Source organism: Citrus clementina, unplaced genomic scaffold (assembly GCF_000493195.1).
Source record: "Citrus clementina cultivar Clemenules unplaced genomic scaffold, Citrus_clementina_v1.0 scaffold_3, whole genome shotgun sequence".
Taxonomy (NCBI): domain Eukaryota; kingdom Viridiplantae; phylum Streptophyta; class Magnoliopsida; order Sapindales; family Rutaceae; genus Citrus; species Citrus x clementina.
In genome coordinates, this window is record NW_006262339.1 from 12,037,283 (window position 1) to 12,109,126 (window position 71,844).

The 71,844-nt window shown below is 36.0% G+C and overlaps 2 protein-coding genes across 2 annotated transcripts; both read left to right on the forward strand.

Annotated features, from left to right (window-relative positions):
* The first annotated feature begins 15,210 nt into the window (after positions 1-15,210).
* LOC18047276 (wall-associated receptor kinase-like 2) lies at positions 15,211-39,332 on the forward strand. The gene is made up of 4 exons (XM_024189500.1): positions 15,211-15,227; positions 36,585-37,357; positions 37,825-37,947; positions 38,081-39,332. Exons 1-4 carry the CDS (start codon positions 15,211-15,213, stop codon positions 39,283-39,285), a joined length of 2,118 nt encoding a protein of 705 aa, XP_024045268.1. The 3' UTR covers positions 39,286-39,332.
* Positions 39,333-40,790: 1,458 nt separating this feature from the next.
* Positions 40,791-43,414, forward strand: LOC18047734 (putative wall-associated receptor kinase-like 11). The gene is made up of 4 exons (XM_024186993.1): positions 40,791-41,681; positions 41,870-42,037; positions 42,246-43,102; positions 43,313-43,414. The coding sequence occupies exons 1-4, from the start codon at positions 40,826-40,828 to the stop codon at positions 43,412-43,414; spliced, it is 1,983 nt and encodes a 660-aa protein (XP_024042761.1). The 5' UTR covers positions 40,791-40,825.
* Positions 43,415-71,844: the final 28,430 nt, after the last annotated feature.

Genomic DNA, 71,844 nt, shown 5'->3' on the forward strand with positions numbered 1-71,844 from the left:
CCTGGCATGCTTGGCTTCTGTCTCGCCATAACACAGGCTTTGAGACTTTGTTGAGCGTTTGCATGCCTTTGATTATTCGAGGATTGGGATTCTGCTCGCCTTCTCGTGGCCGAGCAGGTCCCGGCATGCTTGGCTTCTGTCTCGCCAGAAGACAGGCTTTGAGACTTTGTCGAGCCTTTGCATGCCTTGGATTCTTCGAGGATTGCGATTCTGCTCGCCTTCTCGTGGCCGAGCAGATCCTGGCATGCTTGGCTTCTGTCTCGCCATAAGACAGGCTTTGAGACTTTGTTGAGCCTTTGCATGCCTTGGGAATTTCTTCGAATGCTTTGGAGTCTGCTCGCCTTCTCATGGCCGAGCAGATCCTGGCATGCTTGGCTTCTGTCTCGCCATAAGACAGGCTTTGAGACTTTGTTGAGCCTTTGCATGCCTTTGATGATTTCTTCAAAGCTTGGGATTCTGCTAGCCTCCTCATAGCCGAGCAGATCCTGGCATGCTTGGCTTCCGTCTCGCCATAAGACAGGCTTTGAGACTTTGTTGAGCCTTTGCATGCCTTGGATTCTTCGAGGATTGGGATTCTGCTCGCCTTCTCGTGGCCGAGCAGATCCTGGCATGCTTGGCTTCTGACTCGCCATAAGACAGGCTTTGAGACTTTGATGAGCCTTTACATGCCTTTGATTCTTCAAGGATTGGGATGCTGCTCGCCTTCTCGTGGCCGAGCAGATCCTGGCATTCTTGGCTTCTGTCTCGCTATAAGACAGGCTTTGAGACTTTGTTGAGCCTTTGCATGCCTTTGATGATTTCTTCAAAGCTTGGGATTCTGCTAGCCTCCTCATAGCCGAGCAGATCCTGGCATGCTTGGCTTCTGTCTCGCCATAAGACAGGCTTTGAGACTTTGTTGAGCCTTTGCATGCCTTGGATTCTTCGAGGATTGGGATTCTGCTCGCCTTCTCGTGGCCGAGCAGATCCTGGCATGCTTGGCTTCTGACTCCCCATAAGACAGGCTTTGAGACTTTGATGAGCCTTTGCATGCCTTTAATTCTTCAAGGATTGGGATGCTGCTCGCCTTCTCGTGGCCGAGCAGATCCTGGCATGCTTAGCTTCTGTCTCGCCATAAGACAGGCTTTGAGACTTTGATGAGCCTTTGCATGCCTTGGGAATTTCTTCGAATGCTTTGGAGTCTGCTCGCCTTCTCGTGGCCGAGCAGATACTGGCATGCTTGGCTTCTGTCTCGCCATAAGACAGGCTTTGAGACTTTGTTGAGCCTTTGCATGCCTTTGATTCTTCGAGGAATGGGATTCTGCTCGCCTTCTCGTGCCCGAGCAGATCCTGGCATGCTTGGCTTCTGTCTCGCCATAAGACAAGCTTTGAGACTTTGTCGAGCCTTTGCGTGCCTTTGATTCTTCGAGGATTGGGATTCTGCTCGCCTTCTCGTGGCCGAGCAGATCCTGGCACGCTTGGCTTCTGTCTCGCCATAAGACAGGCTTTGAGACTTTGATGAGCCTTTGAATGCCTTTGATTCTTCCAGGATTGGGATGCTGCTCGCCTTCTCGTGGCCGAGCATATCCTGGCATGCTTGGCTTCTGTCTCGCCATAAGACAGGCTTTGAGACTTTGTTGAGCCTTTGCATGCCTTGGGAATTTCTTCGAATGCTTTGGAGTCTGCTCGCCTTCTCGTGGTCTAGCAGACCCTGGCATGCTTGGCTTCTGTCTCGCCATAAGACATGCTTTGAGACTTGGTGAGCCTTTGCATGCCTCAGGAATTTCTTCGAATGCTTTGGAGTCTGCTCGCCTTCTCGTGGTCGAGCAGATCCTGGCATGCTTGGCTTCTGTCTCGCCATAATACAGGCTTTAAGACTTTGTTGAGCCTTTGCATGCCTTGGATTCTTCGAGGATTGGGATTCTGCTCGCCTTCTCGTGGTCGAGCAGACCCTGGCATGCTTGGCTTCTGTCTCGCCATAAGACATGCTTTGAGACTTGGTGAGCCTTTGCATGCCTCAGGAATTTCTTCGAATGCTTTGGAGTCTGCTCGCCTTCTCGTGGTCGAGCAGATCCTGGCATGCTTGGCTTCTGTCTCGCCATAAGACAGGCTTTGAGACTTTGTTGAGCCTTTGCATGCCTTGGATTCTTCGAGGATTGGGATTCTGCTCGCCTTCTCGTGGCCGAGCAGATCCTGGCATGCTTGGCTTCTGTCTCGCCATAAGATAGGCTTTGAGACTTTGATGAGCCTTTGCATGCCTTGGGAATTTCTTCGAATGCTTTGGAGTCTGCTCGCCTTCTCATGGTCGAGCAGATCCTGGCATGCTTGGCTTCTGTCTCGCCATAAGACAGGCTTTGAGACTTTGTTGAGCCTTTGCATGCCTTTGATTCTTCGCGGATTGGGATTCTGCTCGCCTTCTCGTGGCCGGGCAGATCCTGGCATGCTTGGCTTCTGTCTCGCCATAAGACAGGCTTTGAGACTTGATGAGCATTTGCATGCCTTATTAGTAAACCTTGATTGGCTTCTCAACGCTAGCCTAGCTCTCTTTTCTTAAATTATTCTTACATTGAGCACAATCAATTTAATGAATATCAGATATCCTTATCTCACATAGCAGAATTTAGAGAAATAATTAAATTTTCATAGAAAAAACTGCTTTTAAATCAAAATATAACTTCTGACCTGTTCCGATTCCTACAGATGTGTGCCTTCGATGTGCTCTTATTTGAGGTTTTTTCTTGAAATCCTTAAATATGGATTTGCTCTGCAAATTGATCAACTGGGATTGTGCTCTGGGTTTAGATCTTGGCTCCTGGGCAGCATTCTCTCAAGCACATATGTAGTATATGTAGTGTAATCAGCAACAAACTCACTTTTGAACTTTCATATCCCTTGAGACGATTTAACGAACAGCTCCTGATTGAATTTTAACAATTCTGCCTCAACTTGTAATGAACCGAGTTTCATACCAGAATTGTCTAAATACTTTCCTTTATATCTTTACAGGTAAGCATTCCATCCAGCCTTGATTGGTTTCCGTGTTTGAGCCAGCTTATCAATCGGTGCATGATAATATTCTGCCTTTGGCTTAGCCAGATGAAAAATCGGTGGAGACAAGAAGTTGGCTTTTGTACCGAGTCCCCACAGACGGCGCCAAAATGTTGATGCGAGATTCTGGTTGTCCTCGTTTTACGACCAGGGTCTCTGCTCGATCAACTTCACCTCGACCAGGATCTCTCCTCGTAAAGCTTCTTCTCCAGAGGTTCCCTTTTGTTGATGCGAGATTCCGGTTCTCCTCGTTCTACGACTAGGATCTCTGCTCGATCAACTTCATCACGACCAGGGGGTCTCCTCGCAAGGCTTCTTCTCCAGAGGTTTCTGCGCACACAGACAGGTCAGAGTACGCCGATTGTTTTCCCGGCGCAAACCCTCCGACACTCAAGTCAGATATGAAGTGTTGATGCGAGATTCTGGTTGTCCTCGTTTTACGACCAAGGTCTCTGCTCGATCAACTTCACCTCGACCAGGATCTCTCCTCGTAAAGCTTCTTCTCCAGAGGTTCCCTTTTGTTTATGCGAGATTCCGGTTCTCCTCGTTCTACGACCAGGATCTCTGCTCGATCAACTTCATCACGACCAGGGGGTCTCCTCGTAAGGCTTCTTCTCCAGTGGTTCCTGCGCACACAGACAGGTCAGAGTACGCCGGTTGTTTTCCCGGCGCAAACCCTCCGACGCTCAAGTCAGATATGAAGGTTCGGGGAACGCTTGCCACAAATCTTATGGCTGTTAGGTTGTTTTCTCTCTTTTAGAATTTCTTTTCTAATCTCAAAAATGCTAACCCCTTTACCTTCGTTGGCTACCTTTTTATAGGCTTCCTCTGAATCCCAGTTTTTCGCTTTTTTCGAGACGGTATGGGACTCTGACTGCTGCGTTATGGGCAAGCGTGGGATCTTGCGTGTTACGCCACGGTTCTGGGGAAAGCGTGGCTGTCGTGCCTAGATTCTCGGGCTGGAGAACGTGTCTTGCCAACTGCCGTCGACCGGGTCCCCTCGCCTCTCGACCTCTAGCCGGAATGGCCTTATGCCTCTTACAGGAAATTTGCCTCGCGGATGACGTGCTCGTGGACGAGCAGGATATTTCTGCTCCTGTTCCCCCGCGCACCAGGCTTTTACGGAACACACCGGTTCGCAGAACTCTGCCATCAGATATCTGCTCACCATGCCTGGTCTCGTCGACGTATTTCTCCCAAACACCGGTCCCCCAGTTTCTGGTGTTGGGTAATGTAGTAGACCAGCAGTAGAAACGCGTTAGTACTCGCTCGCGTGGGATTGGAAAAGGCTGCCAAGAATCACGTCGCATTTAATTGCGGACGAGGTGACGTGGCAGAAATCCCCCTCTCCATTTGAATTTCAAACCGACGGTTATGAGACCCTCGGGATTCGGCGCTGTTAAATGCTGGCAACCCTAGAGTCCGTCCTCATTAGGAAAACCAAATCCTCTCTGTTAATTATTAACAAATTAATAAAAATATTTTTTGATTACTTTCTTGTGTTGTAATTATGAATTAATTTTCGTTTGAGAATCTGCTTGTCTTTGTCTAGACGAGCAGGTTCCGGCTTTGCTCATGGTTTTGCCACATGCCTTTGAAGATTCTTCAATGCCTGGGATTCGGCTCGCCTTCGCGCGGTCGAGCAGATCCTGGCACGCTTGGCATCTGTCTCGGCATAAAACAGGCTTTGAGACTTGGTGAGCCATCGCATGCCTCAGGAATTTCTTCGAATGCTTTGGAGTCTGCTCGCCTTCTCGTGGTCGAGCAGATCCTGGCATGCTTGGCTTCTGTCTCGCCATAAAACAGGCTTTGAGACTTTGTCGAGCCTTTGTATGCCTTGGATTCTTCGAGAATTGGGATTCTGCTAACCTTCTCGTGGCCGAGCAGATCCTGGCATGCTTGGCTTTTGTTTCGCCATAAGACAGGCTTTGAGACTTTGTCGAGCCTTTGCATGCCTTTGATTCTTCGAGGATTGGGATTCTGCTCGCCTTCTCGTGGCCGAGCAGATCCTGGCATGCTTGGCTTCTGTCTCGCCATAAGACAGGCTTTGAGACTTTGTTGAGCCTTTGCATGCCTTTGATTCTTCGAGGATTGGGATTCTGCTCGCCTTCTCGAGGCCGAGCAGATCCTGGCATGCTTTGGCTTCTGTCTCGCCATAAGACAAGCTTTGAGACTTTGTCGAGCCTTTGCGTGCCTTTGATTCTTCGAGGATTGGGATTCTGCTCGCCTTCTCGTGGCCGAGCAGATCCTGGCACGCTTGGTTTCTGTCTCGCCATAAGACAGGCTTTGAGACTTTGATGAGCCTTTGCATGCCTTTGATTCTTCAAGGATTGGGATGCTGCTCGCCTTCTCGTGGCCGAGCAAATCCTGGCATGCTTGGCTTCTGTCTCGCCATAAGACAGGCTTTGAGACTTTGTTGAGCCTTTGCATGCCTTGGGAATTTCTTCGAATGCTTTGGAGTCTGCTCGCCTTCTCGTGGTCGAGCAGATCCTGGCATGCTTTGCTTCTGTCTCGCCATAAGACAGGCTTTGAGACTTTGTTGAGCCTTTGCATGCCTTGGATTCTTCGAGGATTGGGATTCTGCTCGCCTTCTCGTGGCCGAGCAGATCCTGGCATGCTTGGCTTCTGTCTCGCCATAAGACAGGCTTTGAGACTTTATTGAGCGTTTGAATGCCTTTGATTATTCGAGGATTGGGATTCTGCTCGCCTTCTCGTGGCCGAGTAGGTCCCGGCATGCTTGGCTTCTGTCTCGCCATAAGACAGGCTTTGAGACTTTGTCGAACCTTTGCATGCCTTTGATTCTTCGAGGATTGGGATTCTGCTCCCCTTCTCATGGCCGAGCAGATCCCGGCATGCTTGGCTTCTGTCTCGCCATAAGACAGGCTCTGAGACTTTGTCGAGCCTTTGCATGCCTTAGATTCTTCGAGGATTGGGATTCTGCTCGCCTTCTCGTGGCCGAGCAGATCCTGGCATGCTTGGCTTCTGTCTCGCCATAAGACAGGCTTTGAGACTTTGATGAGCCTTTGCATGCCTTGGGAATTTCTTCGAATGCTTTGGAGTCTGCTCGCCTTCTCGTGGTCGAGCAGATCCTGGCTTGCTTGGGTTCTGTCTCGCCATAAGACAGGCTTTGAGACATTGTCGAGCCTTTGCATGCCTTGGATTCTTCGAGGACTGGGATTCTTCTCGCCTACTCGTGGCCGAGCAGATCCTGGCATGCTTGGCTTCTGTCTCGCCATAAGACAGGCTTTGAGACTTTGTCGAGCCTTTGCATGCCTTTGATTCTTCGAGGATTGGGATTCTGCTCGCCTTCTCGTGGCCGAGCAGATCCCGGCATGCTTGGCTTCTGTCTCGCCATAAGACAGGCTTTGAGACTTTGTCGAGCCTTTGCATGCCTTGGATTCTTCGAGGATTGGGATTCTGCTCGCCTTCTCGTGGCCGAGCAGATCCTGGCATGCTTGGCTTCTGTCTCGCCATAAGACAGGCTTTGAGACTTTGTTGAGCCTTTGCAGGCCTTGGGAATTTCTTCGAATGCTTTGGAGTCTTCTCGCCTTCTCGTGGTCAAGCAGATCCTGGCATGCTTGGCTTTTGTCTCGCCATAAGACAGGCTTTGAGACTTTGTTGAGCCTTTGCATGCCGTGGATTCTTCGAGGATTGGGATTCTGCTCGCCTTCTCGTAGCCGAGCAGATCCCGGCATGCATGGCTTCTGTCTCGCCATAAGACAGGCTTTGAGACTTTGTCGAGCCTTTGCATGCCTTGGATTCTTCAAGGATTGGAATTCTGCTCGCCTTCTCGTGGCCGAGCAGATCTCGGCATGCTTGGCTTCTGTCTCGCCATAAGACAGGCTTTGAGACTTTGTCGAGCCTTTGCATGCCTTTGATTCTTCGAGGAATTGGATTCTGCTCGCCTTCTCGGGGCCGAGCAGATCCCGGCATGCTTGGCTTCTGTCTCGCCATAAGACAGGCTTTGAGACTTTGATGAGCTTTTGCATGCCTTTGATTCTTCAAGGAATGGGATGCTGCTCGCCTTCTTGTGGCCGAGCAGATCCTGGCATGCTTGGCTTCTGTCTCGCCATAAGACAGGCTTTGAGACTTTGTTGAGCCTTTCCATGCCTTTGATGGATTCTTCGAGGATTGGGATTCTGCTCGCCTTCTCGTGGCCGAGCAAATCCTGGCATGCTTGGCTTCTGTCTCGCCATAAGACAGGCTTTGAGACTTTGATGAGCCTTTGCATGCCTTTGATTCTTCGAGGATTTGGATTCTGCTCGCCTTCTCGTGGCCGAGCAGATCCCGGCATGCTTGGCTTCTGTCTCGCCATAAGACAGGCTTTGAGACTTTGTCGAGCCTTTGCATGTCTTGGATTCTTCGAGGATTGGGATTCTGCTCGCCTTCTCGTGGCCGAGCAAATCCTGGCATGCTTGGCTTCTGTCTCGCCATAAGACAGGCTTTGAGACTTTGATGAGCCTTTGCATACCTTTGATTCTTCCAGGATTGGGATGCTGCTCGACTTCTCGTGGCTGAGCAGATCCTGGCATGCTTGGCTTCTGTCTCGCCATAAGACAGGCTTTGAGACTTTGATGAGCCTTTGCATGCCTTGCGAATTTCTTCGAATGCTTTGGAGTCTGCTCGCCTTCTCGTGGTCGAGCAGACCCTGCCATGCTTGGTTTCTGTCTCGCCATTAGACAGGCTTTGAGACTTTGTCGAGCCTTTGCATGCCTTTGATTCTTCGAGGATTGGGATTCTGCTCGCCTTCTTGTGGCCGAGCAGATCCTGGCTTGCTTGGCTTCTGTCTCGCCATAAGACAGGCTTTGAGACTTTGTTGAGCCTTTGCATGCCTTGGGAATTTCTTCGAATGCTTTGGAGTCTGCTCGCCTTCTCGTGGTCGAGCAGATCCTGGCATGCTTGGCTTCTGTCTCGCCATAAGACAGGCTTTGAGACTTTGTCGAGCCTTTACATGCCTTAGATTCTTCAAGGATTGGGATTCTGCTCGCCTTCTCGTGGCCGAGCAGATCCTGGCATGCTTCGCTTCTGTCTCGCCATAAGACAGGCTTTGAGACTTTGTCGAGCCTTTGCATGTCTTGGATTCTTCGAGGATTGGGATTCTGCTCGCCTTCTCGTGGCCGAGCAAATCCTGGCATGCTTGGCTTCTGTCTCGCCATAAGACATGCTTTGAGACTTTGTCGAGCCTTTGCATGCCTTGGATTCTTCGAGGATTGGGATTCTGCTCGCCTTCTCGTGGCCGAGCAGATCCTGGCATGCTTGGCTTCTGTCTCGCCATAAGACAGGCTTTGAGACTTTGTTGAGCCTTTGCATGCCTTTGATTATTCGAGGATTGGGATTCTGCTCGCCTTCTCGTGGCCGAGCAGTTCCCGGCATGCTTGACTTCTGTCTCGCCATAAGACAGGCTTTGAGACTTTGTCGAGCCTTTGCATGCCTTGGTTTCTTCGAGGATTGGGATTCTGCTCGCCTTCTCATGGCCGAGCAGATCCTGGCATGCTTGGCTTCTGTCTCGCCATAAGACAAGCTTTGAGACTTTGATGAGCCTTTGCATGCCTTTGATTCTTCAAGGAATGGGATGCTGCTCGCCTTCTCGTGGCCGAGCAGATCCTGGCATGCTTGGCTTCTGTCTCGCCATAAGACAGGCTTTGAGACTTTGTTGAGCCTTTGCATGCCTTTGATGATTTCTTCAAAGCTTGGGATTCTGCTAGCCTCCTCGTGGCCGTGCAGATCCTGGCATGCTTGGCTTCTGTCTCGCCATAAGACAGGCTTTGAGACTTTGTTGAGCCTTTGCATGCCTTGGATTCTTCGAGGATTGGGATTCTGCTAGCCTCCTCGTGGCCGTGCAGATCCTGGCATGCTTGGCTTCTGTCTCGCCATAAGACAGGCTTTGAGACTTTGTTGAGCCTTTGCATGCCTTTGATTCTTCAAGGATTGGGATACTGCTCGCCTTCTCGTGGCCGAGCAGATCCTGGCATGATTGGCTTCTGTCTCGCCATAAGACAGGTTTTGAGACTTTGATGAGCTTTTGCAGGCCTTGTGAATTTCTTCGAATGCTTTGGAGTCTGCTCGCCTTCTCGTGGTCGAGCAGACCCTGGCATGCTTGGCTTCTGTCTCGCCATAAGACATGCTTTGAGACTTGGTGAGCCTTTGCATGCCTCAGGAATTTCTTCGAATGCTTTGGAGTCTGCTCGCCTTCTCGTGGTCGAGCAGATCCTGGCATGCTTGGCTTCTATCTCGCCATAAGACAGGCTTTGAGACTTTGTCGAGCCTTTGCATGCCTTCGATTCTTCGAGGATTGGGATTCTGCTCGCCTTCTCGTGGCCGAGCAGATCCTGGCATGCTTGGCTTCTGTCTCGCCATAAGACAGGCTTTGAGACTTTGTCGAGCCTTTGCATGCCATGGATTCTTCGAGGATTGGGATTCTGCTCGCCTTCTCGTGGCCGAGCAGATCCTGGCATGCTTGGCTTCTGTCTCGCCATAAGACAGGCTTTGAGACTTTGATGAGCCTTTGCTTGCCTTGGGAATTTCTTCGAATGCTTTGGAGTCTGCTCACCTTCTCGTGGTCGAGCAGATCCTGGCATGCTTGGCTTCTGTCTCGCCATAAGACAGGCTTTGAGACTTTGTTGAGCCTTTGCATTCCTTTGATTCTTCGCGGATTGGGATTCTGCTCTCCTTCTCGTGGCCGAGCAGATCCTGGCATGCTTGGCTTCTGTCTCGCCATAAGACAAGCTTTGAGACTTTGTCGAGCCTTTGCATGCCTTGGGTTCTTCGAGCATTGGGATTCTGCTCGCCTTCTCGTGGCCGAGCAGATCCTGGCATGCTTGGCTTCTGTCTCGCAATAAGACAGGCTTTGAGACTTTGATGAGCCTTTGCATGCCTTTGATTCTTCCAGGATTGGGATGCTGCTCTCCTTCTCGTGGGCGAGCAGATCCTGGCATGCTTGGCTTCTGTCTCGCCATAAGACAGGCTTTGAGACTTTATGAGCCTTTGCATGCCTTATTAGTAAACCTTGATTGGCTTCTCAACGCTAGCCTAACTCTCTTTTCTTAAATTATTCTCATATTGAGCACAATCAATTTAATGAATATCAGATATCCTTATCTCACATAGCAGAATTTAGAGAAATAATTAAATTTTCATAGAAAAAACTGCTATTAAATCAAAATATAACTTCTGACCTGTTCCGATTCCTACAGATGTGTGACCTTTGCATGCCTTATTAGTAAACCTTGATTGGCTTCTCAACGCTAGCCTAGCTCTCTTTTCTTAAATTATTCTCATATTGAGCACAATCAATTTAATGAATATCAGATATCCTTATCTCACATAGCAGAATTTAGAGAAATAATTAAATTTTCATAGAAAAAACTGCTTTTAAATCAAAATATAACTTCTGACCTGTTCCGATTCCTACAGATGTGTGCCTTCGATGTGCTCTTATTTGAGGTTTTTTCTTGAAATCCTTAAATATGGATTTGCTCTGCAAATTGATCAACTGGGATTGTGCTCTGGGTTTAGATCTTGGCTCCTGGGCAGCATTCTCTCAAGCACATATGTAGTATATGTAGTGTAATCAGCAACAAACTCACTTTTGAACTTTCATATCCCTTGAGACGATTTAACGAACAGCTCCTGATTGAATTTTAACAATTCTGCCTCAACTTGTAATGAACCGAGTTTCATACCAGAATTGTCTAAATACTTTCCTTTATATCTTTACAGGTAAGCATTTCATCCAGCCTTGATTGGTTTCCGTGTTTGAGCCAGCTTATCAATCGGTGCATGATAATATTCTGCCTTTGGCTTGGCCAGATGAAAAATCGGTAGAGACAAGAAGTTGGCTTTTGTACCGAGTCCCCACAGACGGCGCCAAAATGTTGATGCGAGATTTTGGTTGTCCTCGTTTTACGACCAGGGTCTCTGCTCGATCAACTTCACCTCGACCAGGACCTCTCCTCGTAAAGCTTCTTCTCCAGAGGTTCCCTTTTGTTGATGCGAGATTCCGGTTCTCCTCGTTCTACGACCAGGATCTCTGCTCGATCAACTTCATCACGACCAGGGGGTCTCCTCGCAAGGCTTCTTCTCCAGAGGTTTCTGCGCACACAGACAGGTCAGAGTACGCCGGTTATTTTCCCGGCGCAAACCCTCCGACGCTCAAGTCAGATATGAAGGTTCGGGGAACGCTTGCCACAAATCTTATGGCTGTTAGGTTCTTTTCTCTCTTTTAGAATTTCTTTTCTAATCTCAAAAATGCTAACCCCTTTACCTTCGTTGGCTACCTTTTTATAGGCTTCCTCTGAATCCCAGTTTTCCGCTTTTTTCGAGACGGTATAGGACTCTGACTGCTGCGTTATGGGCAAGTGTGGGATCTTGCGTGTTACGCCACGGTTCTGGGGAAAGCGTGGCTGTCGTGCCTAGATTCTCGGGCTGGAGAGCGTGTCTTGCCAACTGCCGTCGACCGGGTCTCCTCGCCTCTCGACCTCTAGCCGGAATGGCCTTATGCCTCTTACAGGAAATTTGCCTCGCGGATGACGTGCTCGTGGACGAGCAGGATATTTCTGCTCCTGTTCCCCCGCGCACCAGGCTTTTACGGAACACACCGGTTCGCAGAACTCTGCCATCAGATATCTGCTCACCATGCCTGGTCTCGTCGACGTATTTCTCCCAAACAGTAGGTATTTGCTTTTCATCAAAAGAATTTTCATAAGGCAAATCAACTAAATGTTGTTTTCTGTTCCAAAAAGCAGATGGTAGATCCGCGCATATTTCTTTTTCAATGAGGTCTTTAAAATCAGAGATTTTTCTTTTTACAAATTCATTTTGTAATTGGTTTTCAATTCTTTGTAAACTCAAATCCTTTTTTAAACAAATCATATCATTTTGTTTTGATTTGAAGAGTGTATTGATTTGGTTCTGGTAAACAGAACAAGCTTTAACTATATTCAAATTTCTTGTTTTAAGTTTCTCAATAAAAGGAAAAACAAGTTTTTTGGTTTTTGCTTTAAAGGATATACTATCATAGTTGACAGTATAAGGAGTAATGAGATTTATAAAGGGGGTTCCTAAAATGACAGTATGGTGTATGTCATTTGTAAGAATGAATGAAGTCTTGAATTCAAAATTATTGTTATGAATAGAGGCTTCAACTTTAGATTTAACATTAAGTTTTGAATTATTAGCGGCAGAAAGTCTTTCATTCGTTTGTTCATGAAACCTTCTAGGGACAATATCTTCTTTTATGCAATTTAAATCAACACCAGTGTCAAAAAGGGCAATGGTGTCAATTTCAAAATCTTTGAAAAAAATCAAGGTAATTTTAATCAAATACTTTCTCGTGGTGATTTGCTTTAAAACAAACAGAAAATCATTGGGTATAGATTCAATGTTTTCTAGGCTTTGTTCTTCATTATCACCATCATTTGATTCTTTATCAGAATTATCTTGTAATTGTTTTTGTAAGAAGAGTTGGATGGTTTCAGAATCATTCTTTTGTTTTTCTTTTAATTCCTTTATCTCAAGTTTGATTTCTTTAATCTCTCTTTGAAGGTCTTGGATATTGGGAACTGTTTTCTTTGTTTTCTTTTTTTCCAAGATATCAGTTAGGTCATAAGTATTCTTTTTAATGGTAGGGGCTTTAGAAGTTTCTATTTTATCTCTTAATTTTAAGGTTTTTAAAAGCTTATCTAGATACTCTTTTTGAAGAGTAGGGTCAGAAATGTGTTTAACTAGCTCAAGGAAAGTTTCTTGTTCTTTGGTTAACATATTGAGTTTTTTTGTTTTTAAATAGGATTCTGTGTCAGAATCACTATCACTAGATACAGATGTGTCTGAGTTAATTAACTCATCAACCTGTAGAGGCTCACTATTTCCTGACATGGAAAACTCAGAGTCAGAGGACTCTACAAGCAAAGAGGCCACTTTAGAGAAAATCTCTTCACCTAGGTCAAGTTCATGGAGCTTTCTGCTCATTCTACAGAATTTTGCTATGGTATCTTTCTTTTTAGTGAAATTAGGTTTCCTATAAGGCTTCGATGGTTTTCTATAGGAAGGTTCTCTAAACTCGTGGAAAGGCTTCCTATGGCTTTTAGACTTGTAATGTTTCTTGTAAGGTTTCGAAGAACACTTACCATTACAATCTCTAGAAGTGGAGGCTTTAAAAGGGTCATAGTTAAACTGTTTACAGAAACTACCTAGTTCTTGCTTAGACTGTCTAAGCTCCCATTTTAATCGTTTCTGTAATTTCAAGTCCTGACAAATCTTTAATCCTTCTTTGTTTATGAAACTGACAAGTTCACCGTAGGTGAGCTCATCGTAGGGAATACGGTTGTCATAAAGGGCTTTAATAGAATTTCTAACCTTTTCTCCTAATAGAATAGGTAAACCTGCAAGGAATTTTTCCTTCCAAGTTATATGATTTGCATCATCCCTAAGGAAAAGTCTGGTAAATAATGTAGTTTTGTAGCTTTGGAATTCACTAAGCTTCCTACATCTCAGGTTGTGTAGTAACTCAGCGTTCTTGTCCCTAAGGTGTGAAAGATAACCTATGAAATGAAGGGATATAGTCAGAATCAGGGTAGCAACAGCATCCTGAATAGGACTATTAAATTCATCACAGATGGGTGCTCTATTTTCATCTGTCTGAATGGCATGATGAATGTCTAATTGTTGTTGTTTGGTGAGAAGATGATCCCACCAACCTTTTAGTTGACCAGTAAAACCAGCAATGAGAATTTCTGCAATGGCTTTGTCAGAAGTTCCCGACTGAGTTTTATAAGCATTAGCTGCCATGGTCATCTATTGCAACAGTCCTAAGATGCTGTATTCAGACATACCATCAATGTTCCACTCATAAACAGAGGATGCATTAAAGCGAGATTGGTTTAATGCACTAGGTCTGTTGTCTATGGCTAAGTCAGGTGGAGACTTGACGGTAGGAAGGGCTAATTCCCAATGAATTTTATTGGCTTTAGGAACAGGTTCTTCTTTAAAAGCTTCTATATCAGAAGAGGCTATAGACATATTGTCTTATTCTAGTACACCAATTTTACTAGATTGGGCAATATCAGGAGCTATTTGGATTTTACTAGACGAGGAAGAAGAAGCTTCGATCCTATCTAGTTGTTCTCTAATGGCTTTAGCAAAATTTGATTTTGACTCCTGGACGAGCTTTTGGCTAGTTTTCAAAACCTGAAAAGGTTTGAAAATAGGTTCCTTAAGCTTTTTGTCAGAATCTGATTTTGAAGTAACAGGAGAAACAGTTACGGTTGACTTCTGGAATTGGTTTTCTATCCTAGTCAACTGTTTTCCTAGTGTATTTAGGTTAACATTATAGAAATTATTCTGTTGAATAATGCTGCCTAAATTTGTCTCTGGATCATTTGGTTTATGGATTTTATAGGGTGAAGCTTTAATCTCAACATGAGGCACACCATGGTCAATGGTCAAACTCTTAAGAGGTGGATGTTCAGATTCTATAGTTCTGTCACTGTCAGAAAGATTCCACTCAGTGATCTTTTTTCTAACTGTGATCGGGTTAGTTTATTTAAAGGGATATGTAATGTTATGATCAGAAGCATACATATCAAACCAATCAAAAAACAATATACGAACTTTATGTAGATTTACAAATTGATAATAAGTTTCTTGTATTTCTTTTCTCTGGTTTAAGAAATTCTTGAAAAACCAAAGTCTTTTTTCTTTGTTATTATCAGAATAAAAATCTGTATGAAGAAGGGTTTTATTTAGCTCAAATTCTTTTTCGAGGACATTTATTACATTTTCCGTGACAGCGGAGAATGTAGGAGAAGTTGGAGGAGAAGGTTCCTTCTCTTCCTGGCTTTGTTCATGTTGACGGCTAGTGTAAATGGGGTGTGGAACACTAGTAGTATAGTCAACAGAATGTATAGAAGAACTAGGTCTATCCGAAGTGGAAAACCTAGGTTGACTTTTTACTGGTTGGAAAGGGAGATTGATAAAGGAAGGAATCTTTGTAAATTTCCTTTCCAATGAAGGAATACTTGAGCATGAATCCTTATTAGAGAATCTAGAAGATGTAGATCTCCTAAAGGACAGTTTAACTTTCCCATCAGAATACCGAGTCACATTCTGTAACTTTGTATTAGGCTCAAGTTGTTTTGGAATCACTGGTGCAGTGGCTCCTTCAAGAATCCATTCGTCTGGAAGATTGACATGTTTCTATTGGATTGGTTTTGGAATAACGGTGTTGGCTTTAGAGAGGTCAGTCTGCAAGAGAAGAGTCTCATCTCTTTTCGACTGAAATTTATGTTGCGTACTAAACGCATAAATCATAGCTTTGTATGAAATTTAAAAATTAAGGCAACTGGGACAGATCCCTCAATCATGTGATAATTATGGGTCTTGATTTGCAAGATCATGCTTTTTAGAATGTTTTTGTCTTTTAGAGAAATTGTTATGTTCGGATTATAGTTGAATGAGATGGGACCTTTACAAAGACTTGATTCTATATTACTTAGTAAAGAATCATCAAAAGAGATGAATCGCCCATCTCTTAAGACAGCAAGGATAAAGATATTAAGACCTTCTTTTGTTAAGGGTTTTATACCAACTTGTATTAAGCCGATGTGAACATAACTAAAATTTTTATCTTTTAATTTCTTTAAAGAGTGTTCTGAAAATAGGTGAATAGTTTCAAATGGTTTTGAAAGGGTTATATCACGTTCTTCAGTTTTTATAACATAATCATTCTTTAAAAAATCAAGCTTTTTTGTTTTATAAATCATTTCTTTAGATATCTTTGGTAAATCCCAATTATCAATTACTTTATTAAAGTCTTCAATTACAAATTCTTCCGAATTCACAACATTCTTTGAATCACTAGTTTTTCCAGAAGAAGAACTAGAAAAGGACGATGCTCTACAGAGTAGAGAATCCATGGGTAAAAACCTATATTCTAGTTTTAGTCCTGTAGGTATGGTTACAATCCAAGGCTAAGAATTGGTTTTACTGCCCTTCAACCAAATCGGGACTTACGACCAAATGCTACCAAGGTACCCAGAGGTAAACACTCACCATACAAACAATATTCAACTAAAACACAAGTCTTTATAAACACAGAGTCTCTATTCTATATAACACTATCCTCCCCATGGCTCTGATACCAGTACAACCAAGTTTTTGTATGAAATATATATGTATATGTGTGTGTGTTTGTGTATGTGTGTGTGTGATGGGAGTTGCTCTACCTTCTGATGCATCGCAATGGGAATTTAGCTGGTTTTAATTCTCTCTCTTGGCTGCTTATGCTTCTTTAATTTAACATTTTGAAATGTATTTATTATGCTAGAGTTTCAACTAAGTATCCATTTACTGGAATTTTCCACTTTTCGAAAAATGTTAATTTTGCCTTATTTATTCAATATTATTATCTTCCTATGTGAAATTTGCAAACATTTTATGCTTTGGTTGGTTATTCAATGTGGGTTTGTTGCGTTTTGTTCTTATACTGTTTTTATATATGAGAGGTTTGTTTTTTGAAGATGGGTTTCAGTCAATTGTCTTTAAAGCTTTATTTCCTAAAAGAGGAAAAAAAATACCAAAATATTTAATTCTACTGTTACATGTTTGTGTTCTTAGGTTCTACTATGCTTTGTATATTTCTTAATGCTAGAAAGATATGTTCTTTTCTAATATGATTGTTTAGGATGAATATGAGTTCGTTATCGAGTTGTAATATATCAAATAAATTGAAGACAACTTGCTTCATAGGTTTTGATTCTATTAATTGTTTTTATTTCAAGTATGACATGATTGCATGGGTGTTTGATGAGGCTAATAGTGATTTCTCAGGGTTGACGCTATGAGTTTCTTTTATTTAGGTGTGGGCAAAAAAATCGTGCACTAGAGAAAACCGAACCGAACCGATCCAAATTGTTCCGTTCGAATCAGTTTTAATTTTAAAAAATGACCAAATTATATGGTTTGTAAAAAAAATCGAAATGCAGGTTCGGTATTCGGTTCACTCAGCTGAACCGAAAAACCGGGTTGTTCTTGGAATTTTATTTAAATAGAAACGTGTTAAATTTTAATTGGTTGCGTAAGATAACTAAAATAGGCATGCACACACACGATTACGGGTATATATATATTTAAAAATTGTTGTTGGTGTTTGTTTCCAAATTTTCTTTTTATTTTGTGTTGTAAGTTTTAATTGTTGTTATTTTTATTTGTCTTTACAACATTATGTTTATGTAGATGGAATATTGGAGTTTGATTATGTATTTTAAATCTTAATATTTCATATTTTGTAAGTACCTTATTAGTAGTTAGTAAGATATTAGTGATAAAATGTGTTTTGAATACTTTGTATTTATTGTTAATATTTGTAATGAAATTAGGATAAATTAATTGTTGAAAAAAATTATTACATTATGAGGCCTAATGGGCTAAAAATTTAGAAATTCAAAATAGGCCCATTAGGCCCAAAACTAAAAAAACCGAACTGAACCGTACCAATCCGAAAAGATCCGTTTATATTCTGTTTTTATCAAGTTCGGTTCTTATTTAGTTCTTTTTATAAAATAACGGATTTAAATCGGTTCTGCTTAATTTCGATCCGAACCGAACTGGACCGAACTGTGCCCACCCCTACTTTTATTGTTGTCTAGTATCGAAACTTGAAAACAAAATTTAAAGATAATGCTTACGATATGAACACAAATGTTTGTAACAGTAGCTTGAACAAAATAGAAGGAAATTTGTTGACTGGAATGATTCATAAAGCTAAATCAGTTTTTTTGTTGCTATTTTTTAGGACTATGACCACTTCTTCATGCTATTTTCCTGCACTTAGTTATTATGCTCAAATGTAGCAGATTTTTCTGCACTTTAGTTTTCATTATGTTGTATAAATAGATGATTTTGTTGCTCAATCAAATATAACTCAGCAGTCTACAAACCAGCCTTCTCTCATTATCTTTATATCCAACGTAATGGTATCAGAGCTATAATTTTTAGGGACATGTGAGATTGAGAAAGTTTGAACACAATTCCTAAACAATTATCACCTATCTTCCCAAAAACACAAAACCTTTCCAGAATGAATTCAAAAAGTCCATTCACTGCAATTGCACCTCTAGTGTTTGATGGAATAAATTATCAAGCGTGAGCTGTTAGAATGAAGGCTTATCTTGATGCTAATGATCAGTGGGAAGTTGTTGAACAAATATATGAAGTTCCACCCCTGCCAGACAATCTAACTCTTGCACAAATTAGAAATAAAAAAGAGATGAAGTAAAGAAAATCAAAAGCAAAAGCAACATTGTTTGCAGCAGTCTCATCCACCATTTTTTCCAGAATAATGACGCTCAAAACAGCCAAGGAAATTTGGGATTTTTTGAAGCAAGAATACGAAGGAAATAAAAGGGTCAAAGGGATGCAAGTGTTGAATTTGATCCTAGAATTTGAGATGCAAAAGATGAAAGAATTACAAAACAATTCAGGAATATTATGACAGACTTTTTAAGATTTTCAACAAGGTAAGACTCATTGGCACTGATTTTTCTGATTCTAGAGTTGTTTAAAAAATCCTAGTCACAATTCCTGAAAAGTTTGAGGCTACAATTTCATCTTTGGAAAACTCAAGCGATCTATCAAGTATTACCTTAGCAGAATTGTTGAATGCACAGCAGGCACTGAAGCAAAGGAGGCTTATGAGACAAGAAGGATCTCTGGAGGGTGTTTTTCAAGCCAAATCACAAAACAACAAAGGTGGCAAAAATAAGAAAAAACAGAACAAAGACAACAAGCTTGGAGGTTCTGCAAGCAGTAATAAAAATAGCCAAAGTAGCAACACTCAAGTCTTTCCACCTTGCCCTTACTACAAAAAAATCAATCATCCACAAAATAAGTGTTGGTGGAGGCCAGATGCAAAATGTCACAAGTGTGGTCAGTTAAGGCACGTGGAAAGGATATGTACAACTCAACAACAGCAAAGAGAAGCCAAGGCTATTGAGGATCAACCCCAAGAGGAACAGCTGTTTGTGGTATCGTGTTTTGCCACCAACAGCTCCACAGAGAATTGGCTTATAAATAGTGGTTGTACAAACTACATGACTTATGATCCATAGCTCTTCAGAGAGTTGGACGCGACTACTATTTCCAAAGTCAGAATTGGAAATAGGGCACACATTGCAATAAAAGGCAAAAGAACAGTAGCGATTGAAGGCCATACAGGTCTGAAATTGATTTATAATGTTTTATATGTTCTTAAAATTAATCAAAATCTTTTGAGTGTTACTCAGTTGTTAGAAAAAGGCTATAAGGTGTTGTTTGAAGACAAGAACTGTATGATCAAAGATGCAAAAGACAGAGAAGTATTCAAAGTTCAAATGAAAGGCAAAAGCTTTTCTTTGGATTTGATGAAAGAAGAGCAGGCTTTTGTACACAGAGAAGATAGCAATACATTGATTTGGCATAAGAGGTTGGGGCATTTTCATCATATTACTCTACTGTACATGAAAAAGAACAATCTAGTCAAAGACTTGCCTGAATTAAAGGATGAGTCTTCTAGATGTGTTGCCTGTCAGTATGGAAAGCAAACTAGGATTCTGTTTCAACAAAATAAGGCCTGGAGGGCTATACAGAGGTTGCAATTAATACACACAGATGTGGGAGGACCAATGAAAACACCATCTTTGAATAACAGTAAGTATTATATTGTTTTCATTGATGATTACTCAAGAATGTGCTGGATTTATTTTATGAAGCTTAAATCTAAGGTTGCTGACATCCTTGTGAAGTTTAAAGCTTGGGTTGAAACTCAAAGCAGATGCAAAATATAGGTGATTAGGTCTGATAATGGAACATAATATACCTTTGAAAAATTTAACAAGTTTTATGAAGATGCAAGCATTGAACATGAACTGACAGCATCTTACACTCCTCAGCAAAATGGTGTTGTGGAGAGGAAAAACAAGACAATAATAAAGATGGCAAGATGCTTACTTCATGACAAAGGGCTGCCGAAGAAATTTTGGTCTGAGGTCGTAAACACTGCAGTTTTTTTATTGAACAAATTGCCAATAAAAATGTTACAGAAAAAACTCCATTTGAAGCATGGTATGGCTACAAACCAAAGCTGCTTAATATAAAGATATTTGATTGTCTATGTTTCTCTTACATCCCTAAAGTTAAGAGAGACAAATTAGACAAAAAAACAAAACCTGGGATTTTTGTAGGCTATAGCTCAACCTCAAAAGCCTACAGGATTTACTTACTACAAAGCAACAAAGTAATTGTCAGCATGGATGTTTAATTCTTTGAGTTAGATAACTGGAGTTGGGAAAATGACAAGAAGCTTAAGGTCGATAAGGAGAATGATGATACGGACAATGAAGATGTTAGAGGAACCAGATCACTCTCTGACATCTATCAGAGGTGTAATATTGTTGTAATGGAGCCTGCATGATATGAAGAAGCTGCAAATGATCAGAAGTGGATAGCTACAATGAAGGACAAGCTAAAGATGATTGAAAAGAATCAGACATGGGAGTTGGTAGACAGACCTGAACACAAGAAAGCTATAGGAGTCAAGTGGGTTTATAGGACCAAGCTCAATCCTGATGGTTCTGTAAACAAGCACAAGGCAAGCCTTATTTTTAAAGGATATGCCCAGATGTTTGGGGTAGATTTTTTTGAAACTTTTGCCCCTATTGCCAGGTTAGATACCATAAGGATGTTGCTAGCTCTTGCTGCACAACAAGGTTGGGTTATACACCAAATGGATGTCAAATCAGCCTTTTTGAATGGATACTTGGAGGAAGAAATTTTTGTGGAGCAACTTGAAGGGTTTGTTTTTCCAGGACAAGAGGAGAAGGTATATCGACTGAAAAAAGCCATGTACGATTTTAAAAAGGCACCAAGGTCCTGATATAGCAAAATTGACACATACTTAACAAACTTAGGCTTCGAAAAAAGTCTAAGTGAATCTAGTTTATATATCAAGAAGGCGGATAATAAAATACATGTGGTATCTCTGTATGTTGATGATCTACTCGTTACAAGAAGTAGCAAGGAGTTGATTGACAGGTTTAAAGAAGAAATGAAAGATGTCTTTCAAATGACAGACCTTGGGAGGATGACATTCTTCCTTGGTATGCAGGTACATCAAAAGGAAAATGAAATATTTCTATGCCAGTAAAAATATGCAAAGGAAGTTCTCAAGAAATTTAACATGGAAGAGTGCAAGCCAACTGCAACTCCAATGAATCAAAAGGAGAAGTTTTGCAAAGAAGATGGAGTTGAAAAGGTGGATGAAAGGTTGTACAGGAGCCTAATAGGCTGCCTAATGTATTTAACTGAACCAGACTAGATATCATGCATGCAGTGAGTTTGCTATCAAGGTATTGCACTGTGCCAGTGAAATTCATTTTCAGGCAGCAAAAAGAATTCTTAGATATGTTAAGGGCACAATTGGTTATGGAATAAGGTTTAATCAAGTTAAAAACTTCAATCTTCATGGATATTCTAATAGTGATTGGGCTGGATGTGTTGATGACATGAGAAGCACCTCACGTTACTATTTTAGCTTTGGTTCTGAAATTGTTTCTGGAATTGTTTCATGGTGTTCTAAGAAGCAAGAAGTCATAGCTCAATCCACAGTAGAAGCAGAATATGTAGCTGTTGTTGCTGCTGCTGTGAATCAAGCTCTTTGGATCAGGAAACTTATGATAGATTTGCATATGGAACAACAAGTAGGCACACAAATATTTGTGGACAACTAAGCTGCAATTTCAATTGCTAATAATCTAGTGTTCCATGGCAAAACAAAACACTTCAAGATAAAACTTTATTTTCTAAGAGAGGTACAAAGAGAAGGAGAAGTGCAACTGATCTACTGCAAAACAGAAAATCAAAGTGCTGACATCTTAACAAAAGCACTTCCAAAGATTAGATATGAATTCTTGAGGCAAAAGTTTGGTGTATGCAGCTCCAGATTCAAGGAGGAGAATCTTGACTGGAATGACTCATGAAGCTAAATCAATTTTTTTGTTGCTATTGTTTAGGATTATGATCACTTCTTCATGTTATTTTCCTACACGTAGTTATTATGCTCAAATGTAGCAGATTTTTTTGCACTTTAGTTTTCATTATGTTGTATAAATAGATGATTTTGTTGCTCAATAAAATATAACTCAGCAGTCTACAAACCAGCCTTCTCTCATTATCTTTATATCCAACAAAATCGATAAGAATATGTTAATTCTAGGAAATCTAGACCTCCAAAATAGTATTGGTTATTTGATAAACCAATAAACTCCCAAAAGACAACTTACAACTCGCGAGAATAGTAATACTCAAGACACTCTTTTATTGAATAACATCAAGTTTTAAATAAAACTTTAGTTCAAAGTAACAAGCATAAAAATAGCAAGCGTTAAGCATGTTCTCCATCATGCTCCATGAATCCACAAAATAAGGAACCAACTAAAAACTTAATTTTGACTTATTAAAAACCAACTACTGTCAAAATATAAAGTAAATAATTAAAAGAAAATTATAATGGAAAGATTGTAACAGTTTTTCTAATTTTCTAGTATGGTGTTTACTCTAATGGATGGGCGGTGGCTCATATTGTTAAATTCTGGATTAGGCAATTTACTGGCATGCGAACTAATTTGTAATTTAGTTATAAGTTGTGTGAACCATAAAAAAACAAAGGGTAAAGTCAGTGGTAATATTATCAGAATATTGGAATTGTTCTAAAAGATTTTGAATAAACTGGCAACGAGTAAACTATAATATTGGAACTTGAGTGGGTGAATTATTCTCAGTTTTGTTTGTTGAGGAACACAACAGAGCGTTCATAATTCCTCTGTTGTTTACGATTGATCTATTTCTTTTTTTCCTTTGACGGGGTAGTGCTCTTTGTCCACCTTTCAAAAGTTTTTTTAGAGGAACTGTACCTGAAATGTTTTGTTGTTTCTTAGAAAAGGGTTTTTCCCATACAGTGACTTTGAAGTGGATTATGAGTCCAATGAGAATGCATCAATTGTGTATGCAGCATTAGCTATTGATAAGGAGATGATGCATCATGATCCTAAGATCATACCTTGCTCCTTTAACTTTGTTGCTTCTTCAATAAATTCTAACTTGGATTCAATTTCCCAATACAGTTGCAACTAGACAAAGTGAAAAGGCAGATATATGTCGTTAATGGGAAACTTTTAGTGTAAGTTTCTATTCTTTGATCATTCATGGTTGGAAGACTCATTACATAACTGATTTTTCATTCTTGTCCAATATTCATTCAATTTGCACCTACCAGTTTATCCTGTGAGACAATATTCATTTGGAAATTTTGTGTGGCCTGTTTAATAATCATTTTTTCCTCTTTTCCTACCAAATTTTCAAATATGTTACTTAAGGAGAGTCCTTCCTCTAAAATACCATTTTTCTTTAGTCTATCAATTTTTCCTAGACTTTGTGGTTTAGAAGTTTCTTCATTTTGTTTATTTTCTCGTCTCATTCAGGCACTTTGAGGCAGTTGAGGCTAGGTTTCTTCGTGCATCATTTTCTACTTTTGGATTAGTTGACGTTTTTGTAACAAGAGAATCTATAGTGTTAGTTTTACAATTAAAATATTAAAATATTGGAAAGCTGTAACAAATTCTTCAAAGCTGTGAATTATATTTTGAAAGAATTAGCAAGGCTGACATTGAGCAACAATTTTCTGCATACGTTTTATCTTGGGTAGAATCACCAAAAGTAGATGCATCTTTAAATCTAGAATAAAAGCAGGTTTGACTTGTATTATAATAAATTCAAATGGGGTGTCACGACTGCTTCCATCGCTAGGAAAACTTGCTTAGAAAATATGGAGATTAATGAATGCTTTGGCAGTTCTTGATGGCATCAAAATGGCAGTTGATTCTGGACTGCACCCACCATTAATTGTTGAATCTGACTATTTTAATGCAATGAAATCAATCTTAAAGAAGAGAATTAGGATGGATGATCAAAGGTGACAACATATATCAAGGCATAAATTATGTATCATAGATGTATATATATTGTAATTAGGAGTATCTGTAATTTCCTTATGTCGATAGATCTAATTACTAGAAATTAGACTAGATTTGGTTGATGTAATAGCTGAAAATCAGCCTTGTAAATCTCTACAATTTCTATATAATGATAGGAACTCTCACAATGAGAGATATTTAATCCAATTGATATGGTATCAGAGCCATAATTCAAAATTTTAGAAAACATTCTTGTGAGTCTAAGATCTTAGTTTTGGGTAGATTTCTGGTATTTTTTGTGAACTCTTAGGTTAGTTGATTTGCTTTACTTCTTGTTACATTTGGTGAGTTGCGGGTAACATGTCAACTAGCAACATGGAAAATTTTGGTGTGCGTTTCACAGGTAAGAATTATTCTACCTGGGAATTTCAGTTTCGATTATTTATCATGGGAAAGGAACTCTGGGGTCACATCGATGGTAGTGATCTAGCTCCTACTGACCCTCCTAAATTGGCTCAGTGGCAAGTCAAAGATGCTAGAGTCATGATGTGGATTATGGGATCAATTGATCAGTCACTCGTTCTCAATCTGAAGCCATATAAAACAGCTAAAGACATGTGGGAGTATTTGAAAAAGGTTTATAATCAAGACAATACAACCAAACGTTTTCATTTAGAGTACGAGATTGCTAGGTACTCTCAAGCTGATCTCTCCATTCAAGATTATTTATTCGGATTTCAGAATTTATGGGCAGAATATGTTGACATGATTTATGTCCAAGTACCAGTTGAATCTCTGGCTGATGTTCAAAAAGTGCATGAACAGAGCAAGCGAGATCAGTTTTTGATGAAACTACGTCTTGAATATGAGGCACCCCGCTCCAATCTGATGAATCGTGATCTTTCTCCTTCTTTAGATGTGTGCTTTAAAGAATTACTTCGTGAAGAGCAACGTCTTGCAACACAAACTATTCTCCAGCAAAATAAAATGCATGATAATGCAATTGCTTATGCTGCAGCTCATGGGAAAAGTAAGGGGAGACATGCGACAAGTTCAATTCATTAGCTGTAAGGAATACAGATATATTGTTGTTAACTGTGCAAAGAAATTTTGCAACTATTGTAAGAAGTCTGGGCATATTATCAAAGAATGTCCTATTCGTCCCCAAAATTGTCAAGCTAGTCAGGCCGTTGTTGTTAGTTAGGCCGTTGTTGCTAATCAGGCTGTTGATGGTTCAACAATTGTTGATAAATCAGTTCTTACTCTAGAAATGGTTCAGCAGATGATAATTACAGCCTTTTTAGCCTTAGGGCTTCAAGGTAAACGCACTCTACCATCTTTCTCTTGGCTTGTTAATTCTGGTGCATCCAATCATATGACTAATTCCAGCGACACTCTTAGCAATGTTCAAAAATTTTATGGAAACATTCAGATTGCTAATGGTAGTAAGTTACCTATTCATGCTATTCGGGACATCAGTTTTTCCATTAAAGATGTTCTTGTATCTCATCAGCTTTCTACTAATCTTATTTCAGTAGGACAATTGGTTGATAATAACTGTGATGTTTAATTTTCCTGTGATGGTTGTATTGTGCAGGATTAGGTGTCGAGGAAGATACTAGCGAAGGGGCCTAAAGTTGGACGTTTGTTTCCTTTGTACTTTTCTGTTTCTAATTTCGTTTCTTTGGCTAGTATTGCGGTAAATCAAAAGAGTGAAATATGGCACAAACATTTAGGCTATCCTAATTCTGTTGTCCTATCTCATTTAATAAATTTAGGTTTCTTCTACGGACAATCAGCCCTCAAACACTACTGTTCGCTGCTCTTCCAGAATCATCTGACCACCTAATCGGTATGGATTTCACACATCTCTTCATACTACTTTGACCAGTGTTTCTATTCTTTCATGTTATTCAGAAGCTGCTAAATATGATTGTTGGCGTAAGGCTATGGAAAAAGAACTTCAAGCTCTTGAGGACAATCACACATGGGTTGTAATGTTAAACCTATTGGTTGTAAATGGGTCTACTCAATCAAGCTTCATTCAGATTGGTTCTCTAGATCGCTATAAGGCACGACTAGTTGTCCTTGGTAATAAACAAGAGTATGGGGTCAATTATGAAGAGACTTTTGCTCCGGTTGCCAAAATGACTACAGTCCGTACAATTATTTCGATTGCTGCCTCACAAGGCTGGCCACTTCATCAAATGGATGTTAAAAATGCTTTTCTTTACGGTGATCTCAAAGAGGAGATTTACATGGTTTTACCACATAGCTTGCCTTCCTCTTCTTCTTTAGATGTCTGTAAGTTGAAGCGATCGCTCTGTGGGTTAAAGCAAGCTCCCCGGGCTTGGTTTGATAAATTCCGATCCACCTTGCTTCAATTCTTGTTTAAGCAAAGCCAATATGACTCATCATTGTTTCTTTGCAAGACAGCTACTAGTATTGTTCTTCTCCTAGTTTATGTTGATGCTATTGTTATTATTGGGACAGATTCTGCCTTAATTGCTCGGTTGCAACAACATCTTCAAGCCTCATTTCATATGAAGGATCTTGGTCCTCTTACTTATTTCTTAGGTTTGAAAGTTCATTATGATTCTTCGGAGATTTCTTTGAATCAACATAAATACACACAAGATTTGCTTAAATTAATTGGTCTTCATAATGCCTCTTCTATGGATACTCCACTAGAAGTCAACACAAAGTATAGTAGTAAGGAAGGTAAACTCATTTCTGATCCTACTATCTATCGACAATTGGTGGGAAGCTTGAATTATTTGACTATTACGAGGTCGAATATTTCCTTTGCTGTCCAGCAAGTAAGTCAATTCATGCAACATCCCCATCATTTACATTTAGTTGTTGTTCATTGTATCCTTCGATACCTTCGCAGGACTCCTAGCCGTGGATTGTTCTTTCCCGCTGGTTCTCTTCCTCATCTTGTTGCCTATAGTGACGCTAATTGGGCTAGCTGTCCGGACAGTTGACGATCTGTCATGGGCTGGTGTATGTTTCTTGGGAAACCCCTGATTTCTTGGAAAAGTAAGAAGCAAGATCGTGTTTCTAAATCTTCAACTGAATCTGAATACCGTACTATGTCTGCTGCTTGTTCAGAGATTGTTTGGCTTCGTGGACTTCTAGCCGAGCTTGGTTTCTCTCAATCTAATCCTACTCCAATCCTACTCTACTCCAATCCTACTCCACTCCATGCTGATAACACTAGTGCTATTCAGATTTGTGTAAACCCGATTTTCCATGAGTGTACTAAGCATATTGAAGTGGATTGTCATTATATTCGCGAAGCTTTAGACACTCGTATTATTTCTCTTCCTCATATTTCCACTACTCTCCAGAGAGCCGATGTATTTACCAAGGCTATGACACGAAAGCGTCATCAATTTCTTGTGAGCAAATTGATGCTTCTTGATTGATCAGCATCAATTTTAGGGGGGATGACAGCATATATCAAGGCATAAATTATGTATCATAGCTATAGATATATTGTAATTAGGAGTATCTGTAATTTCTTTGTTTAGATAGATCTAATCACTAGAAATTAGCCTAGATTTGGTTGATGTAATAGCTGAAAATCAGCCTTGTAAATCTTTACAGTTTCTATATAATGAGAGGAACTCTCACAAGGAGAGATATTCAATCCAATTGATAAAAGGAATGCTCGATTATGTAAGAAAAAGAAAATAATTTATAGTTGCAATACACTCATCAATAGTCTCAGGAACCTCTGATGATTGAATTACAATTTTTTTAAATCCATTCCAGAATTCAAGCATACCTGTTCATGCAAGATACTCAATGCTCTGCATCCGAAACTTCATCGACCTTTGCATTTAAGGGATCATTAACTTTACAAGTCACAGAACCCAAATGGTCCACAATATTGACAGAGCGTTGATGGCATAATATTTCAATGTTTCCACCACTTTGCATAAATGTGAAGATGGTTTATTTTCTCAATAGAAAATTGAAATTATCAGCAGTAATTAGAGCAACTCACATTTGTTTTTTGTCATCATTGGTGTACCATAGTTCAAGATATTCAGCCTCTGAGTATAACATTGTTCTCAGTTTTTTCAAATCCTGAAAGTAAAGTCGCTTGAGTTAAAAAAAGACCAAAGTAAATATTTCCATAAGAATTAAAATCTATTGCAAATTGGTGCTTTTGTATTTCCATAAATGGCTATCTACCCCAAGGCTTGTTGAAAACTGAGTATAATTTGGAAATTGACACACGATCCACCGTTTGAATCATATAAACAAGTATCACATGATTAAACAAGAATTGGCTTTGAAGACATATGCCCCTATTTGCCAAAATCATTTTTTTTCTCTTTTTCTTTTCTTAAAAGTGAATGCTGAGGTGGGTGCAACTTTTAGTAATAGCTATTAGTAGCAAAAACAAAGATTGCACACTGTAAAACAACTGTAATAGGGAAACTGGTATAGGCATCTAATCCAACAGATTAAAACAAAATAGAGAAACAGTAGTACCTTGAGACTATCAGAGAACAGCAAGCTCTGCTGTCTTTTCTTAAAAGTGATTGATTATGATGAAACATTCAGCCTTGTAATTAAGCCTGCTCTGGTTTGCTTTGTGTTTGACATTATTACAAGATGATATTTGCAACAACTTGATGTGAGCAATGCCTTTTTACATGGTTTTATTGATCCCACATATCCTACTCAGGTTTACAAACTTGAAAAGGCACTCCCCGGCCTTAAGCAAGCCCACGTTCTTGGAAGAACACTGAGCTTCAAAACTTTCTTCTATCGACGGGGATTTTTCACTTCACAATCAGATTCTTCTTTATGTATCTAATCTTATGCTGGTGTGCATGAGATTATCTTTGTAGGTAAATAAACTTTCATCTGTCGCCACAATGTAGGGGCATATTAGAGATACTCTCAAAGTCACGGTGTAATTGTACAATCTTTTTATCATTTGTATATTTGACTTTCATAACTTTAAACTACAATTGTGCACTTACTATAATTAACTAGCTTTAGTTGTGTATATATTGAAATCATATCAATAGAAACAGTAAGCTGCATTGTTATTTCCTTTCTCTATATTATTTATTGTATAAACCTAACAACTTTCAGCCCTTTTTTTCCCCAAATCTGACACTTTTTTTTTTATAAATTTATTTACCCACACCTGTGTCGTTTGTCTCACTTTTTCTTTTTATTTTCACTTATTTCGTTACCCAAGCCACACTTTCATAAACTTTGTCCCGGCCCCGCACTCTACTTTTGTTAGTTTTATCAAATGAGCAGCATTAGCATCACCATGTAATTATCTTTTCAAACCCCCTTTTGGTATATCAGGGAAGCCCAATAACAAATACATCTGCAAAATATCTACCAAAGATATTTCAACAAGCTGGTCGAGCACTGGACAAGGAATTCATCCACAATTTCTATTTGTATTAATTGACGACCTGTCCGGTGTCCCCTTGCCTACTCATCATACAACAAAAAATTGAAATTAGGCTATTTAGGATTAAAGATAAGACGGAATGGAAATATGGAATCGTTAATTGTTATACCCATGACCCATCTAATTTGCAAATGGTTCTTTCTCTTTCAATATTATTGTACGTATTTGCAAGGAAACCTCCTCTATCTTTGATAAGAAGCCACGTAAGTTAAAGAGGACACCTAAGCCTAACAACAAATATGAAAGAGTATGCTTGAGCATGAAACATGCATCATGTCGAAATAGCATAAGAGCAAGTTCAATCCGGTAAACCGATTTTTCTTAGCTTCATCTCTACCTCACAACCGGCCTACCGGTTCTCCAAAACCGGCAAGCCGTTTTCGCGTTATGGCTCTCAGGTTCACATCCGGCAAACCGGTTCTCCAAAACCGGCAAGCCGTTTTCGGCTTTCAACTCTCTGACCAAGAACCGGATTTCCGGATTTTTTGTTTCCCAAGCGAACCGGCAAGCCGTTTGTGAAATTGTGACTTGCTGCCCATTAACCGGCAAGCCGGATTCGTGGTTTATGTTGTTGTTCATCTTCTTCCTCCTCCATTTGGCAAACTGTTTCTTGTTCTCTCACTAGAAGCCGTTTTCTCCTCTCTTGATTTCATTCCAAAATCCATCATTCTCATTCGTTTTCAATCCAAATTGATTCATATAAATTATCCACATCCATTCTTGTGTCTAAAATCATCTTTAAAATCTATTTTCATTATAAAACTCACAAGTAATCTTTTATACTTGTATTTGGACACACCAACATTTACTATTTTTTTTGAATTATATGGATGTTTGCTATGATTTTGAATTATATAATTCGTCTCACTCTAAGGACTTAATTTTAGGAGATCCATCACAAGATGTAACTACTAGATCATCATTTAGAAATATATATAAACATTTGTAATAATGGATTTGATCACTTGTTCTTTAGCTCATTATGATGACTTTTCTTAATAGCTATGTTGATTTTGATGATCTTATATTGCAATTATACACTTATGTTTTGCTTAAGATTTGAGACAAAGAATATGCTTTGATAATTACATGTATTTGAGGAAGTTTGATCTTATGGGATCTATGATTGGTGAATGGATGCACTTTTTGTTCTTTATTGATGTATTGTCGAATATGCATTACTTGCTTTAAATAATATCGAAATGGGAGAAATACATATATTTCGAGAATTTTAAGCATATAATGGCATATGTTGATTTTAATGATCTATATATTGCTATTATGTCCTTATGCTTATGGATATTTTTTTTTTACTAATATGCTTGTATTGAGGTTTTGATAATTAATAGGGGGAGACAAATATGATATGTTTTTGGATAAAATCATTTTGGTTAAATTTTTTAATTGGCCATATATTTAGGGGGAGCATATAATATGATTTTGGATAATATGTATTTTGATTTTTTTTTATTGTCCAAAGGGGGAGACAAAATAATATATCATTTCAATATTGTCAAAAGGAGGACAATAATATGCACTTTGAATATTCTTTTGATGATTTTGATGATATGTGATTATGGTGAGTACTTGATGATTTTGAAATATGATGATGATAATTTATGAGTAATATTACTAAATTTGTATTTGAGGTGATGCTTGTTGTTAGGGGGAGATTTTGTGGAAATTTCTATTCGGACAACATGGGTAACAAATTTCCTACTCTTATTCTTTTCCTTTACGTTTTCTTTTTTATGATGAAGGGGGAGAAGAATACATGTTTTCAAATCTATAAAAAAAAAAAAAAATTGCTACTTTTGTCTTTGCCAATTAAGTTTTTCTTTTTGATGATGAGGGGGAGAAAAATCCATGTATTTAAATCATTAATTTAGCTAATTGGCAAATTGTAAAAGAAGATTATATTTAGGGGGAGCAATTTGTGGAATCATTCTTTAAATACATGAAATGTTTGTCATCATCAAAAAGGGGGAGATTGTTAACATATATATTTTCATAATATTGATTTTGATGATAACAAACAAGATTAAGAATGATTAATCTTTTAAGCCTAAATTATTTAATATTCTTTTTAAATAAAATCATTTTTTTTACATTATAAAGGTTTTATATTTAATGGAAAAATGATTTCATGAAATTGATTGTTTTTATTCCTTTTAAATAAATCATTATTTTCACATTATAAATGTTTCATATTTAATGGAAAAATGATTTTATGAAATTGGTTGTTTTTCAAAGTTTATGGTTTAATTGAAAGAATTTTGAAAACTTTGAAATAAACAAGTATTGCTTGAAATTTTGGTAAAGGACTTATTTGAAAAGTGTCATAGCATCTTTGGCAATATCATAATTTCAGAAAGTTTTGGGATAAACAAAGCATTATTTAGAAATTCTAAAATTGGACCTATTTGTAAAGTTTCATAACATTTTGGACCGTAGTACAGTTTTATAAAGTTTTGGGGTCAAACTGTAAATTTTGGGAAATATTTTACTATAGCAGTTACTGTAGCAAGCGGCTTACCGGATACTGATAAACGGCAAGCCGGATACGGGGCAGTAAGCACCAGAACGAAAACGGCTTACCGGATTCCTGAATCCGGCAAACCGGTTAGGCAAAATTTTGAATTTTGCCTTAGCGATAACATAAATCCGGCTTACTGGATTCCATAAAACGGCAAACCGGATAGCCCAAAATGTGAGTAACGGCTAGTTTTCGAGCTCAAGCTATAAGAACTCAAATCCAACTCATTTTGAGTCTCTCCAACAAGCAAAAACAAAAAGCACACGTGATATCTTGAGCTTACAACTTGCAAAATACAAAATCATTGAATCATTCATTGTTCTTCATCTTTGAATATCTACTCATTGAGTGAGTTTCATTGTATCTTTCATTTCTTCAATTCATTTGTAAGAGTTTGAGTGTGTGAGACACTTGAGTGAAGAGATTGGGAGATAATCTCTTTGTTGTAAAGGTTTATTGACACCTCGAAGTCAATTTTAATCGTTGAAGCCTTGGAAAGGCTTGGATAGTGAAATCCTCAAGCTTGGATCGCTTGGAGAGGTGGACGTAGGCGGGGATTGCCGAACCACGTAAAAATTCGTGTGTTTGTTTCTCTTCTCCCTTACTCTTTAATTATTGTGCTATTATTGAACTTATTATTTTCAATTGTTGTTAAGACATTAGATTGCTTGTTGTGTGGATTTGCTTGGTTAATTTTTAAATTTCCAATTCATCCCCCTCTTGGGTTGCACACTTATATTTCAATTTTAGCACTTAACTTTAACAAATCTTTATTAACCATTCAAATATTAACTAGATCCATATAAATTTCAAAGGAAATTTGGTCTTGCTCCCAAGTTCCTATAAAATAAAATAAAAAAGCCATACGGCTTATGTCTGGGCTTTTTTTTTTTGCTATGTTTCTGAAGGAGTGAAGGGGTAGAAAGAGAGAGAGAGAGAGAGAGGAGGAGGAGGAGGAGGAGGAGCTTGTGAAAAAAGCGAGTAAAAAAGTGTTATAAAAAAGTTTGCTTAAAGAGACAGGAGTGACGACTTGTTGTAATGCTGTTGCTGCATGTCTGGGCTTATATTGCGTGTTGACTATGATAAGTATAGATATATTAATTACTGTATCACTAGGGAATAATTAAGATAAAGATTTCTAGCACTTTAATATTCAAGATTAAAGATGATTAAGGCAAAAGAGGTTTATGTGGTACTCTGTGATTTGTTTATCTGTCAATTTAAATATGAAATATTTTGTTAATATTTTTAGTTAAGAATTATGGTAATGATTTAATATGCAGCTCACAATTTTACAGTTTAAATTATATATCAAAAAATATAATCAAATTCAACATATAGGAATGGAGGAGGATGGAGGTGCAAGCCACACCATTGGAAACAAGGCAGGTACAAGGCGAGCATGGACATATGTCGAAGAAGAAGCACTGTTGGAAGCACTAGATGCAGTGGTTGTAAGCGGTGGTCGTGCTGATAATGGATTCAAATCTGGTACATTTATACATCTTGAAAAGGTAATAAATCAAAAGTTACCAAATTGTGGTTTGAAGGCTTCTCCTCATATTGACTCCAAGATTAGGAAATGGAAGAAACAATATGGGTTGATGTTTGATATGTTGAACACGAGCGGTTTTGGATGGAATGATGTAAAAAAATGTGTAGAGGTTGATAGTGATGAAGTTTGGAATTCATATGTGCAAGTTAGAGAAATTTTTAAAAGTTTTGAATTTATTTACTCTCATTTGCGAGTTTTTGAAATTTTCTTTTTGGAGATTGATAGTCATTTAGCAATTGTTATGTCCAAGTTTATTAAATTTTTTACTATTTATTATATTGACCTTTATTATTTTTTATTATGTACTGTATCTAACTACATTTTGATTAAATATTTGTAGTCTCATAATGCTGTAAGAAACTGGAGAGGCAAGCCATTCCCACTTTATAAAAGATTGGCGAACATATTTGGAAAGGACCGTGCTGCTGGACATGGAGCTCAAACTCCCGCTGACATGGAAGACGAAGCAAATCAAGAAGAAATTCGCGATGATGATAATGAAATGGATGATGGATGTTCTTCAATATCGGCTACACCACCTTCAAGTTCTCAACACATTGCTCGAGCTCACTCACAACCACCAAATAGGAAGAGATCTAGATCAGAGGGTGACTTGCAGGCTGGCATTGATAAGATTGTTAATCTTATCAGCCAATCATTTGAAAACATGAATACAATAGCTCAACGCATGTTCGATAACAAAGAAGATCGTTTTGACATTTCTGATGAACTTGCAACTATGGGACTTTCTATTGAAGAAGAACTTCTAGCCCTAGAGCTAATTCTAAAAGAACCCCATAATATTTCAGTTTTCAAGTCCTCGAGAGGTGAGCGTAAGGTAACATTTGTTCATATGCTCTTGTATAGAGCACAAGGTTGATATGTTGCTTAAAATGGTTGTGATGTTTTAAAGCCAATAATTTTTTGGTATAGAAAATATGTCCGTACTAAACACAACCCCATATTTTGGTATAGTTATAGCATGTGGGTGCAGGTGTGTACTTCACACAACCTGATATTTTGGTATAGTAATGTTGTAATATTGTATTATTAATTTCAACAAATTTTTGTAAACTTTTGAATGATTATATTAAGGTTGAAAATTCCCCTATGAAGGAAAATCATATGCTTTATTTGTGTAATTTGATTAGAATTATTATTTTTGATTAATTTTCACAGGAAATGTGTAAAAAAATTATGTGTCGAAATTTTTTGAAACTTATAGTTACATAAATCTCGAAACAAATATAAAAATATTAAATTTGTATATGAGTATTTTCTTTATATATATATATATATATATATATATATATCCTTTTTAGCATTAAAAAATTATTCCATATTCCAAGGATTATAATACTTAATATAACAAGGTTAGTTATTTACTTAAATCATTTACTTTTAACAAACATTAAAACAATCCAATACATGTTATATGCCAAACACAGGATAATTGATAATAATACAATACAGCTCAGCACCAAACCCTGTATAATTTAAACAACAGGTCAATTTAATACATACCATTCTAAAATAATACAGTCCAATACAATATAATACAGTCCAGTGCGGTGCACCAAACACACCCTTAGAACTATTAATAAGCTCCAGTGAGGAATAAAGAATTAGGCAGAAAATTATTCAAACTCTTTGTCTTGTGGTTGTTGTTCTCATCCAAAGAAGAACATTTTAATTTTATTGATCGATTGTAGCTAGCTACTGACTGGGACCGCATCAATCTTTCTTGCAATTAAGCCTTTTGCGTATCCAATTGCTGTCAACTGTTTTTGAACGTGTAGAAGAAAACAACTTGAAGACTTGAGAGAGGGCCAGCGTTAATTCAAAGTCAAGACCAACTTATTAGCTTGCAGGACTCCTGATGGTGAGAAAAAAGAGGGTTGACAGATGCTGGGTATAAGGTCTATAAAACTTTAATTATTTCATAAAATTGTTTTATTTTTTATTCCTTATCACGTTGGGGATTGGCCCCCAATGGCCCATTTTATTTTCATGTTTATGTAGGTCAGTAATGTTATTGGAAATCAACTATTGCCTCTTTTTTTCTCACTTATTGAGGACTATGGAGAATTAAACAAAACTGACCTAAAAAATATATAATGAATATTTATTATCAGATTTCAGACAAAATTAATTTTTGAACCGATTGAAACTTCCAAAAACTCAAATTTCGAATTTGTTATATAAATATAATCTACTTTAAGTATCATTATCAAATCCTCCTCTATAGCACATGAGCAAATTTGCAACCTTTCTAGCTTAAAATCTAGGTTTCAAATCTTGGCAGCGGAGTTAATTTTTGTTATTTTTTAAGCCACAGTTAATTTTTGTTATATAATTTAGATCATAGATAATTTTAAAAATATAACGAGTAATTGTGTAATTCAATCAAATCTTAGAGACTAAAGGAATATTTACCAAAGATTAAAATATATATATATATATTTTAAAGCTACATTTTGTTTCATCCAAATGAAGCTACTCAATCTATATTTTATTCCAATAAGACTATGGCTTCATTTCATGTCTTAATTAAATTATATAATGATGAAATATTATATTCTGAACTTAACTGAATCCAATATCATTTCACCAATCCGTCATATGAGATGAAGGGAAAAAAATCTGTTGAAATTAATTTTAAATTAAAGTTGAGGAATGGTGATATGATACATACACATACATGACTCTGAATTTATTAAATTGAAGATGTACTCATCGTCTTGTCGATGTGACCAAATACTGGAATGTGATAATGGTCTTTGGACTTTGGAGAAGACTTGAGAGGGCCCAGAGTAATTAAAAGTCAAGATTGGCAATCTGAAATTAATCTCGGGCTTTAAGATGCAGGACTCTCTTGCCGGTGGGAAAAGTTTCTGAATTAATATAGGAGCTAATACATGCACTTTCCGAACTAAAGAAAACTGAGTTTAAGCGGCGAATGGCTGTGCATCTTTGTCTGGTGTTGTTGCAGATTATTGTTTTTCATCTCAGGCCGATCAAAGCCTCAGAAAGATTCGCCTGTCCAACTGAATGTGGAAATGTCAGCATCAGCTACCCCTTCGGAATCGGAGAAGGGTGCTACTTTGACAAGGGTTACGAAGTTATCTGCGATCACTCTTCTGGCTCTCCCAAATCTTTTCTTCCTGGCGTCAACAGGCTAGAATTATTGGATACTCTTTCTTATGATTCAAGGCCCGCGGTTAGAGTCAACGTTCCTACAATTTCTTTAAACAGCAGTAGTAAGCGAACAAGTAATATTCTTAAAGGCGTCAACTTATCAGGTACCCCTTTCGCCTTTTCGTCTGACAATAAATTCGCTGCCATAGGCTGCAACATGAGATATCACCAAGGGAACGATTCATCTTTGTTTGATGGGTGTCTGTCGATTTGTACTTGTGATCCTACACTCTACCCTGCTTGCTATGATTTCCTATGCCCCCTTCCTCGAAATATTACTCATCTTTTGAATGTAAATACATCATACTTGTTTTCTCAAAGTATTCCTCAAAAATGTCAGTCTGTTTTCCTGGTTGATGAACATTGGGTCAACAGCAAGTACCTTGAAGATCCTCTTGACTTGGAAGATCAACGAGAAGTTCCTGCAGTGTTGAAGTGGGGAGAAAAGATAGGCAGTTGTTTTGAAGGGAATAACTCATATTCTATTTTTTGTAATTCGGATAAAAAAGGTTGTTTAACACAATTAAGCTCAGGCCATTTTTGTCTTTGCTCTTCTGGCTACGACCTAGAGAAAGGATACTGCTCAGGTACAGATTGGATTATGAGTTAAAGAGTAATTTTATTTTTTTCAAAGAAAATATCCGGACGACAAGAAGAAAAGGGAAAATTCTTGGTGCTCCACGAGCATTATGAATAGATGCTATTTCCGTATAAATATTAGCAATAAGGGTGAATGAGAAACGGAAAATGCTATTGGAGCACCTAGACTTTACTAGCAAGAGTTAAATGTCAAATGATGTAACATTCCTCTGTTGGATGGTAAGATGATCAGAAAAGTGTTGTAAAATTTATCATCCAATAGATGATTGAAATTATTGATTTTTAAAATATCCATCGGATTACTTGCAAATGAGTAAAGTCTTCCAATTACTGTAACTGTCTATGTAAACAGAAAATTAAAGACAAAAATGGTGGAGTTTTTTTTAGTTGTAGCCATGATTTAGTTTGATCTTCTCTTTGATTTATTTATTTTTATTTATTATTTTCTGGGCAGGCGACTTGATCTGTAATATCTCGAGCGGCTACAATTGCTCCAATTGTCCTGACGGTTATAATCGTCTCTCATATGGTTGCATTAAAGTTTTCAACAAATCTCGGGTTAAATTCATTGTTATAGGTATGCATATCGATCCTTTATTTTACATCATAACAAATTAATAATGTTTTTTAACATATATTTCAAATGAAAATACTAAGTGTTCATTCGTTCATTTGATGATATCTTTCATTATTGTCCTCGAGAGCCGCAGGCTGCGGTGGTGGGCTTGCGTTATTCTTTCTACTCATTGGAATATGGTGGTTGTACAAGTTTGTAAAAAGAAGAAGGGAAATCAAGTTTAAGCGTAAGTTCTTTAAAAAAAATGGTGGTTTATTATTGCAACAAGAATTGTCTTCCAATGAAGGTAATATTGAGAAAATGAAGTTATTTACTTCAAAAGATTTGGAGAAGGCCACCGACAACTACAATGCCAATCGAATCCTTGGTCAAGGAGGCCAAGGCATTGTATACAAAGGAATGTTAGCAGATGGAGGAATTGTGGCTGTAAAAAAATCTAAAATATTGGATGAGAGTAATCTCGAGCAATTCATCAATGAGGTAGTAATTTTGTCTCAAATTAATCACAGAAATGTTGTTAAGTTGTTGGGATGTTGCTTGGAGACAGAAGTTCCTCTTTTGGTGTATGAATTTATTCCAAATGGAAGCCTCGATCAATACATACACTACCAATCTGAAGAGTTTCCAATCACATGGGAAATGCGTTTACGCATTGCTGTTGAAGTTTCAGGTGCTCTATCTTATCTGCATTCAGCAGCATCTATTCCTATTTATCATCGAGACATCAAGTCTGCAAACATACTTTTGGACGATAAATATCAAGCTAAAGTTTCAGATTTTGGGGCTTCTAGATCTATCACAATTGATCAAACTCACTTGACCACTCAAGTACAAGGAAGTTTTGGATATCTAGATCCAGAATACTTTCGGTCAAGTCATTTTACTGAGAAAAGTGATGTTTATAGTTTTGGAGTAGTTCTTGTTGAGCTTCTAACTGGACAAAAACCTATCCGTTTAACTGAAGCTGAAGAAGATAAAAGTTTAGCAAGATATTTTATCCAAGCAATGAAAGAGAACTGTCTGTTTGAAGTCCTTGATGATCGAGTTCTCAAGGAAGCTGAGAAAGTAGAAATTATTACTGTTGCTACACTCGCAAAAAGATGCTTGAACTTGAATGGGAAGAAAAGACCTACGATGAAAGAAGTGGCATTTGAATTACGGGGTATAAGAGAATCAATTGGAACTTCCATTTTGCAGCAAAATTGTGAAAAGACTGATTTTGTGGATGGTGACATTACTGGACATGATTTCGAAAGGGATTCATCTTCTAGTGGGTCAACTTTAAATAGTGTCTCAGTTTCTGTGGATGCCGACCCTTTAATTTCAAACAAATGGTGACAAAGAGAAGAATGGCCTTGAAACTGTTTGTATTTCATAAATAAGATTGTTAAGACTTTTCCGATATTTTCATTCTCTTGCATCGTTACAGTTTCTTTGGGCACCATCATTTGTAATTAAACACTTCCAAGTCATTTCAAACAAATTTTCCACTATTTCATTGAATGCGCTGCATCTTCTCTCCCCCCCCCCCCCCCCCCACACCAAAAAAAGGGGAGGCGGCGCAAATGGAGGAGATGAAGGAAAAATCTGTTGAAATTAATTTCGTAGTTGAAGTTTATAAATGCAAGATGATATGATCTCTCAGTCTATTAAATACTGATGTGCAAGAACTTTAGCACTATGTGACCTAATATCTCAAGTAAATAGGAGAGAACAACTTGAGCACTTAAGAGGGCCAACGTTAAATAAACTCCAGAGTGGCATGTTGTAATTGTTGGCTTATTGTTATGCAGAACTTTCCCGGTAGTGAAATAAAATCGAGAGGAAGATGGGAGGAAATAAAGATCAATGCGCTTTCTTGTATTTCATGGGTTAAAAATCTTTTTATCTGATTACAAACTGATAGATAAAATACCCTTATATCATTTGTGATTGAATCTCTTAGGTCAAATATATAAAGTTAGAACAATCCTCAACTCATTAGTTAGATTTTGAGTATGGCTTAAACCCATGAACTTTTATATTTTACTAGAGATACTCACCCACGATTATGCCCGCACTACCTCCCACAGTACCTTACCACTAGACGCCCTTCACATGGAGGCTTGGGTACCACTTGAAAAGTCATTTGAAAGAAAAGTCTGTTTAAAATTACGTTCCAATTCTGTATTTTCAACTCTCCAAGTTATAAATTGATATTCAACTCTTATGTTATAAAAAAAGTAATGCTAGAGCATTCCAACTTGAGTACCAATGGATGTGGCATTCATTCAGTGGATTGTAGAATATTTATTTTATCAGCTATAAAATTTATTATTCAATAGATAATGATATATGATAGTTGGGACTCAAATTGGGACTTAATTGGTGGGACACAATCATGATTGGTTAAAAAAGATATACAGAGATAACCATCGTAAGAGGTAAATCAAAAACTCTTTCTTTCTCTCTGCTAAGACCCTTTCTGCCACCAGCTGAAATTCAAACACTAGTTTTGATCCATCAACGTGCCTGAATTACACAGCCACCACATTTTCAAACATCTAAACTCTCAAATCTATTTTTCAACTCCGTTTTTCCAACCACTGCAGTCTCGAACCAACCGGAACTCCACGCTGCTACTTGTAGCTGCCACGTCGCCAATTTCCCATCACCACAGCACAAAAATAAAATAAAATAAAAAATATATATATATACACGGAGGAGAGAACAACTTGTAGACTTGAGAGGGCCAGGGTTAATTAAAAGTCAAGTTGACTTGCAGGACTTTCATTGTATTGGGATAAAAGCTAAAAGGAACCTAGAAGGAATTTAATTAAAGATCAACGCATGCAATTGCTCTGTTAAATCTTCATTCTTCCAAGTAAAAATATTGAGAATGGTTGTTCATCATTATCTGGTGTTGCTGCAATTGATGATTTTGCTAGTATGGCCAATCAAAGCATCAAAAGATTTATGCCAATATGATTGTGGCAATGTCACTATCAGTTACCCCTTCGGAATCGGAGACGGTTGCTACTTTGATAACAGTTTTGAAGTATTCTGCGATTACTCCTCTGGCTCCCCAAAAGCTTTTCTTGCGAGCATCAACAACCTGCAAGTATTGGACAGTCATGTTTATACTGTTTATGATTCATCTACTTCTTTTTATGTATACATGATTAGGGTATACATTCCTGTAATTTCTTTGAAGATCAGTAACCTGACAAGCAGTGATAAAGGGGTCAGTCTATCAGGTAGCCCTTTTACATTTTCCCGGTCGCGCAATAGATTCACTGCCATAGGTTGCAACAACTATTCTACGATTATTAAGCGACAGAATGATTCATCCGTTTTTGGTGGGTGCCTTTCGATTATCACTTGTGATCCTGCTCTTAACCCTGGTTGCTACGATTTCCTATGCGCCTTTCCTCAAAATATTACTGAGGTTTTCAATGCACAAATATCTAATTTTTATTCTAAAAGTATTCCTCTGGAATGTCACTCTGTTTCCATTGTTGAAGATTATTGGATCACCTCCGGGTACCTGAAGAATCCTCACGTTTTGAAAGATCATGAACAAGTTCCTGCACTGTTGGAGTGGCTTGAGTATAAAGGATATTGTTATGAAGAATATAATTCGAAAACTACTTGTAACAAGGACAATAGATGTTTAATACAATTAAGCTCAGGCTACCTTTGCATTTGCTTTAGGGAAACAAGCTTTGACCGACACCACCATGGATATTGCTCAGGTACAATTTCGAATACTAATTAAATTAATTTCATATATGAAGTGTATACTACATTTCCTTGAACCAACTACGTATCTAACACAAAATTAGTGAAAGTAATTGCAGAATTCGCATATGTAAAAAAGGAAAGATTTATATATAGCCATAATTTATTTTGATATTCTATTTCATCTTTTGGGTTTGTTTAGGTTTCTTGTTCTATAATATCACAAGCCCCTACAATTACTCCTCAGGATGTCCCAAAGGTTACTTTTCAGATCCCAACTCAAGTATCTGCGCCCAAAATCGTAGGACAAGTTCATATGAACTTCTTCAAATTATGCACAAAAATTCTCATGTCAAATTCATTATTATAGGTATGTATTGGAATTTGCAGATTTTGTCGACAGAATTAACTGATTTTTAATTACCGTATATATATGGGCTCACAAACGCAAAAACGTTCTGCACCTGAAATTTGCAATAGCATATACATTTATGATCTCCTACTCTTAACAGACTAAACAGTTCCTTGCCATAAATCGCCGAACGCGTATTAAATATTCTTGTCCTGGAGCGTTGCAGGTTGCAATAGTGGGCTTGGAATGTTGTTCCTACTAATCGGAATATGGTGGTTGTGCAAGTTCGTTAAAAGAAGAAGAGAAACCAAGCTCAAACAGAAGTTCTTTAAAAGAAATGGTGGTTTATTATTGCAACAACAATCGTCATCAAATGAAGGTAATACCGAGAAAACAAAATTGTTTACTTCAATGGAATTGGAAATGGCTACTGACAACTTCAATACCAATCGAATCCTTGGTCAAGGAGGCCAAGGCACAGTGTACAAGGGAATGTTGACAGATGGAAGAATTGCGGCTGTGAAAAAATCCAAATTAGTGGATGAGAGTAATATTGAGCAATTCATCAATGAGGTGGTAATTTTAACTCAAATTAACCACAGAAATGTTGTTAAATTGTTCGGGTGCTGCTTGGAGACAGAGGTTCCTCTTTTGGTGTATGAATTTATTCCAAATGGAACTCTCTATCAATATATACATGACCAAACTGAGGAGTTCTCAATCACATGGGAAATGCGTTTACGCATTGCTGTAGAAGTTTCAAGTGCTCTATCCTATTTGCATTCAACTACTTCTATTCCAATTTATCATCGAGACATCAAGTCTGCAAATATACTTTTGGATGATAAATTTCGAGCAAAAGTTTCGGACTTTGGGGCTTCTAGATCCGTCACGATTGATCAAACTCACTTGACCACACGAGTACAAGGAACTTTTGGATATCTAGATCCAGAGTACTTTGGGTCAAGTCAATTTACAGAGAAAAGTGATGTTTATAGTTTTGGAGTTGTCCTTGTTGAGCTTTTAACTGGACAAAAACCTATCCTTTCAACCGACACGGAAGAAGATAAAAGTTTAGCAGGGGTTATTTTCTCTCCGAGAGCAAATGAAAAGAGAGAAACCATTTTGTTTTGATGTGTGCTTGATGGCTCTCAAAGTTCTTTAAGAAAGCCCAAGGAAGGAAAGAGAATTATTTACCGTGGTTATGGCTTGCAAAAAGGATGCTTGAACTTTGAAGGGGAGGAAGAAGACTTCCTAGGAAAGAAGTACCATTTGGAATTTAGGGGGGATTAGAGCTCAAAGTGTGAAGACATTCATCTTGTGGATGCCAATTTGAAACTGTCATCTCCAACTGAGAGCCATTTTAAATGCTGTTGCTTTTTCTGTAGATGCTAATCCTTTGCTTTCAAACAAGTGGTGATTAAAGGGAAGAATTTTCCTTTAAAATCTAAGTATTTCATTTCATAAATAAATTAAGCTGTGGATTTTTGCATTATGCTTCTCTTATGGTTAAAATTTTTCATCTCTAGAATAAAATATACAGAGTTTGATGTTCGGTTTGTAAGCGGAGAAATAAATTTATAAGGTAGATTCCAACAAAGCATCTGTGGCAAACATATTTAAATATCTAAGAAGCAAGCTTCTAATGCTACCAATATTTAGGGGCCCTGTGCTTGAAGAAACAGAACTTTGAAGCTGACAGAGTGAGGCATCTCAGCATCTGAATCTGCATACAAGTGGAACAGGAGATGCCGACATGACATCCTACGTGGAACTTATGTGACACATACAATGAATCCAGTTCGTTCCTAATTCATACGCTTACATTGTAACCCCGTTCTGTGTGTTTCGAGTACCATTGGCGAACCATCACTTCGTGCCTTTGTATTGCTAATAGTACCTTTGCCTTGATTGATTTTGCTGACAATATATAGGTTGTGTTTGGAAGTGAAGTACTATAACTTTTATGTTACGTTTACTTCCTGGATTAGGGAATCGGAATCATTAACAACGTTTATCTCGCAAAATAGATTTAGGAATCAAAATCGGAATCGGAATCGTGGGACCCACCACAATTTGGGAATGAGCAATGGGAGACTCATTCCTAGGGGGAGGTGGGAATGAGTCTCCCATTTTCGGGAGTGACTGTTTTACCCTCCCCCAAAATTAAAAATGTTCATATTGTCCTCATTTATAATTAATTAATATATTATTATAATTAATAAATAAATAAATATATTGTTAACAATAATTATTAATAATTTTAGTATTTAATAAATAATCACAATAATTAATATATTAATATTATTAATTAATTATTATAATTATTACTATTAATTAATATATTAATATATTATTAACAATAATTATTAATAATTTTAATTTTTGATAAATAATCACAATAATTAATATACTTTTATTATAATTAATTAGTATACTATTATAATAATTACTAATATAATTATTTTAATTAATTCATATATATTATTAATTAATTTATATAACTATTACTATTAATTAATATGTTAGTATATTATTAACAATGATATATTAATAATTATAGTTTTGAATAAATAATTACAATAATTAATATATTTTTATAATAATAGTTAATATAATTAGTTAAAAAAATTTACAATTAATTAATATATTAATATATTCTTGACAATAATTAATAATAATAATAATTTTTTAATAAATAATCACTATAAAATAATAATTATGACAATAATTTGTTAAGTACTTTTTAGTAATTTGTTACAATTTAACTCATTCTGATTCCAATTCCAAGATAAAATAAACACATCAGTGGGATTCTAGCTCATCCTTATTCTGATTCATGTAGGTCAACTAAACAATTTATTCTAATTCTTTTTCCTCATTCCGATTCCAGCCCATTCCAATTACTAACAAGTAAACGCAGCATTAAGATGCAGATGCTGTGGAGTAAAAGTCATAGTTGTGGGATAAAAGCTGCTAGTGTTTAGCAAATTTTAATAGTTGTAGAGTAGAAGCTAATGGTGTTTGGTAAATTTTAATAGTTGTATAGTGAAAGTTGATGAATATTTGTAATAATTAATTTTAAATAAAATTATTTTTAATTATTAATTAGTCAAATTATTTTTCATATTTTGAATTATCATATTAACTTATGATTATGTTTATTACTTTGACAAATCAAATTAATAGTTAATTAATCAAAGTTATTTTTCTTCACAAGCTGTAATAAATATTTTTTAAAACAAAATAATTTAAAAATTGAAAATAAATAAATTCTAATTTTACACATTGATTGTAGAAATAAATTATACCAAATGTGTCTAATAAAGATCATACAACATAACATTATCTACACAACTTAAAAGTGACTTTTAACCCACAAGTATAAAAGTGTCTTGTTGTATTATAGCTCGGTGAGTCCAAGGTCGATTCACAGAGAAAATATTTAATTTGTTTATTTTATTTTATCTAAAAATGGAAATAAAATTTAAATATAAACAACTTAATTTAAATCAAATTATGAAATTGAATTAGTTAGGGTTATGGATCCACTCTTAGTAGTAAATAAAATTTAATAAATTCTTTTTACTATTTTTTTAGATTTATTACCCAAAAGATTAATTATGTAAATTATTATTATTTTCCTATTAATTTTATTATGGATTAAGTATTTAATGTGCCAAAATTTAATTTTTCCACAATAAATCAAAATACCATTTTATCATACCTTATATTAAGATATTAAGAATTTATTGTGCCAAACTCTCTTGTTTGTCTACAATAAATCAAAATTTCAAAATATAAAATATGTATAAAATTAAATAGAAAATAATTTAATTTATAAAATTAAAAATAAATTTTGATTAAATCATATTTATTTCCTAAGAGTTTCACCTTACCCTAACTATTATTATTTAGTTAAGATAATTGAAATAAAAGTAATTACTAAAATTAAATTAAACATAATTAAAATGAATAAAAAAACTAAAATTAAAAATAAAACTAAATTTAATTATAAAAATAATTAAGCAAAATATTAAAAACACACCTGAAAAACAAGATTACAGGGAGATTGAGAGAAATTGAGAAGACGAGATGATAAAAAACATAAAAAGTGAGGCTCTATTTATAGAAAAATAAATTCATGATCCAGTGTCTTGCAGTCCATCATAAGCTTTATGCATGCGCTCTTCACAACCATTAGATCAAAGATCCAACGGCTGCTCAAACTTCAAAAGTCAACATCACACACAGCATCATGTGAAACGTCCGATTCGGTCAAAGAACGGTTGAGATTTGGCGGGTTAATGGGTGGATCAGATTGACTCGAATACAAAGGTTCGAATCCTACAACTTACTTCACCAACCATTGCCACGTGGCACAATTGCGGCCATTGAATCATGAACGGTTGAGATTTAGTTAAAATTGCAAGTTATGCCATGCACTCATATATATTGTAAGCTCACTTTATCATACAATCAGTGCTCGGTCAACCGAAAACGTCAACCTTCTTTTACAAAAGCTCAATTTTAAGCCGATGTGGACTCATCTTAAGGTTTTCAAACCTCCGGAATCCATATTTGACATCCGTTTATCTGTTTGGAGCCTCGAACTATGTGAAATTAATATTTTACGTAATAAACACACAAAAATATACAAAATTAAATATAATTAAGACATAATTAATAATTCCTAATATATTGGATAAACACAAATATAAATGATAATATAATCACAAAATAACATTTTTATCGCTTGATAATTAAACAATTTTTAATACCAATCAATTATAAAATTAAAATGTAACTAATTTCAAAATTCTTATAAACATTTCCATTGTCATGCCTCCATTAAACTTGCAACAATGCCATCTCTCAAGATTATTATATTTTGAGCTATGTTATCAATTGTATTATAACTTTCTTTAGGAGACGCAATCTTGCTTATATGTTCGTTATTACTATGACTTGGTTCATCCATTGTTTCATCAAAATGATCATGATTTTGTGAATATCTTCTTATGTAATTATGTAAGGCCATGGTAGTAATAACACTCGCTTCTTGAATGTATAGCTTGGCATATTTCGTAAAATCTTCCACGTGTTATTTCAAACCCCAAAAGTACCCATTAGAGTTAGCAGTACTCTAAACACTAAGAGATTCAGATGCCTCATTACTCTCTAAAGGAAAACCAAATGAGGGAAGTCAAACATGCTCACTCATAACCACTGTGTTTGAACATTAAATTTAGGTTTTTCTCTAACTTTGGATCAATAACATTTTTTCGAAATCTACTCAATTGCAAATTTTCCTTTATTTTCTTTTCCCACCAGTCTTCACTTGCATCAACTATCCAGGGGCAAAGCTATGAGGGGGCTAACCCGGGCTGTAGCCTGGGTTAGTTTCTTGAAAAAAAAAATAGTTAATTATAAATTTATTTAAAAAAAACTTATAGTAAAATATAAAATATAACGAATAATTATTGTCAATATCTATTTTCTCTAAATCGAAAAACTCACCTTCCCTGACTAATTGATCTAATTATCCAAAATCTAAATTCCCAAAGACTCAACTGTTCAAGTCATTAACTTGCTGCTTTATGAGTGACAGCCAGCCTCTACCGCACCCGCATAATCATATTGTCTTTGAATTAGTTATTAGCTTATACTTTTGTCAAATTTTTTGATAAAATAATTAATAATTCTCTAATATATTATTATCGCAGACAATATCAATTCAGATACGATAATACATGAGTTTTCTTTTTTGAAGAATCAGAAGACAAAACTTCTTTGATAGTGTTTTTGATTTACATTGCACCTTTACAGTTTTATTATTAGTTTTTTGCTTGTCTAGTGTATTTTAATAATTTCATTTGTATAGAATAAATTTTTTGAGAAGTAAAATTGAATTAAAAAAAAAATCTAGCCCACCCCAAAATATATTGCTAGCTTCGCCACTGCAACGATCCATAACCTATGATTCCACCCTAGACTAGCTTCCTAGCTAATCAAATTCTTCCACAGTTTCCAATTAGTTCTAATAGAATCCCATTTTTTTTTCATCTGAATTCTATTGTAATCCAATCCAGTTTCTTTAGTGGATTCCTTAATTAAATTTTCATATCCTTCGGAAGTCACATGAGTCCTAGGACGATGTTCGGCATCCACTGCCTTAATACATAACTCACAAAATACATTTGAAGTCTGGGAGTTCCAGGTCGCCTTACTAGTTGAGCTATTAGACATAATTGCGTACACTTAAACCTAGAAAATAGAATAATATTTTGTCATCAAACAACAATATAGGAAAGAGATTAATTAAGAGCAATACCCAATTTTCTTTTTAAAACAAATAACATTAATTAAGGATGAATTATGTCTAGCAACAAGGATGATTTATGCCTTACATTACATATCCTGTTTCAAAATGAGTTGTTAGTTTAATAAACCTGGGGTTTCCTCTAATTAAATACCATGTTTCGAAGAAATTAAAATATTTTTTCTCAATAGTTTAATTTTTTGTAGTTACCTTTAAGTGAATCCTTTAAAATTTATGAGAAGCTGAAATGATTTGTTCAAAAACATGTATTGTTGGAATATATAGGAATTGGTTACTTGTTTGTTGCTGCCTTTAATGATTTTTATTACGGAAATTTCATCAAACAAGGATTGTGCATGTCTATAAAAAGCAACTAAAAAAAATTAAAAATGCAATAAAAATAGTGACTTCAAAGCAAATAAATCACACGTGACCAATCACCTATTAATTTATTCTAAGTAAAAGCTCCAGTACATTCTGAACAAAAAGGAAGAAAATGAAAAATTACATGTAACAAAGTAAAGGAAAACTCAAAAAATGAACAACGGGTAAAGGAAAATGCACATTACTTAGATATTTTAAAAACAAAGATAGAACATATTTGTATGAAAATGACTGGTGTCAGAATCGTGTCAATGAGAATTACCGATGTTGCATCGATGAGAACTGTCGATATTGGAATCATGCTAATAAGAACAATGTTTAGAGTTTGTTTTATGGAAAAATCAATTTGAGTTTAAGTTTAAAAATGAGGAGGATAAAATCGAAATTAAATAATATGTAAGGGTAATTTAGTAATTTAATATATAGCTAAGAAAAATTTTTGCTTACCTGCTAAAGCCCGACTCCAAAGTGTTACTACTGAAAATGAGGGGATGATATATGGAAAAAAGAAGCTTCATTTTAAATTAATGCACAAAAACAATTTAAAGATTTAAGAGATCTAATTTGTCGTTTCATTTCACTAAAATGTATTGATAGATAAAATTAGCCATTAGGTGTGTCTTATCCTAAAATTAATCTTTCACGAAGTCCTTAGAAACAATAAAATACTATTACATAGCCCGGAAAGCGTTTGTATTAAGTTATAGAATTAGGTGTCTCTTACACATATGTCTTCCCTGAATAAAAGCGTTCGTATTAAGTTATGAAATGGTGGATTATTATGCCAAACAAACGGCTATTTCCCTTTCAAAATTATTAAGTTATGAAATGGTGGATTATTATACCAAACAAACGGCTCTATCCCTTTCAAAATTATTGGACGTATTTTTCAAGGAAACCTCCTCTATCTTTCTTCCAATTAATGTCCAGTTAAGACTTCCGTGGGTCCAATTAATGTCAATCGTTTTTGAATGTGTACAGGATAACAACTTGAAGACTTGAGAGGGCCAGCGTTAATTCAAAGTCAAGACTAGGCTATTACCCTGCAGGATTCTTGATAGTGAGGTGAAAAAAAAAAGGGTTGAAAGAGATTAGGATTTAACGCTGAGTTTAGTTTTTATTGACCACTAAGTTAATTATTAAAATTTATTTTGTGCTTTTTCTTTCATTTATCTTACATAACAATTATTTATTGAGATTCTTGTCCAATTGAAAGATATTAGATAAAAGGTTATTAAAACTTTAGTTATTTTTGTGTATAAAACAAAAACTTTGGATTATTTAGTTTCAAAAGAAAAAAAATCGAGACTTTGAGTTGCTTTGGAACAAATTATATTTGAAATTGAAAAGAAGAAGAAAAAAACCATACAACGAGAAAGAGAAAATATAAATGGGGTTAATTCTAATAATATGTCCTTAAATATAATTGTATATAATAGGGGTTTTATAAGATTAATGAAGAGGTGATCCAACATTTTCACAATTTGTTTTCAATTTTTATTCATCACCCCGATGCCCCAATTTATTTTCGTTATTATGTAGGTGTGGTGTTACTAGAAATCAAATGCTGCCTTTTTTTTCTTTTTTCTTTTTTCTTTTCTTTTCCTCTCCTCTCCTCACTTATAGTGGAATATGGAGAATTAAACAAAACCAATTCCCAATCAACGTTAACATACGTTATATAATATATTACACATTACAATTATTTGTATTTGAACCAGACTCGAAACAAAAATTGGGTAGCCGCTTGCTGGATTTTGTATGGAACTTAGAGGAGAAACTTGGTAATGAAGTGTGTGGAGGTGCGGAGACAACAGTCAGTAGGCGGTAGCAGCAGATCTGGTCGTGGTCCTCACAGAGCAGTAGATCAGCTGGCGGTTGGCGTTGGCGGTGATTGTGGCGAGCGTGTGTTGGTTGCGGCTGTGTGTGTGTGTGTGTGTGTGTTTCTACTTGTGTTGAGTGTTGACTTGAGGGTGGGGAAGTGACCCATGAGGCGTGAAGGAGGGGAGTAGAGGCTGGAGTGCGCTGTGTGGTCTCTCGTTGAGGTTTGAGGGGGAGGTAGTGAGGCGTGAGGGAGGGGAATGAGGCTGCTGGGTACGGCTGGGTGCGCTGAGTGTGTGGTCTACTAGTTTTATGCCTCTATCTCTACTCGTTTTGTGCCTCCATCTCCGTGATGTGTGTCGTATACGTGTGTGGTGTGTGAGGCTATGTAGTGTGTGGTCTGTGCTCTGCAGCGTCACTAGTGCTTGAGTGCTTGTTGTTGGATGCATGTGTGTTGTATCAGTGTGGGTTGTTCACTTTCTTCTTTAAGCCAACCCATTCAGGTTATCGAATTGGATCAGATTTCACCCGATCCGATCGGGTTGGCAACATTTGATCCGATCGGATATTATGGTCAATCCGATCCGATCTGAACCTAATTTTTTTCGGATCGAATCGGGTTGGATTGGTTATTTTGCCCACCCCTACTGCCCACTGTCCCCCCTTGCCTCCTCACCATACAAATAACAATTGAAAATTAGGCCAATTAAATTAAAGGCAAGACGGGATGGAAATATGGAATCGTTAATTATTATACCCATGACCCCTCTAATTAATGGTTATTTCCCTTTTGATATTATTGTACGTGTTTGAAAGGAAACCTCATCTATCTTCCTTCCAATTAAGACTATTGTATGTCCAATTAATGTAAATTGTTTTTGAACGTGTAGAGGATAACATGACAATGCGGAGACATTTAAAGTTGATTGATAGAAGGAAAAAATTTCCTAAATAATGAAGTTAATTGAAAAAATTTTAAATTAACAAAACTAGAGTTTTAGATCTTTTTATATAATAACTTTAACTATAATAAAATTCTCCTAATCTGAATAAAAAATCCAAAACAAACAGTGCTCAAATATGTTATTTAGGAAAAAAAAGATAAAACTTTTAGAAGAAATAAGAAAAAATGGACGAATATCTTAAAAACGAAAAATGACAAGGAAAGAAACAAATTTCTAGGCTCAAGTAAGGCCCAAAATGGCATAAGCTTTATAAGCTTGATTTGTCTTCTCGTAAACTTTAAAACGATATATTATACACTCAAAACGGATACATATGGCCTAAATTACGCCCTTTGGAAAGTACCCTTCTCATCCCACACGCCCATCATACATTAGTCCCTCTCACTTGGAAAAGAACTCGCCATCGAGTTTGACTCGTACAACGCCTCATCATCTAAATGATATTTAAACAGATCAACCATATTGAATGTGTAAGAGATCTTCTAGTTGTCCGGTAGTTGGAGAACATAAGAATTATTATTAATCTTCCTTGCCACACGAAATGGTCCATACTTGATGTGGACTTGCATCACTTTCCCGTGTCGATGCCTGTTCGCATCGACCTTGTACATAGCATTTGCAACCTCCAAATGAGCTCGTACCTTGGCATGAATCTGTAGAGCCCTTTCTTTTCTACCACATTATTCACTATTTTTTATACGAACCCCATCAAGAACTAACACGACCCTAATCAATTTAGTTCCTAAGATCGAATCTAAACCAGGAATTGAATGGAACCCCGACCCAATGCTTAATGAAAGCACGAACCTTGGTATGTGAAGACGCCACAATCAGCTATGGATGGTCTGATTGATAAGTCAAGAGTTTGAACGTCACGGAAATTCAATAAGTTCAAAGAGTTTGTAAAGAACCAAAGAGAATTAACTCTCTCACCAATTGCATCAAAATTTATCTCTGCTTATTGGATACGAATACATTATATGGGGCTGGTTACAAGAATTTTTGGAAATAAATCCTAAGCCAAAAATCAAATCTGAATATGAATATAAACAAATAGGAAAGAATATAAATCAAATTAGAATCCTAATCTAAGTAAATAGGAAAGAATATAAATCAAATCAGGATCCTAATTGGCTTAAATGTCTTACATCAATTAAAATGGAAACTAGGCGATTAAAATAGAAATAATTGATTTGTTTCCTTAATAGCCTCCTCAAGAAACGAGAAAGTATCTGAAAAAAAGAAAAATAATATATTTTCCCGCCATAATGTGCAAGCCAACTCCTTATTTCATGGAAATAATTATTTGGAAACTTCAAGAGCCTAAATCATCCATTTATCACGATTCCTTCAACGGGCCTCCACGAATTTGATTGAGCCCAAGTTGCTTGAATCAATCCATTACGCGCTTCTTTGAATTTCTTTGCTCGATCTCTTGTAACAGGTCCGACGGGAACTTGAGTAGGATCTGAATATGCCTCATCCCATGTGTTTGTGATAGTTTTATCCTTAATCTCATCATTCCCCTCCTTTTGAAGAGGATTTGTCCTCAAATCATCACCTACATCAAAAGAACTCAAATTAGAAACATGAAAAGTAGCACTTACATTGTACTCACCAGGAAAATCCAGTTTCTAGGCATTGTTATTGATCCGTTCCAAAACTTGGAATGGGCCATCCCCTCGAGGTAATAACTTAGATTTCCTTTGTTTAAGAAATCGTTCCTTGTGCATGTGTAACCACACCTAATCGTCGGGTTCAAAGACTAGCTTATGTCGCCCTTTGTTAGCTTGTTTAGCATATTGCTCAATTATCCTCTCAATGTTGAACTTCGCCTTTTCATGTATCTGTTTAACAATTTCAGCCTTTTTCTTGCCATCTAAGTTAACACGATAAAAAATAGGTAATGGAGTTAAATCCAATGGGGTTAAAGGATTAAAACCATAAACAATTTCAAATGGTGAATACTTAGTAGAAGAATGAACAGAACGATTATAAGCAAACTCAACCTGTGGTAAACAATATTCCCAAGTTTTGATGTTCTTTTTAATGATAGCTCACAACAAAGTAGATAAAGTTCTATTCACAACTTCTGTTTGACCATCAGTTTGTGGGTGAAAACAACAACTAAGTTCCTAACTTAGCCCATAATATTTTCCAAAAGTAACTTAAAAACTTAACATCCATATCAGAAAAATTGTCCTGAGCATACCATGCAACCTTACAATCTCCCTAAAGAATAGGTCAGTGACATTATAAGCATCATCCGTTTTGTGACATGGAATAAAATGTGCCATATTTGAAAATTTATTTACAACCACAAAAATTGAGTCTTTCCCTTGTTTAGACCTAGGTAAACCTAGTACAAAATCCATCGAAACATCAGTCCAAGGTGCACTAGGTATTGGAAAAGGGGTGTATAAGCCATAAGGTTGCACTTTCGATTTGGCTTGCCTATAAGTGACACATTTACTACAAAGTCTTTCAACATCTCGTTTCATATGTGGCCAATAGAAGTGTTCCTGTCAAACTGCTAGTCTTTACAACTCCAAAATGCCTTATTAACCCTCCTCCATGGGATTCTCTCACTAACAAATCTCTCAAAGAACGGTTAGGCACACATAATTTATTCTCCTGAAATAAATAGTCATCATGCCTAAAGTATTTACTGACTGTGGTCTTTTCACAAGCTTGGTATTCAACATTAAAATCATGGTCATCAGCATACAATTCCTTAATATGTTCAAAACTAAGTAGTTTAGCATTAAGTGTTGATATTAAGACATACCTGCGGGAAAGCGCATATGCAACAATATTTTTTTACCTTACTTGTAACGAATGACATATGGAAATGTCTCTATGAATTTTACCCATCGAACATGCCTCTTGTTCAGCTTGTGTTGGCCTTTAAGGTGTTTTGAGGACTTATGATCGGTGTGAATCATGAACTCCTTAGGCTATAGGTAGTGTTGCGACATTTCTAACGCTCGAACCAGCACATACAACTCCTTATCATAAGTAGGGTAGTTTAAGTTTGCCCCACTCAGGTTTTCACTAACGTAAGCAATTGGTCGTCCCTCCTACATTAGGACTGCACCAATACCAATCCTGAGGCATCGCATTCAATTTCAAATGTTTTATTAAAGTTAGGCAAAGAGAATAATGGAGCATTTGTCAGCTTTTGCTTGATCATTTGAAATGTCTCCTCTTGTGCTTCTCCCCACTTGAATCCAACATTTTGTTTTATTACTTTAGTAAGCAGTGCGGCTAGTGTGCTAAAGTCTTTCATAAATCATTGGTAGAAACTAGCGAGCACATGAAAGCTTCTCACATTACTTACACTTGTGGGACTCGGCCAGTCTTGGATTGCACATACCTTTTCCTCATCAACTTGTATACCATGTGCACTGACAATAAATTCTAGAAACACACATTTATTTTCTAAGCATGTCTAAAAAAAATTTCAAATGTATTACATGATCGTTTATGTTTTTGCTATAAATGAGGATATCATCAAAATAAACAACAACAAACTTGTCAATAAAAGATCGCAAGACATGATTCATAAGTCTCATAAAAGTGCTCGGGGCATTAGTTAGACCAAAATGCATGACTAATCATTCATATAAACCATATTTTGTTTTAATGGCAGTTTTCTATTCATCTTCTTCTTTCATTCTAATATGATGATATCCACTTTTCAAATCAATTTTGGAAAATACACAAGACCCATGTAATTCATCAAGCATATCATCTAACCTAGTAATGAGATGTCGATGCTTTACCGTTGTGTTGTTGATGGCTCGACAATCAACACACATCCTCCACATCTCATCCTTCTTAGGAACTAATAAAACGGGAATTGCACATGGACTCACGCTTTCTCTCACGTACCCTTTTTTCCATTAATTCATTAACCTGCCTTTAAAGTTCCTTGGTCTCCTCCAGGTTGCTCCTATAGGCTGGTCTATTTGGAATGGTTGTACCGGGCACAAAATCAATCTGATGCTTAATCCCTTGGATTGGAAGTAAACCATGTGGTGCTTCCTCAGGAAAGATATCCTCATACTCCTGTAAACGAGAAGTAATAGAACTAGGCAAGGTATGGTCAAATTCGTTAGTGCTTAAAAATGTCTCTTTGTACAAAACTACAATCATCGACTGATGTAAAAACAATGCTTTTTTAATCTCATTGGCTCTCGCGTAGAAATTCTTTTGTTTTCCATCTGATTTTCGCTCAATGGGCGCATTTTTCTTTGGTTTTTCTCTCACATTTTACTCTGCCTCGTTTTGAATTTCACTACCTTTTTCTCTCATTTTCTTTTGCTCACTCTTTCTTTGTAAGCTCACTTGGTCTCCATAAGCCTACTTTGGTGTCAATGGAACAAGAGTGATGTTGTATTAATTAAATACAAATGAATATTTATTGGTGAAGCCATCATGCTTCACACGTCTGTCGAATTGCCAAGGCCACCCAAGTAATAAGTGTCTAGCCTGCATTGGCATTATATCACAAAGCACCTTATCTTCATACTTTCCAATCCGAAAGTCACTAGTAACTACTTGTTCACTTGCACCTCACCACTGTCATTTAACCATTGTAATTTATATGACCATGGGTGTTTAAGTGTCGGAAGCCCTAACTTCTCTACCATGATAGTACTAGCAACATTAGTACAACTTCCTCCATCAATAATCATACTACATACTTTGTCTTGAGCATAGCACCTAGTATGGAAAATGTTTTCCCGTTGCACTGCTTCGTCTTCCTTTACTTGTACACTCAAACCTCTCCTCGCTACTAAAGTCAATTCCCCAGGGGCTATTGTTGTGAAAATTTTAATATACTCGCAAGCGCACGAATCTAGAAATAAAATAGTGGTAACGAGGTCGATCCCACAGGGAATGTTATAAATTGTAAAGTCTAATTTAAATCTAAAATTAATATTAATCCTAACCTAGTTGAGCAAATTGAGTTTTAAAAGAAATTAAACTAATTAAACTAACAAAGCAATTAAAGTAAATGAGATTTCAATAAGACAAAAATTACCAAGGTTTCAAAATCTACCACTATTCAACTAGTAATTATCCAATTATTAATTAATCCCCAATTTTAGAGTGACAACTCGAAATTAATCTATGTCATCTCATGGATATAACAATTAAGCCCAAATAAAATTAATCTTGTGTAGGTTCTTTTTCTGCTTAATAGTGTGATATTTAAGCGTCCCATATAAACATATTGAATAACAAAGAGTCAAAGTTTCCTAATTACTCTGTGTAAACAATTTAATGAAAGACATAGAATCAAAGATAATCATGTATAAACTTTATAGATGCAAGCATAGATTTAATCGAATAGTAATCCTAACAATCAACAATGCATGACAGAATTGATGAAAAGATTTTAATAACATCCAACTAATCATGTGAAATAAAAACCATAATCATCAAAGAATATATATAGGGAATTAATTAAATAAAAATATAATTATTTCATTGAATAGGGTTTCATTCTTAACCTCAGCATAAGAAAATTAGCTAGACATACTTGAATTGGGAGCAACAAAAGAAATAAAATCAGCCATGGAAAAAGTAAATTGCTTCAGCTCTTCCTTTTCCTCTCTGCCGAAGCATTTGCTTCCTTTTTCTTCCTCTGGCGGCTGCCCTTCTCCAAAAACCAAAAGCTTGCTTTTATATTACTCTTTAAAATGGGCCCCACTGACCTTGTTATTTCTTAAGCCAAAAGGCTTGGCCTTTTAATTTTCTTTGCTCTCACTCACGTGCTCACCAATTAAGCTTGCACTAGGATTCTTTTTTCCACTTATGAAAGCCAAGTGTGGGTCCTTTTAAGTTGCTTTCCATGCATTACAATGCCATGCACGTCCAGCTCACTTGAAAAATTGAAATTCTTTTTGAGTGCAAATTACTCCTGTCTTTACATGCTATAAACTCTTAATTGTGTCACGGCTTTGTTTCCCAAACTTGTTATTCTTTATGGACTTTTCATTCTTAATCTCCAATTAATTCCCTATTCAATAAAACAATTCAATTAATTAAAAATAACAAATAAAAATAACTAGCAATTATATAATTAAGGGTAAAATATGTATATAAATTATGCTCATCAGCTATATACTCTTCGTATTTAACGTCCTCTAATGGTGGCATCTCATTTTCTTCCGTTTCATCTTCAGTTACAATCTTACCATTGTCTCACAACATCATAACTCTCTTATTCACACATTCACTTGCGATATGCTTGTTGTCTTGATATTTAAAACAGTTAATGTCACAATTCCTAATAGTAAGAGGCACGGTGTTACCTTGTGAATTGTGCTTGGAGGGCTCAGATCTTAGCTTAGGTGCAATAGATGCTTGTAGCCTCTCATCTCGTTTCACACATAGCTCGACTTCCAATGAGTGGAACTCAAGCTTGGGGCTGCACGGGTGTTACCCCTCCTGTTGAGTTGCTGCTCAATCTTGATGGCTTTGTGTACCATCTCATAAATCTTCACATAATGTTGAAACTCAACCTTATCTGCTCTATCATCCTCCACATTTGCTCTAATCATGACAATCTCCATTTCATTATAATAATCCTTCATGCTTCGGCTACCATGTGTAAGATTTGTAATTTTTTGTACAAGTCTCAATAATAGAGGTTAGGTACAAAATGTCTTCTCATCAATGATTTCATTTCATCCCATATCTCAACTGGACATTCTCTATTTCGCCTCTTACTTATAACAAGTTTATCCCACTAAGTAATAACATAGTCAGAAAACTCAATCACAACCAATTTTACCTTTTTTGCCTCTGAATAATTGTGGCAATCAAATATGAACTCTTTTTTCTTCTTCCATTCAAGGTATGCTTCTGGGTCGGATTTTCTTTGAAAAGATGTGATCTTCATCATTATGCCACTCAATCCATTATCTCTATTCCTAACTCTCCTACCTCGTCCATTTCTCCTATAGCTACCCACTAGGTCATTCCCTTCATCATACCCATCCCTATAATAGTCATCAATCTCTCTTCTAGCTGGAGATCTTTCTCTTCTACGTGCTTGGGGAACATGTTGTGGCTGCCCTGCACGTGTGTTCTCTACTTGATCCAAACGCTCGTGTATGAGCTCTAATTCAGCTCTCATCATCCTTCTTATCAAATTATAGGAACCTCGTGTGTTCTCCACTTGGTTGCCCTGCACGTGTGTTCTCCACTTGGTTGCGATGCACGTATGTTCTCCACTTGGTGCTTAGGCTTTGATACCAAATGATAGGAACCCCGTCAAGAACTAACGCGCCCCTAATCAATTTAGTCCCCAAGATCGAATCTAAACCAAGAATTGAATGGAACCTCGACCCAATGCTTAATGAAAGCACGAACCTTGGTATGTGAAGATGCCACAATCAACTATGGATGGTCTGATTGATAAGTCAAGAGTTTAAACGCCATGGAAATCTGATAAGTTCAAAAAGTTTGTAAAGAATCAAAGAGAATTAACTCTCTCACCAATTGCATCAAAACTTATCTTTATTTATTGGATACAAGTACATTATACAGGGTTGGTTACAAGAATTTTTGAAAATAAATCCTTTACCAAAAATCAAATCTGAATCGGAATCTAAACAAATAGGAAAAAATCTAAATCAAATCAGATTCCTAATCTAAGCAAATAGGAAAGAATCTAAATCAAATCATAATCATAATCTAAGTAAATAGGAAAGAATCTAAATCAAATCAAGATCCTAATTGGCTTAAATGTCTTACATCAATTAAAATAGAAACTAGATGATTAACATAGATATAACTGATTTGTTTCCCTAATAGCCTCCTCAAGAAACGGGAAAGTATCTGAAAAAAAGGAAAATAATATATTTTTCCGCCATAATGTGCAAGCCAACTCCCTATTTCATGGAAGTGTTTATTTGGAAACTTTAAGAGCTTGAATCATGCATTTATCATGTGCGATTCCTTCAACAGGCCTCCACGAATTTGATTGAGCCCAAGTTACTTGAATCAATCTATTAAGTGCTTCTTTGAATTTCTTTGCTTGAGCTCTTGTAACGGGTCCGCCGGAACTTGAGTAGGATCTGAATATGCCTCATCTCATGTGCTTATGATAGTTTTATCCTTAATCTCATCAATTTTACTCCCTCAAACTGCTATGGGCATGATAGCCAGATCATAAACATGGCATGGGGAACAAGTGTAGACAATCTCATAAAAGGTCTTACCACCATGTTATTGCAAGCAAACTTGACTTGAGGCAAGATAGCTTCCCAATTCTATTGCTTGTCACCATAAACATAACACAACATATTGACCAGAGTGCGATTGACCACCTCTATTTGACCATTTGTTTGCAAATGAAAAGCACTACTAAACTGTACTGAATTTATCCTATAGATGATGCCAAAACTTGCTGATAAACTTCACATCCATGTCAGAAGTAATAGTCTTTAGCATACCATGCAAACTTACCACTTCTTCAGAGAACAAATGTGCAACTAAAGCAGCATCTTCAGTATTCTTACAAGCAATAAAATGCACAATCTTTGAAAACATATTGATCACAGCCTATCAATATGTTCCCTTAAAAACTTTGAGGCATATATAACTAATTAGATTTGAACAGATACCCATCTTGAATAAGGAATTCTTTTACATTTTGATGATTAATACACCAATCTTAAATATGCGCAAAGTTTTCCTCCTTAGCATACAACTCCCTCAAGCATTCAAAACCAGTAACTTCAATGACGAGAACAGTAAAGTAGCTTGCCTACTAAGTGCATCTGCTATCTTATTCTATTGCCCAAATTTATACTTCACAATAAAAGTGAACTTTTACGTATAGCTCACCCATCTTGCATGCATCTTGCTCATATGTTGTTGGTGTTAAAGTACTTGATTGCTTGATGGTCACTATAAGGTACGAACTCTTTGCAAATCAAGTAATGTTCTTATGACTTCAACACTCTGAGGATTGCATAAAATTCTTAGTCGTAAGTAGACCATTTATGTCATGTTTTATTTAACTTCTCACTTATATACATAAGTGGTCGTCTCTCTTGAGAAAGAACAGCCCCAATACCATTACCATAAGCATCACATTCAACCTCAAACAACTTGATGAAGTTTGGTAAGGCTAACATAGGAGTAGTAAAAAAATTCTCTTTTAATAAAGGAAAACTCGCACTTCGCAATAAGTGGGGCTATGGTACTAAAACTACAAATAAATATCTTATAAAACATCGTCAACCAATGAAAACTCCTAACTTCACCTACTGTCTTCGGCATAGGCCATTCTTTAATGGCTTGTATCCTCGACTCAATAGCTCCAATCATATCTACATCAGTTATAAAACCAAAAATTCCACATTACTTTACAGAAAGCTACATCTTTAGATTAATGAAAAGTTTATTTTTTTGCAACATCTTTATAATCATTCTCAAATGTTCTAGGTGTGCCACCACATCAACAGAATAAACTAAGATACTGTCAAAATTCACTACAATAAATTTACAGGAAAAAGGCTTAAAACTTGATTCATTTAGTGCATAAAAGTGCTTGACACATTAGACAATTAGAATGGCATAAAAAACCACTCATACAACCCTTCGTTTATTTTAAATATTGTCTTCCACTCACCATCAGGCCTAATTTTGATATTGTGATATCCATTATGCAAATATATCTTTGAGAAAACTCGAGCATCATTTAGTTGGTCTAATAACTCTTGAAACGTAGAATAGGAAATCGATACTTCACTATAATATGGTTAATTAGCCTACTGTCTGTACATATATGCCAACTCTCATCCTTTTTTGGTACCAACAAAGTTAGTATAGTACATGAACTCATGCTCTCATGAATGAAACCTTTCCCTAACAATTCATCAACCTGCCCTTGTAAGATCACATGCTTGTGAGGGCTCATACGATAATGGGGCAAGTTAGGTAAACTTGCACCATATCTCATAAAGGTGGCAGCCCGTCTAACAACTTTAGTGATCTAATATCAACAAACTCAATTAATAATGGCCGTACTTTTTTCAAAAACAATCTTCACCTTTAATTCTTCTTTTTTCTCTAGCTTCTAGCAATCATCGCAATCATCTTCTTGATGATTTTTAACAACCTTAGTATTCCTCTTTTTGTTCGTTAAAGGCATCAACGAACCTTTTTGTTATTCCACCAAAACTCATACATATTATCCTCTCTTCTATACTGTATCAACATCAAATTGCTAAAGTTTACTAAATAATAGATGGCACGCATCCATATTCTTTACATCGCACAACACATCACTCTTATAAATCTTCCCAATGGAGAAAAGAACACAACATACCTTTATTACTTGCATTTCTGTCTTTTTATTTATCAATCGTATTCTGTCAGATACTGGATTTTTTTGGTTAAAAGTCCTATCATGTCAAATAGCACCTTTGAAAATATGTTCTCGCTACTGCCACTATTAATTATAATGTTGCACACCTTGTCATTGATAATGCCATATGTTTTAAAAATCTTATTGCGCTGATTATCCTCTTTAAATTTCAATGCTAATAAACTCTTTTATATAATACAATTTAGTCTCTCCTTCATTTGCTTCAAACTCTAAAGCTTCTTCGTCATCCCCATTCTCAATGTCGTTCAACTTTGTCTTGCTGACTTTAGCCTCTACTAAATTCAAATTTTTAAGATGATAGTCACTTGATCGATGGCCTGGCTCCCTACACTTCAAACACTTGTTCAGCATAGGCTTCACTATAAGTGATTGTATCTACTATCTCATCTTATATCTCTTGTTTTAATCTACCAATATATTTCGTAACTATTCAAAATTATGGCTCATCCATATTATTTTTAGTGTGTAGACGATAAAATTCCTTTATGTATTCATCGGCATTGTGATTTCCTTACCTTCAGTTTTGATATTTAAAATATAGTTGCTACCAGTAATCTACTGGCAGGAAATACTCTCTCATCATCCTCTGCATTCTAGGCCACAATTTCATAATTTTTTTTGCAACTTTTCTTTAGTTTTGTATGTATTGCCATCATGCAGAAGCTACGAAAGCTTAACTCACTTCTCTTGAGGAATCTCTATATACTCGAAAAAATTATCCACTTGTGATATCCAGTCTAAAAATTTTTCAACATGCCTCCCACAAAAAAAAATCCAGAATATTAACATTAATCTTGTAATCTGAACTCTTTTTGCGCCCCTATCATCCTCTACATATTCTTCTTCTTCTTAATCGTTTCTTAGCTCCTTACGCACACGTATTGGTTTTCATCACGCAGGGCCTAAATTTTGAGGTACTACTTCACCATTGATGCCTTGAGGTTTTATTTCATGACCAATCGCTTGAGGTATCTCCATGTAGTTGTAATCTTCAGGTTGTACACCACGATTGACTCTTTGAAGTACTTCCTTGTGATTAAATTTTTGTTGTTGACCTCTTTTTCTGTTTTTGTTCAAGCAAAACTTAAGACTCATGATTGTCTCGCTCTATCGCCACCAATCTCGAGTTATAAGCTTCCTCAATTGCTTTCAAGGTTGCTTCTCTAGCCGCCCGTCTGACAGCCTCCACAGTCCTTGCCTGCATCCCTTTATTAACATGTATTTGTCTATAATGATGATTTTGATGATAACAAATAAGATTAAGAATGATTAAATTTTTAAAAACTCAAATTATTTTTCATACATTTTAAATAAATCATTATTTTCATATAATAAAGGTTTTATATTCAAAGGTAAAGTGATTTCATGAAATTGGTTGTTTTTCAAGTTCATGGTCTAATTGAAAAAAATTTGAGAACTTTAAAATCAACAAGTATTGCTCAAAATTCTAGAAATGGACTTGTTTGAAAAGTATCATAAAGTTATGGGCCATAGTATAAGTACAAAAAGTTTTGGGGCAAAAATATAATTTTAGAAAATAGTTTCATTGTAGTAGTCACTGTAGCAAACAGCTAACCGACAAAAAAAAAAAAAATTCAAGATTAGCCTCTGGACACTAACGGCAAACCGACTTCTTGAAAATGGTAAACCGACATCTTCTTTGCAAGTCACCGGACGATAACGGCGATCCGAAATTTCAATAACGGTGATCCGACAATTTGAAATTCTTTCCAATGGTAACTTGCTCAAGTTAAAACGGAAATTCGACTTCTATATAACGCCGATCCGACTTGGAGCAAATTATCTGTAACGGCTATTTTTCAGCTCAAACTATAAAAAGGCTCACTTAAACACAAACAATGGAGATTCCAACTACTATCATTGAGCAAACTATTGAGCATACAACTTTCATTGAGCTTTAAATTCTTGTATTCATCTCAATTATTCACATACTAGGATTTCATTTGTAATCAAACACATTGTGTGAGAGAGATTTATTTGTAATCCTTTTTGTAAAATCAAGTTGAGAGGTTGTAAGTGTTGGGATACACTTGGGTTAAGAGATTATGGATAATCTCTTATTGTAAAGGTCTATTTAAAGGAAAACATTTGTCCATGCGGTTCCTAAAATCGCAACTTTTGTGCAGTAAAAATAAAACGGACGGCGGAAGCTCTAGAAACCTCGGATCGGCTTCATTCAAAAAAGAAAATCAAGAGGAAAGATTGAAGTTTAATTACCTCACTTGCACTTTCAAAAACGACTTCGTGAGGTAGGAGAAAACGACTGAAAACAGCAAGCAACGAACACTGTCCAGAAAATACAGCTCAGCACGAACAGCTTCTGTTTTGCCACAATCTAAGATCCTTAAAGCACCCCAATTGTGATGCCTCTAATTAGTCCACACTTAGAAATGTTCTAGGAGTTCAGAGCATTTGGAATCTCGAAATTTCGTTTAGAAATGAGAGAGATAATGAAGAAACATGAATGCTAGTTCATGATGATTCATCCCACCAAATAAAGCTACCATTATCTCTAATAATGGCACCAAACATTATCATGTGCTAGACCCACCCACTTAGCTATTATTTATTAAAAGTGATCTTATCACTTAAATAAATTATTTAATCAAATAAATAAATAGCTAAATTAATTAATTTCGCAATTAATTAATTAACCCCATTTTGATCAAATCAAATGGTTAAATGTGGGCTCATTTTGTGACATGTTCTAATGCTTTCTCTTAATCCATATTAGATCCAATAAAAGCCCAAAATTCTAAACCCAAAATTGGTCTAGAAGTTCATAATCATATATGAACCCGAACATGTACAAAATGGTCATTTTACGTGCTCGATATTACATAATGTTTAATGGAGGATTTACGAAATTTATTTTGTTCCTTAAACTATTTATGGAACATCTAAATTTCTATCTTAAATCATATTTAAGATATATTTATATATATATTCATTCTCAGTGAATTATAATATAAATATTGATTTTCCTAAAATTAGGAAATTTAACTTCTCATTTTCTAGTAACTCCTTTTTCATTTCTATTTAGTGTGTGACCTTTTAGGTTCTTAGTTATAAGGTAGTAGAACTATTTTAATGATAACTCTTTATTCATTAAATGATGCTAAACTCTTTAGTCATCAATTAGAACTTTTCTAATGACCTTAAGATGCATTGCTAATACGCTTTACCAATATTGATCTTAAGGTTTCTACAAGTCATGAGTGACACCTAGCAGTATATCACAACTATCCAAATAACAAGAATTGTTGGATCTATAGAACCTATTCCATTGTATCTCTATGTCTTGGTCTCTTCATCATCCATGTCCAGAGAAAAGCACGGCTTATGGTTTATTATGTTAAGCACTTATGCTTTATCTCAAAATAAATCTAAATGAACTTGACATGAAAATATAATTTGAACTCCTTCAAATATATTTCACCTTGGCCAAGGATTTCTCATGCCAATTCATATCATCTCATAGGGACATCCTTTTTGTATATTACAAAGTGATGAATTCCATATTGGCCATACACTTGTCTTCATACATAGCCAACCATGACAGCTATTGCTAGATCTCTTCCGTGATTAGGAATCAATCATTATGCTTTCACATATCAGAGATGTCTATGTATAAGACATATGTTATGCCTCAGGTCTAAAGACCATTACTAAACATAGTGTCTAATACAATGTATAATAAGCCATTAACACTCAAAACCATATGGCTTACTATATTTGGTCAAGTTCAGTAAACTCGTTCTCTCAACAAGTACCTATGTGTTTGACTTGACATCTCATGTCAATGATATGAAACTCACCATCCATTTTAGTATCACATTCCATAAGGAGTCATAACACATACTAGTGTTTATAGGAATTTATAATGTCCAATCATAAATCCACCACTAGGAACTATTTTAGAAGTATAGTACAAAGGATGCACGTTTCATATTCTCGACGAACTCGAGAATGTGTTCCTTAACTATTTTACTTCTTGGACTATATTCATTCAATTAATTTATGAATATTGATAACTATGCCATTTTATAAATATCAAAATGCTATTCAAATACAATAATTCCCTAAGCAAACAAACACCATTTGATTGGCCTTTAAGGCATATTACTAACAATCTCCCACTTGCAATAAAGCCAATCGAGTTGTTGAAGCCTTGGAGGCTTACTTAGTAAAATCTTCAAGCCTGATAAGCTTGAAGGCGTGGACGTAAGCACGGTTGGCGAAACCACATAAAAATCATGTGTTTGCTCTCTCTTACCCTATCTCCTTATTTTTTATTTCACATTAATTTTTTTTATTTCAAATTTGATTGCCTTGTTTAAATTGCATTTAGTTTTTTAGTTGCTTAAATTTTTTAGAAACTCAATTCACCCTCCCTTTTGGGTTGCCTAATTAGTATTTCATCATTGATCGTCGTCTTCGGGACAATTGCTCCTATGATCGTGTGGTCGTACCATAATGATAAGCGAACTTGCTTTGATACTAATTAACGATGCGAAAATGTTTAAATTTGCTGGATAGAAGAAACAAAAGTTTCTAAATAATGAAGTTTATTAAAATGTCTGAAATTAATAAAACTATAGTTTTGGGCCCCTTTATATAATAATCATAAATATTTTGAATTTAACAAAATAGGTAAATCTAAAAAATTATTTTATAATAAAATTCTCATAATTTGAATTAAAAAATCTAAAACAAATGGTGCCCAAATCTAAGATCTTAAAAAAAGATAAAAATCATAATAGGAATAGAAAATATGAGAAAATATCTTAAAACAAAAAAAACGACAAGGAAAGAAATGGATTTTTACGCTCAAACACTGCCCAAAACTATGCAACAATTCTAGTTTTCATTCGTCTCGTCACAAGCTTCAAAACAGTATATAATAGGCCTAAAATAGACACACATAACCTAAGTTATACCTTTCGAAAAGTATCTCATTCGTCCTGCGCATCCATCCTACATCATAACAGCTTGAAGACTTAGGAGGGCCAGCTTAATTCAAAGTCAAGACTAGCTTATTACCTTGCAGGATTTTTAATTGTTAGGGAAACAATTGTTGAAAGATGCTGGGTATAAAGTTTATAAAACTTTAATTATTTCATAAAATTGTTTTATTTTTTATTCATCATCACATTTGGATTATCCCCAATGGCCAATTTTATTTTCATTTTTGTATAGGTCAAATAAATGTTACTAGAAATTGATTATTACCATTTTTTTCTCATTTATTGAGGACTATGAAGAATTAGACGAAACTCATAAATGACCTAAAATATATAATGAATATTTAGATATTTTTTCATATCCATACGATATCTTGGAGTACGACATAGTCTCCAAAAATAGCCAAACATTTCACATCTATCACAAGTGCTTTCTTGAATATTATGTTGTGGCAGGTGTTTCGTCCTCATTTTTTTCTTTTGCTATGGTTCTTATAACCACCACGAGGTCGACAATAATTTTTTTCAGGACCTCAATCTTAATAATAGCCATGACCACAACCATGACTACATCTACAGGCATGGTTATACCAATTTTCATCATGATCACATAGACAACATTTGCTCCAAGAACTTGTTTTGTACCAATATGATGGGCTTAATAATTCACTATTCTTTTCTACAAAAAGAAGGCATGCAATCAAGTACCGACAGGTAGAGGTGGGCGTTCAGGTCTGGGTGAACCAAACCGAACCAATTTCGGGTTTTAGTTCAGTTCGGGTCGAACCTAAAACTCGAACAGATTGAAAGAGTGAAACCGAACGGATTTGCTATTTGGTTCGGGTTAGCCCGAACCAAATAGAAAAATCGTTTGGTTTCGTATTAAAAAAATAAAAAATATATATAACTATCCCATGAATCTCGAAATGCCCAAATCTCCCCCACTGCCCACAAATCCCTAACCTCTCTTAACACTCACAACTCTCCCCAGTCCTCGCCGAGCCACACCGCGAGACCCTCGCGCACGAGAGGGAAAAAAACATACAAAAAAGATAAATGAAAAAAAAAATTAAACACTCTGCTTTGCTCGCAGGACCCTGTTCAGCTGCAATGAAAATCACACCTCAACGTATACCCGTAAGTTTCTCCAACAATTGATTATGTGCATACTTAATCCCCAAATAAAGTCTTATGATCTTACCAAACTTCACTAGCTAGTTAATAACGCCACTTACCTGCATACATTAAAAAAAAAGAATCATTAAAGTTTTTACGCATTAAAATGAAAAATAGAAGTTTACTTCACAAGTTTATAATTTGTATACAAATTTCTATCTGTAAAATGAAAACCAATGTCAAAATAATAACATACAGTATCAATTGGAATAGAACATGCCATTCCACAAAATGCGCCACTTCTAGAGATAATAGATGTATTGACTCTAGTAAAACTTCATGAACAATCAAAATCATACTTGCAGGGTGGCTGATTACATGGGCTTCCTCACATAATTATTGGTCTTATTCGTGTTTTGGTGCATTAATATGCTAGTAGTGCTACACATTCTAAATTTTTTATCTCATAAAACTACTTCAAATGATACATTCATCAGTTTGTTGGTGAGACAAAATAGTCAATTCACTTAAATCTTATAAAAAATTATCAATCATTCAATAAACGACAGATTATTTTACGATGAAATTTGAGATAAAAAATTAGAGATATCTATCATTAGCCTTAATATGCAACATTGCCAAAGTCTTTGTCTTGGTCATAACTAACAAGTTAATTTTGCATATAAAGTTGATTGGTTAAAATAGTGACTCTATAAAAATAATTTGTTGTTTGAAGTATTTTGTAGAATAAATAACCCCATTAAAAATAGAATACAAATTTATGGTTTATTACAAGTTTACAACCACAAGTTCACTTTTGGTGCTCAAGTCTAATTACAACCAGATGTCCACTATAGATAAACTATTGAAAGATAAAAAGAAACTTTTTATTTAAAATACAATGGAATTATACATAATTAAAATTCATATCAAAATGATTACAATAATCATATCAATATCAAACTTCAATGTATGATCACAATTTTAATTAATTATTTTCACAGTGAATGATAATGTTAGGAAAAAAAGTGCAATACAATATTATTTTTATTATGTTTCAGTTCAATCATCCTAATTTATAAATAAAATTTATTTCTAAAGGATACTGCATTACTATTACATGTATAAAACATTTCTTTGACTCTGTCTCATCAGGTTCGACTTCAAGAATAATGAAAATTTCTTCCAATTGAGTACCGCGCAAGATCTTCACAATCACCTGATATCAAAATAATTCAAAGAATTTTGCAAAGACAACTAGGACAAAATAATTGGAAAAGAGAGTAATGCATCATCGTGAGATACCTCATCTCCAACTTTACATTGATCAAGAATTTTGTGCAAAGCGGTAGCATTGGAGACATCTTATCCATTCATAGCCTTTATGATGTCGCCCAAAATGAGTTTGCCATCAGCTCTAAGTTTGGTTGATCTCAAACCCTACAGATAAAGACCAATCAACTTTATTGAGTGAAAGCACGAGAGGGGAAAAAACATACAAAAAGATAAAGGAAAAAAATGAAACACACTGCTTTGCTCATAGGACCCTGTTCAGCTGCAATGAAGATCACGCCTCTACTTATACCCGTAAGTTTCTCCAACAATTTATTTTGTGCATACTTAATCCCCAAATAAAGTCTTATGATCTTACCAAACTTCACTAGCTAGTTAATAACGCCACTTACCTGCATACATTAAAAAAAAAAGAATCATTAAAGTTTTTACGCATTAAAATGAAAAATAGAAGTTTACTTCACAAGTTTATAATTTGTATACAAATTTTTATCTGTAAAATGAAAACCAATGTCAAAATAATAACATACAGTATCAATTGGAATAGAACATGCCATTCCACATAATGCACCACTTTTAGAGATAATAAAGGTATTTACCCCAGTCAAACTTCATGAACAATCAAAATCATACTTGCAGGGTGGCTAATTACATGGACTTTCTCACATAATTATTGGTCTTATTCGTGTTTTGGTGCATTAATATGCTAGTAGTGCTACACATTCTAAATTTTTTATCTCAAAAAATTACTTTAAATGATATAACATTCATTAGTTTGTTGGTGAGACAAAATAGTCAATTCACTTAAATCTTATAAAAAATTATCAATCATTCAATAAACGACAAATTATTTTACGATGAAATTTGAGATAAAAAATTAGAGATATCTATCATTAGCCTTAATATGCAACATTGCCAAAGTCTTTGTCTTGGTCATAACTAATAAGTTAATTTTGCATATAAAGTTGATTGGTCAAAATAGTGACTCTATAAAAATAATTTGTTGTTTGAAGTATTTTGTAGAATAAATAAAAAAATTTATTGTTTGAAGTATTTTGTAGAATAAATAGCCCCATTAAAAAAAGAATACAAATTTGTGGTTTATTACAAGTTTACAACCACAAGTTCACTTTTGGTGCTCAAGTCTAATTACAACCAGATGTCCACTATAGATAAACTATTGAAAAATGAAAAGAAACTTTTTATTTAAAATACAATGGAACTATACATAATTAAAATTCATATCAAAATTATTACAATAATCATATCAATACCAAACTTCAATATATGATCACAATTTTGATTAATTATTTTCACAGTGAATGACAATGTTATGAAAAAAAGTGCAATACAATATTATTTTTATTATGTTTCAATTCAACCATCCTAATTTATAAGTGAAATTTATTTCTAAAGGATATTGCAGTACTATTACTTGTATAAAACATTTCTTTGACTCTGCCTTATCAGGTTTGACTTCAAGAATAATGGGAATTTCTTCCAATTGAGTAGCACGCAATATCTTTACAATCACCTGATATCAAAACAATTAAAAGAATTTTGCAAAGACAACTAGGGCAAAATAATTGGAGAAAGATAGTAATGCATTATCGCGAGATACCTCATCTCCAACTTTACATTGACCAAGAATTTTGGGCAAACCGTTGGCATTGGAGACATCTTATCTATTCATAGCCTTTATGATGTCGCTCAAAATGAAAATGAGTTTGTCATCAGCTCCAAGTTTGGTTGATCTCAGACCCTACAGATAAAAATCGATCAACTTTACTGAGTGAAAGCACGAGAGGGAAAAAAACATACAAAAAGATAAAGGAAAAAAAAAATAAACACACTGCTTTGCACGCAAGACCCTGTGTCAACTGCAATGAAGATCAGGCCTCTATTTGTACCCGTAAGTTTCTCCAACAATTGATTATGTCCATACTTAATCCCCAAATAAAGTCTTATGATCTTACCAAACTTCACTAGTTGGTTAATAACGCCACTTACCTGCATACATTAAAAAAAAAGAATCATTAAAGTTTTTACGCATTAAAATGAAAAATAGAAGTTTACTTCACAAGTTTATAATTTGTATACAAATTTCTATGTGTAAAATGAAAACCTCTATGTGTGTTCAGACGAGCCCCAAAGGCCTCTCATCTCATATCATCTGTATCACTGTATCTGGAGGGGAAGGGTATTGTCCAATGATTTTGCAAATAACCTTTTATACACATGTACATAAACATATAATCACATATGAAATTTCATTTCCTTTTTATTTAACATATCTCAATTCCACTCAATTTTATTATCATGCATTTACTCAAAAATGCTAATAAAATCATTAATCAAACTCATTTTTAATAATAATAAATATCAGCACGTAGATAAAAATCTATTTTCTAGGAAATTATCAAATTGAAGCATCAAATACTTATTATCAAAACATGTTGTATTGCATCGTAAAATCAAAATATACTATGAAAATAGGTTTTGGATATTCCACTCACAGTGGC

Excerpts from the sequence above, each read along its gene's own strand:
- LOC18047276 (XM_024189500.1), top strand. Across the intron at positions 37,358-37,824 it reads AGAGAAAGGATACTGCTCAG|GCGACTTGATCTGTAATATC; the intron begins GTACAGATTGGA and ends TTTTCTGGGCAG. Across the intron at positions 37,948-38,080 it reads GGTTAAATTCATTGTTATAG|GCTGCGGTGGTGGGCTTGCG; the intron begins GTATGCATATCG and ends CGAGAGCCGCAG.
- LOC18047734 (XM_024186993.1), top strand. The coding sequence starts at position 40,826 with ATGGTTGTTCATCATTATCTGGTGTTGCTGCAATTGATGATTTTGCTA. Across the intron at positions 41,682-41,869 it reads CCACCATGGATATTGCTCAG|GTTTCTTGTTCTATAATATC; the intron begins GTACAATTTCGA and ends GGGTTTGTTTAG. Across the intron at positions 42,038-42,245 it reads TGTCAAATTCATTATTATAG|GTTGCAATAGTGGGCTTGGA; the intron begins GTATGTATTGGA and ends GGAGCGTTGCAG.